Here is a 72,089-nt window from a genome sequence, read left to right as displayed (position 1 = left end):
CACTATCACAAGTGCAAAAGTGTTTTTTCCACACTAATACAAGTGTAAAAGTGGTTTCCTGCACCAACACAAGTGCGAAAAGTGGTTTTTCAACACTAAGACAAGTGCGAAAAGTGGTTTTTCAACACTAACACAAGTGCGAAAAGTGGTTTTTCCACACTAATACAAGTGCAAAAGTGGTTTCCTGTACCAACACAAATGCGAAAAGTGGTTTTTCAACACTAACACAAGTGCAAAAAGTGGTTTTTCCACACTAATACAAGTGCAAAAGTGATTTCCTGCACCAACACAAGTGCGAAAAGTGGTTTTTCAATACTAACACAAGTGCGAAAAGTGGTTTTTCAACACTATCACAAGTGCAAAAAGTGTTTTTTCCACACTAATACAAGTGCAAAAGTGGTTTCCTGCACCAACACAAGTGCGAAAAGTGGTTTTTCAACACTAACACAAGTGCGAAAAGTGGTTTTTCAACACTATCACAAGTGCAAAAAGTGTTTTTGCCACACTAATACAAGTGCAAAAGTGGTTTCCTGCACCAACACAAGTGCGAAAAGTGGTTTTTCAACACTAACATAAGTGCGAAAAGTGGGTTTTCAACACAAACACAAGTGCGAAAAGTGGTTTTTCCACACTAATTCAAGTGCAAAAGTGGTTTCCTGCACCAACACAAGTGCGAAAAGTGGATTTTCAACACTAACACAAGTGCGAAAAGTGGTTTTTCAACACTATCACAAGTGCAAAAAGTGTTTTTGCCACACTAATACAAGTGCAAAAGTGGTTTCCTGCACCAACACAAGTGCGAAAAGTGGTTTTTCAACACTAACACAAGTGCGAAAAGTGGGTTTTCAACACAAACACAAGTGCGAAAAGTGGTTTTTCCACACTAATACAAGTGCAAAAGTGGTTTCCTGCACCAACACAAGTGCGAAAAGTGGATTTTCAACACTAACACAAGTGCGAAAAGTGGTTTTTCAACACTAACACAAGTGCTAAAAGTGGTTTTTCAACACTAATACAAGTGCAAAAGTGGTTTCCTGCACCAACACAAGTGCGAAAAGTGGTTTTTCAACACTAACACAAGTGCGAAAAGTGGTTTTTCAACACGATCACAAGTCCAAAAAGTGTTTTTTCCACACTAATACAAGTGCAAAAGTGGTTTCCTGCACCAACACAAGTGCGAAAAGTGATTTTTCAACACTAACACAAGTGCGAAAAGTGGTTTTTCAACACTATCACAAGTGCAAAAAGTGTTTTTTTTCCACACTAATACAAGTGCAAAAGTGGTTTCCTGCACCAACACAAGTGCGAAAAGTGGTTTTTCAACACTAACACAAGTGCAAAAAGTGGTTTTTCAACACTATCACAAGTGCAAAAAGTGGATTTTCAACACTATCACAAGTGCAAAAAGTGTTTTTTCCACACTAATACAAGTGTAAAAGTGGCTTCCTGCACCAACACAAGTGCGAAAAGTGGTTTTTCAACACTAACACAAGTGCGAAAAGTGGTTTTTCAACACTAACACAAGTGCGAAAAGTGGTTTTTCAACACTAACACAAGTGCGAAAAGTGGTTTTTCAACACTAACACAAGTGTGAAAAGTGGTTTTTCAACACTAACACAAGTGCGAAAAGTGGTTTTTCCACACTAATACAAGTGCAAAAGTGGTTTCCTGCACCAACACAAGTGCTAAAAGTGGTTTTTCAACACTAACACAAGTGCGAAAAGTGGTTTTTCAACACTATCACAAGTGCAAAAAGTGTTTTTTCCACACTAATACAAGTGCAAAAGTGGTTTCCTGCACCAACACAAGTGCGAAAAGTGGATTTTCAACACTAACACAAGTGCGAAAAGTGGGTTTTCAACACTAACACAAGTGCGAAAAGTGGTTTCCTTCACTAATACAAGTGCGAAAAGTGGTTTTTCAACACTAATACAAGTGCGAAAAGTGGTTTTTCAACACTAACACAAGTGCGAAAAGTGGTTTTTCGACACTAATACAAGTGCAAAAGTGGTTTCCTGCACCAACACAAGTGCGAAAAGTGGTTTTTCAATACTAACACAAGTGCGAAAAGTGGTTTTTCAACACTATCACAAGTGCAAAAAGTGTTTTTGCCACACTAATACAAGTGCAAAAGTGGTTTCCTGCACCAACACAAGTGCGAAAAGTGGTTTTTCAACACTAACACAAGTGCGAAAAGTGGTTTTTCAACACTAACACAAGTGCGAAAAGTGGTTTTTCCACACTAATACAAGTGCAAAAGTGGTTTCCTGCACCAACACAAGTGCGATAAGTGGTTTTTCAACACTAACACAAGTGCGAAAAGGGGTTTTTCAACACTATCACAAGTGCAAAAAGTGTTTTTTCCACACTAACACAAGTGCAAAAGTGGTTTCCGGCACCAACACAAGTGCGAAAAGTGGTTTTTCAACACTAACACAAGTGCGAAAAGTGGTTTTTCAACACTAACATAAGTGCGAAAAGTGGTTTTTCCACACTAATACAAGTGCAAAAGTGGTTTCCTGCACCAACACAAGTGCGAAAAGTGTTTTTTCAACACTAACACAAGTGCGAAAAGTGGTTTTTCAACACTATCACAAGTGCAAAAAGTATTTTTTCCACACTAATACAAGTGCAAAAGTGGTTTCCTGCACCAACCCAAGTGCGAAAAGTGGTTTTTCAACACTAACACACGTGCGAAAAGTGGTTTTTCAACACTATCACAAGTGCGAAAAGTGGGTTTTCAACACTAGCACAAGTGCGAAAAGTGGTTTTTCAACACTATCATAAGTGCAAAAAGTGTTTTTTCAACACTAATACAAGTGCAAAAAGTGGTTTTTCCACACTAATACAAGTGCAAAAGTGGTTTCCTGCACCAGCACAAGTGCGAAAAGTGGTTTTTCAACAATAACACAAGTGCGAAAAGTGGTTTTACAACACTATCACAAGTGCAAAAAGTGTTTTTCCACATTAATACAAGTGCAAAAGTGGTTTCCTGCACCAACACAAGTGCGAAAAGTGGTTTTTCAACACGAACACAAGTGCGAAAAGTGGTTTTTCAACACTAACACAAGTGCGAAAAGTGGATTTTCAACACTATCACAAGTGCAAAAAGTGTTTTTTCCACACTAATACAAGTGTAAAAGTGGTTTCCTGCACCAACACAAGTGCAAAAAGTGGTTATTCAACACTAACACAAGTGCGAAAAGTGGTTTTTCAACACTAACACAAGTGCGAAAAGTGGTTTTTCAACACTAAACCAAGTGCGAAAAGTGGTTTTTCACCACTAACACAAGTGCGAAAAGTGGTTTTTCCACACTAATACAAGTACAAAAGTGGTTTCCTGCACCAACACAAGTGCTAAAAGTGGTTTTTCAACACTAACACAAGTGCGAAAAGTGGTTTTTCAACACTATCACAAGTGCAAAAAGTGTTTTTTCCACACTAATCCAAGTGCAAAAGTGGTTTCCTGCACCAACACAAGTGCGAAAAGTGGTTTTTCAACACTAACACGTGCGAAAAGTGGTTTTTCAACACTATCACAAGTGCAAAAAGTGTTTTTTCGACACTAATACAAGTGCAAAAGTGGTTTCCTGAACCAACACAAGTGCGAAAAGTGGATTTTCAACACTAACACAAGTGCGAAAAGTCGGTTTTCAACACTAACACAAGTGCGAAAAGTGGTTTCCTTCACTAATACAAGTGCGAAAAGTGGTTTTTCAACACTAATACAAGTGCGAAAAGTGGTTTTTCAACACTAATACAAGTGCAAAAGTGGTTTCCTGCACCAACACAAGTGCGAAAAGTGGTTTTTCAACACTAACACAAGTGCGAAAAGTGGTTTTTCAACACTATCACAAGTGCAAAAAGTGTTTTTGCCACACTAATACAAGTGCAAATGTGGTTTCCTGCACCAACACAAGTGCGAAAAGTGGTTTTTCAACACTAACACAAGTGCGAAAAGTGGTTTTTCAACACTAACACAAGTGCGAAAACTGGTTTTTCCACACTAATACAAGTGCAAAAGTGGTTTCCTGCACCAACACAAGTGCGAAAAGTGGTTTTTCAACACTAACACAAGTGCGAAAAGGGGTTTTTCAACACTATCACAAGTGCAAAAAGTGTTTTTTCCACACTAACACAAGTGCAAAAGTGGTTTACTGCACCAACACAAGTGCGAAAAGTGGTTTTTCAACACTAACACAATTGCGAAAAGTGGTTTTTCAACACTAACACAAGTGCGAAAAGTGGTTTTTCCACACTAATACAAGTGCAAAAGTGGTTTCCTGCACCAACACAAGTGCGAAAAGTGTTTTTTCAACACTAACACAAGTGCGAAAAGTGGTTTTTCAACACTATCACAAGTGCAAAAAGTATTTTTTCCACACTAATACAAGTGCAAAAGTGGTTTCCTGCACCAACCCAAGTGCGAAAAGTGGTTTTTCAACACTAACACAAGTGCGAAAATTGGTTTTTCAACACTATCACAAGTGGGAAAAGTGGTTTTCAACACTAGCACAAGTGCGAAAAGTGGTTTTTCAACACTATCACAAGTGCAAAAAGTGTTTTTTCCACACTAACACAAGTGCAAAAGTGGTTTCCTGCACCAACACAAGTGCGAAAAGTGGATTTTCAACACTAACACAAGTGCGAAAAGTGGGTTTTCAACACTAACACAAGTGCGAAAAGTGGTTTCCTTCACTAATACAAGTGCGAAAAGTGGTTTTTCAACACTAATACAAGTGCGAAAAGTGGTTTTTCAACACTAACACAAGTGCGAAAAGTGGTTTTTCAACACTAACACAAGTGCAAAAAGTGGTTTTTCAACATTATCACAAGTGCAAAAAGTGGATTTTCAACACTATCACAAGTGCAAAAAGTGTTTTTGCCACACTAATACAAGTGCAAAAGTGGTTTCCTGCACCAACACAAGTGCGAAAAGGGTTTTTTCAACACGAATACAATTGCAAAAAGTGGTTTTTCCACACTAATACAAGTGCAAAAGTGGTTTCCTGCACCAGCACAAGTGCGAAAAGTGGATTTTCAACACTAACACAAGTGCGAAAAGTGGTTTTTCAACACTATCACAAGTGCAAAAAGTGTTTTTCCACATTAATACAAGTGCAAAAGTGGTTTCCTGCACCAACACAAGTGCGAAAAGTGGTTTTTCAACACTAACACAAGTGCGAAAAGTGGTTTTTCAACACTAACACAAGTGTGAAAAGTGGTTTTTCAACACTAACACAAGTGCGAAAAGTGGTTTTTCAACACTAACACAAGTGCGAAAAGTGGTTTTTCCACACTAATACAAGTGCAGAAGTGGTTTCCTGCACCAACACAAGTGCGAAAAGTGGTTTTTCAACACTAACACAAGTGCAAAAAGTGGTTTTTCAACACTATCACAAGTGCAAAAAGTGTTTTTTCCACACTAATACAAGTGCAAACGTGGTTTCCTGCACCAACACAAGTGCGAAAAGTGGTTTTTCAACACTAACACAAGTGCGAAAAGTGGTTTTTTCCACACTAATACAAGTGCAAAAGTGGTTTCCTGCACCAACACAAGTGCGAAAAGTGGTTTTTCAACACTAACACAAGTGCGAAAAGTGGTTTTTCAACACTATCACAAGTGCCAAAAGTGGATTTTCAACACTATCACAAGTGCAAAAAGTGTTTTTTCCACACTAATACAAGTGCAAAAGTGGTTTCTTGCACCAACACAAGTGGGAAAAGTAGATTTTCAACACTAACACAAGTGCGAAAAGTGGTTTTTCAACACTATCACAAGTGCAAAAAGTGTTTTTTCCACACTAATAAAAGTGCAAAAGTGGTTTCCTGCACCAACACAAGTGCGAAAAGTGGTTTTTCAACACTATCACAAGTGCCAAAAGTGGATTTTCAACACTATTACAAGTGCAAAAAGTGTTTTTTCCACACTAATACAAGTGCAAAAGTGGTTTCTTGCACCAACACAAGTGGGAAAAGTGGATTTTCAACACTAACACAAGTGCGAAAAGTGGTTTTTCAACACTATCACAAGTGCAAAAAGTGTTTTTGCCACACTAATACAAGTGCAAAAGTGGTTTCCTGCACCAACACAAGTGCGAAAAGTGGTTTTTCAACACTAACACAAGTGCGAAAAGTGGTTTTTCAACACTAACACAAGTGCGAAAAGTGGTTTTTCCACACTAATACAAGTACAAAAGTGGTTTCCTGCACCAACACAAGTGCGATAAGTGGTTTTTCAACACTAACACAAGTGCGAAAAGGGGTTTTTCAACACTATCACAAGTGCAAAAAGTGTTTTTTCCACACTAACACAAGTGCAAAAGTGGTTTCCGGCACCAACACAAGTGCGAAAAGTGGTTTTTCAACACTATCACAAGTGCAAAAAGTGTTTTTGCCACACTAATACAAGTGCAAAAGTGGTTTACTGCACCAACACAAGTGCGAAAAGTGGTTTTTCAACACTAACACAAATGCGAAAAGTGGGTTTTCAACACAAACACAAGTGCGAAAAGTGGTTTTTCCACACTAATACAAGTGCAAAAGTGGTTTCCTGCACCAACACAAGTGCGAAAAGTGGTTTTTCAACACTAACACAAGTGCGAAAAGTGGTTTTTCAACACTAACACAAGTGCGAAAAGTGGTTTTTCAACACTAACACAAGTGCGAAAAGTGGTTTTTCCACACTAATACAAGTGCAAAAGTGGTTTCCTGAACCAACACAAGTGCGAAAAGTGGATTTTCAACACTAACACAAGTGCGAAAAGTCGGTTTTCAACACTAACACAAGTGCGAAAAGTGGTTTCCTTCACTAATACAAGTGCGAAAAGTGGTTTTTCAACACTAATACAAGTGCGAAAAGTGGTTTTTCAACACTAATACAAGTGCAAAAGTGGTTTCCTGCACCAACACAAGTGCGAAAAGTGGTTTTTCAACACTAACACAAGTGCGAAAAGTGGTTTTTCAACACTATCACAAGTGCAAAAAGTGTTTTTGCCACACTAATACAAGTGCAAAAGTGGTTTCCTGCACCAACACAAGTGCGAAAAGTGGTTTTTCAACACTAACACAAGTGCGAAAAGTGGTTTTTCAACACTAACACAAGTGCGAAAAGTGGTTTTTCCACACTAATACAAGTGCAAAAGTGGTTTCCTGCACCAACACAAGTGCGATAAGTGGTTTTTCAACACTAACACAAGTGCGAAAAGGGGTTTTTCAACACTATCACAAGTGCAAAAAGTGTTTTTTCTACACTAACACAAGTGCAAAAGTGGTTTCCGGCACCAACACAAGTGCAAAAAGTGGTTTTTCAACACTAACACAAGTGCGAAAAGTGGTTTTTCAACACTAACATAAGTGCGAAAAGTGGTTTTTCCACACTAATACAAGTGCAAAAGTGGTTTCCTGCACCAACACAAGTGCGAAAAGTGTTTTTTCAACACTAACACAAGTGCGAAAAGTGGTTTTTCAACACTATCACAAGTGCAAAAAGTATTTTTTCCACACTAATACAAGTGCAAAAGTGGTTTCCTGCACCAACCCAAGTGCGAAAAGTGGTTTTTCAACACTAACACAAGTGCGAAAAGTGGTTTTTCAACACTATCACAAGTGCGAAAAGTGGGTTTTCAACACTAGCACAAGTGCGAAAAGTGGTTTTTCAACACTATCATAAGTGCAAAAAGTGTTTTTTCAACACTAATACATGTGCAAAAAGTGGTTTTTCCACACTAATACAAGTGCAAAAGTGGTTTCCTGCACCAGCACAAGTGCGAAAAGTGGTTTTTCAACACTAACACAAGTGCGAAAAGTGGTTTTTCAACACTAACACAAGTGCGAAAAGTGGATTTTCAACACTATCACAAGTGCAAAAAGTGTTTTTTCCACACTAATACAAGTGTAAAAGTGGTTTCCTGCACCAACACAAGTGCAAAAAGTGGTTATTCAACACTAACACAAGTGCGAAAAGTGGTTTTTCAACACTAACACAAGTGCGAAAAGTGGTTTTTCAACACTAACCCAAGTGCGAAAAGTGGTTTTTCACCACTAACACAAGTGCGAAAAGTGGTTTTTCCACACTAATACAAGTGCAAAAGTGGTTTCCTGCACCAACACAAGTGCTAAAAGTGGTTTTTCAACACTAACACAAGTGCGAAAAGTGGTTTTTCAACACTATCACAAGTGCAAAAAGTGTTTTTTCCACACTAATACAAGTGCAAAAGTGGTTTCCTGCACCAACACAAGTGCGAAAAGTGGTTTTTCAACACTAACACGTGCGAAAAGTGGTTTTTCAACACTATCACAAGTGCAAAAAGTGTTTTTTCCACACTAATACAAGTGCAAAAGTGGTTTCCTGAACCAACACAAGTGCGAAAAGTGGATTTTCAACACTAACACAAGTGCGAAAAGTCGGTTTTCAACACTAACACAAGTGCGAAAAGTGGTTTCCTTCACTAATACAAGTGCGAAAAGTGGTTTTTCAACACTAATACAAGTGCGAAAAGTGGTTTTTCAACACTAATACATGTGCAAAAGTGGTTTCCTGCACCAACACAAGTGCGAAAAGTGGTTTTTCAACACTAACACAAGTGTGAAAAGTGGTTTTTCAACACTATCACAAGTGCAAAAAGTGTTTTTGCCACACTAATACAAGTGCAAATGTGGTTTCCTGCACCAACACAAGTGCGAAAAGTGGTTTTTCAACACTAACACAAGTGCGAAAAGTGGTTTTTCAACACTAACACAAGTGCGAAAACTGGTTTTTCCACACTAATACAAGTGCAAAAGTGGTTTCCTGCACCAACACAAGTGCGAAAAGTGGTTTTTCAACACTAACACAAGCGCGAAAAGGGGTTTTTCAACACTATCACAAGTGCAAAAAGTGTTTTTTCCACACTAACACAAGTGCAAAAGTGGTTTACTGCACCAACACAAGTGCGAAAAGTGGTTTTTCAACACTAACACAAGTGCGAAAAGTGGTTTTTCAACACTAACACAAGTGCGAAAAGTGGTTTTTCCACACTAATACAAGTGCAAAAGTGGTTTCCTGCACCAACACAAGTGCGAAAAGTGTTTTTTCAACACTAACACAAGTGCGAAAAGTGGTTTTTCAACACTATCACAAGTGCAAAAAGTATTTTTTCCACACTAATACAAGTGCAAAAGTGGTTTCCTGCACCAACCCAAGTGCGAAAAGTGGTTTTTCAACACTAACACAAGTGCGAAAATTGGTTTTTCAACACTATCACAAGTGGGAAAAGTGGGTTTTCAACACTAGCACAAGTGCGAAAAGTGGTTTTTCAACACTATCACAAGTGCAAAAAGTGTTTTTTCCACACTAACACAAGTGCAAAAGTGGTTTCCTGCACCAACACAAGTGCGAAAAGTGGATTTTCAACACTAACACAAGTGCGAAAAGTGGGTTTTCAACACTAACACAAGTGCGAAAAGTGGTTTCCTTCACTAATACAAGTGCGAAAAGTGGTTTTTCAACACTAATACAAGTGCGAAAAGTGGTTTTTCAACACTAACACAAGTGCGAAAAGTGGTTTTTCAACACTAACACAAGTGCAAAAAGTGGTTTTTCAACACTATCACAAGTGCAAAAAGTGTTTTTGCCACACTAATACAAGTGCAAAAGTGGTTTCCTGCACCAACACAAGTGCGAAAAGGGTTTTTTCAACACGAATACAAGTGCAAAAAGTGGTTTTTCCACACTAATACAAGTGCAAAAGTGGTTTCCTGCACCAGCACAAGTGCGAAAAGTGGATTTTCAACACTAACACAAGTGCGAAAAGTGGTTTTTCAACACTATCACAAGTGCAAAAAGTGTTTTTCCACATTAATACAAGTGCAAAAGTGGTTTCCTGCACCAACACAAGTGCGAAAAGTGGTTTTTCAACACTAACACAAGTGCGAAAAGTGGTTTTTCAACACTAACACAAGTGTGAAAAGTGGTTTTTCAACACTAACACAAGTGCGAAAAGTGGTTTTTCAACACTAACACAAGTGCGAAAAGTGGTTTTTCCACACTAATACAAGTGCAGAAGTGGTTTCCTGCACCAACACAAGTGCGAAAAGTGGTTTTTCAACACTAACACAAGTGCAAAAAGTGGTTTTTCCACACTAATACAAGTGCAAAAGTGGTTTCCTGCACCAGCACAAGTGCGAAAAGTGGATTTTCAACACTAACACAAGTGCGAAAAGTGGTTTTTCAACACTATCACAAGTGCAAAAAGTGTTTTTCCACATTAATACAAGTGCAAAAGTGGTTTCCTGCACCAACACAAGTGCGAAAATTGGTTTTTCAACACTAACACAAGTGCGAAAAGTGGTTTTTCAACACTAACACAAGTGTGAAAAGTGGTTTTTCAACACTAACACAAGTGCGAAAAGTGGTTTTTCAACACTAACACAAGTGCGAAAAGTGGTTTTTTCCACACTAATACAAGTGCAGAAGTGGTTTCCTGCACCAACACAAGTGCGAAAATTGGTTTTTCAACACTAACACAAGTGCAAAAAGTGGTTTTTCCACACTAACACAAGTGCAAAAGTGGTTTACTGCACCAACACAAGTGCGAAAAGTGGTTTTTCAACACTAACACAAGTGCGAAAAGTGGTTTTTCAACACTAACACAAGTGCGAAAAGTGGTTTTTCCACACTAATACAAGTGCAAAAGTGGTTTCCTGCACCAACACAAGTGCGAAAAGTGTTTTTTCAACACTAACACAAGTGCGAAAAGTGGTTTTTCAACACTATCACAAGTGCAAAAAGTATTTTTTCCACACTAATACAAGTGCAAAAGTGGTTTCCTGCACCAACCCAAGTGCGAAAAGTGGTTTTTCAACACTAACACAAGTGCGAAAATTGGTTTTTCAACACTATCACAAGTGGGAAAAGTGGGTTTTCAACACTAGCACAAGTGCGAAAAGTGGTTTTTCAACACTATCACAAGTGCAAAAAGTGTTTTTTCCACACTAACACAAGTGCAAAAGTGGTTTCCTGCACCAACACAAGTGCGAAAAGTGGATTTTCAACACTAACACAAGTGCGAAAAGTGGGTTTTCAACACTAACACAAGTGCGAAAAGTGGTTTCCTTCACTAATACAAGTGCGAAAAGTGGTTTTTCAACACTAATACAAGTGCGAAAAGTGGTTTTTCAACACTAACACAAGTGCGAAAAGTGGTTTTTCAACACTAACAGAAGTGCAAAAAGTGGTTTTTCAACATTATCACAAGTGCAAAAAGTGGATTTTCAACACTATCACAAGTGCAAAAAGTGTTTTTGCCACACGAATACAAGTGCAAAAGTGGTTTCCTGCACCAACACAAGTGCGAAAAGGGTTTTTTCAACACGAATACAATTGCAAAAAGTGGTTTTTCCACACTAATACAAGTGCAAAAGTGGTTTCCTGCACCAGCACAAGTGCGAAAAGTGGATTTTCAACACTAACACAAGTGCGAAAAGTGGTTTTTCAACACTATCACAAGTGCAAAAAGTGTTTTTCCACATTAATACAAGTGCAAAAGTGGTTTCCTGCACCAACACAAGTGCGAAAAGTGGTTTTTCAACACTAACACAAGTGCGAAAAGTGGTTTTTCAACACTAACACAAGTGTGAAAAGTGGTTTTTCAACACTAACACAAGTGTGAAAAGTGGTTTTTCAACACTAACACAAGTGCGAAAAGTGGTTTTTCAACACTAACACAAGTGCGAAAAGTGGTTTTTCAACACTAACACAAGTGCGAAAAGTGGTTTTTCCACACTAATACAAGTGCAGAAGTGGTTTCCTGCACCAACACAAGTGCGAAAAGTGGTTTTTCAACACTAACACAAGTGCAAAAAGTGGTTTTTCAACACTATCACAAGTGCAAAAAGTGTTTTTTCCACACTAATACAAGTGCAAACGTGGTTTCCTGCACCAACACAAGTGCGAAAAGTGGTTTTTCAACACTAACACAAGTGCGAAAAGTGGTTTTTTCCACACTAATACAAGTGCAAAAGTGGTTTCCTGCACCAACACAAGTGCGAAAAGTGGTTTTTCAACACTAACACAAGTGCGAAAAGTGGTTTTTCAACACTATCACAAGTGCCAAAAGTGGATTTTTCAACACTATCACAAGTGCAAAAAGTGTTTTTTCCACACTAATACAAGTGCAAAAGTGGTTTCTTGCACCAACACAAGTGGGAAAAGTGGATTTTCAACACTAACACAAGTGCGAAAAGTGGTTTTTCAACACTATCACAAGTGCAAAAAGTGTTTTTTCCACACTAATAAAAGTGCAAAAGTGGTTTCCTGCACCAACACAAGTGCGAAAAGTGGTTTTTCAACACTATCACAAGTGCCAAAAGTGGATTTTCAACACTATCACAAGTGCAAAAAGTGTTTTTTCCACACTAATACAAGTGCAAAAGTGGTTTCTTGCACCAACACAAGTGGGAAAAGTGGATTTTCAACACTAACACAAGTGCGAAAAGTGGTTTTTCAACACTATCACAAGTGCAAAAAGTGTTTTTGCCACACTAATACAAGTGCAAAAGTGGTTTCCTGCACCAACACAAGTGCGAAAAGTGGTTTTTCAACACTAACACAAGTGCGAAAAGTGGTTTTTCAACACTAACACAAGTGCGAAAAGTGGTTTTTCCACACTAATACAAGTGCAAAAGTGGTTTCCTGCACCAGCACAAGTGCGAAAAGTGGTTTTTCAACACTAACACAAGTGCGAAAAGTGGTTTTACAACACTATCACAAGTGCAAAAAGTGTTTTTCCACATTAATACAAGTGCAAAAGTGGTTTCCTGCACCAACACAAGTGCGAAAAGTGGTTTTTCAACACGAACACAAGTGCGAAAAGTGGTTTTTCAACACTAATACAAGTGTAAAAGTGGTTTCCTGCACCAACACAAGTGCGAAAAGTGGATTTTCAACACTATCACAAGTGCAAAAAGTGTTTTTCCACATTAATACAAGTGCAAAAGTGGTTTCCTGCACCAACACAAGTGCGAAAAGTGGTTTTTCAACACTAACACAAGTGCGAAAAGTGGTTTTTCAACACTAACACAAGTGTGAAAAGTGGTTTTTCAACACTAACACAAGTGCGAAAAGTGGTTTTTCAACACTAACACAAGTGCGAAAAGTGGTTTTTCCACACTAATACAAGTGCAGAAGTGGTTTCCTGCACCAACACAAGTGCGAAAATTGGTTTTTCAACACTAACACAAGTGCAAAAAGTGGTTTTTCCACACTAACACAAGTGCAAAAGTGGTTTACTGCACCAACACAAGTGCGAAAAGTGGTTTTTCAACACTAACACAAGTGCGAAAAGTGGTTTTTCAACACTAACACAAGTGCGAAAAGTGGTTTTTCCACACTAATACAAGTGCAAAAGTGGTTTCCTGCACCAACACAAGTGCGAAAAGTGTTTTTTCAACACTAACACAAGTGCGAAAAGTGGTTTTTCAACACTATCACAAGTGCAAAAAGTATTTTTTCCACACTAATACAAGTGCAAAAGTGGTTTCCTGCACCAACCCAAGTGCGAAAAGTGGTTTTTCAACACTAACACAAGTGCGAAAATTGGTTTTTCAACACTATCACAAGTGGGAAAAGTGGGTTTTCAACACTAGCACAAGTGCGAAAAGTGGTTTTTCAACACTATCACAAGTGCAAAAAGTGTTTTTTCCACACTAACACAAGTGCAAAAGTGGTTTCCTGCACCAACACAAGTGCGAAAAGTGGATTTTCAACACTAACACAAGTGCGAAAAGTGGGTTTTCAACACTAACACAAGTGCGAAAAGTGGTTTCCTTCACTAATACAAGTGCGAAAAGTGGTTTTTCAACACTAATACAAGTGCGAAAAGTGGTTTTTCAACACTAACACAAGTGCGAAAAGTGGTTTTTCAACACTAACACAAGTGCAAAAAGTGTTTTTTCAACATTATCACAAGTGCAAAAAGTGGATTTTCAACACTATCACAAGTGCAAAAAGTGTTTTTGCCACACTAATACAAGTGCAAAAGTGGTTTCCTGCACCAACACAAGTGCGAAAAGGGTTTTTTCAACACGAATACAATTGCAAAAAGTGGTTTTTCCACACTAATACAAGTGCAAAAGTGGTTTCCTGCACCAGCACAAGTGCGAAAAGTGGATTTTCAACACTAACACAAGTGCGAAAAGTGGTTTTTCAACACTATCACAAGTGCAAAAAGTGTTTTTCCACATTAATACAAGTGCAAAAGTGGTTTCCTGCACCAACACAAGTGCGAAAAGTGGTTTTTCAACACTAACACAAGTGCGAAAAGTGGTTTTTCAACACTAACACAAGTGTGAAAAGTGGTTTTTCAACACTAACACAAGTGTGAAAAGTGGTTTTTCAACACTAACACAAGTGCGAAAAGTGGTTTTTCAACACTAACACAAGTGCGAAAAGTGGTTTTTCAACACTAACACAAGTGCGAAAAGTGGTTTTTCCACACTAATACAAGTGCAGAAGTGGTTTCCTGCACCAACACAAGTGCGAAAAGTGGTTTTTCAACACTAACACAAGTGCAAAAAGTGGTTTTTCAACACTATCACAAGTGCAAAAAGTGTTTTTTCCACACTAATACAAGTGCAAACGTGGTTTCCTGCACCAACACAAGTGCGAAAAGTGGTTTTTCAACACTAACACAAGTGCGAAAAGTGGTTTTTTCCACACTAATACAAGTGCAAAAGTGGTTTCCTGCACCAACACAAGTGCGAAAAGTGGTTTTTCAACACTAACACAAGTGCGAAAAGTGGTTTTTCAACACTATCACAAGTGCCAAAAGTGGATTTTCAACACTATCACAAGTGCAAAAAGTGTTTTTTCCACACTAATAAAAGTGCAAAAGTGGTTTCCTGCACCAACACAAGTGCGAAAAGTGGTTTTTCAACACTATCACAAGTGCCAAAAGTGGATTTTCAACACTATCACAAGTGCAAAAAGTGTTTTTTCCACACTAATACAAGTGCAAAAGTGGTTTCTTGCACCAACACAAGTGGGAAAAGTGGATTTTCAACACTAACACAAGTGCGAAAAGTGGTTTTTCAACACTATCACAAGTGCAAAAAGTGTTTTTGCCACACTAATACAAGTGCAAAAGTGGTTTCCTGCACCAACACAAGTGCGAAAAGTGGTTTTTCAACACTAACACAAGTGCGAAAAGTGGTTTTTCAACACTAACACAAGTGCGAAAAGTGGTTTTTCCACACTAATACAAGTGCAAAAGTGGTTTCCTGCACCAACACAAGTGCGATAAGTAGTTTTTCAACACTAACACAAGTGCGAAAAGGGGTTTTTCAACACTATCACAAGTGCAAAAAGTGTTTTTTCCACACTAACAAAAGTGCAAAAGTGGTTTCCGGCACCAACACAAGTGCGAAAAGTGGTTTTTCAACACTAACACAAGTGCGAAAAGTGGTTTTTCAACACTAACATAAGTGCGAAAAGTGGTTTTTCCACACTAATACAAGTGCAAAAGTGGTTTCCTGCACCAACACAAGTGCGAAAAGTGTTTTTTCAACACTAACACAAGTGCGAATAGTGGTTTTTCAACACTATCACAAGTGCAAAAAGTATTTTTTCCACACTAATACAAGTGCAAAAGTGGTTTCCTGCACCAACCCAAGTGCGAAAAGTGGTTTTTCAACACTAACACAAGTGCGATAAGTGGTTTTTCAACACTATCACAAGTGCGAAAAGTGGGTTTTCAACACTAGCACAAGTGCGAAAAGTGGTTTTTCAACACTATCATAAGTGCAAAAAGTGTTTTTTCAACACTAATACATGTGCAAAAAGTGGTTTTTCCACACTAATACAAGTGCAAAAGTGGTTTCCTGCACCAGCACAAGTGCGAAAAGTGGTTTTTCAACACTAACACAAGTGCGAAAAGTGGTTTTACAACACTATCACAAGTGCAAAAAGTGTTTTTCCACATTAATACAAGTGCAAAAGTGGTTTCCTGCACCAACACAAGTGCGAAAAGTGGTTTTTCAACACGAACACAAGTGCGAAAAGTGGTTTTTCAACACTAATACAAGTGTAAAAGTGGTTTCCTGCACCAACACAAGTGCGAAAAGTGGATTTTCAACACTATCACAAGTGCAAAAAGTGTTTTTTCCACACTAATACAAGTGTAAAAGTGGTTTCCTGCACCAACACAAGTGCAAAAAGTGGTTATTCAACACTAACACAAGTGCGAAAAGTGGTTTTTCAACACTAACACAAGTGCGAAAAGTGGTTTTTCAACACTAACCCAAGTGCGAAAAGTGGTTTTTCACCACTAACACAAGTGCGAAAAGTGGTTTTTCCACACTAATACAAGTGCGAAAGTGGTTTCCTGCACCAACACAAGTGCTAAAAGTGGTTTTTCAACACTAACACAAGTGCGAAAAGTGGTTTTTCAACACTATCACAAGTGCAAAAAGTGTTTTTTCCACACTAATACAAGTGCAAAAGTGGTTTCCTGCACCAACACAAGTGCGAAAAGTGGTTTTTCAACACTAACACGTGCGAAAAGTGGTTTTTCAACACTATCACAAGTGCAAAAAGTGTTTTTTCCACACTAATACAAGTGCAAAAGTGGTTTCCTGAACCAACACAAGTGCGAAAAGTGGATTTTCAACACTAACACAAGTGCGAAAAGTCGGTTTTCAACACTAACACAAGTGCGAAAAGTGGTTTCCTTCACTAATACTAGTGCGAAAAGTGGTTTTTCAACACTAATACAAGTGCGAAAAGTGGTTTTTCAACACTAATACAAGTGCGAAAAGTGGTTTTTCAACACTAACATAAGTGCGAAAAGTGGTTTTTCCACACTAATACAAGTGCAAAAGTGGTTTCCTGCACCAACACAAGTGCGAAAAGTGTTTTTTCAACACTAACACAAGTGCGAATAGTGGTTTTTCAACACTATCACAAGTGCAAAAAGTATTTTTTCCACACTAATACAAGTGCAAAAGTGGTTTCCTGCACCAACCCAAGTGCGAAAAGTGGTTTTTCAACACTAACACAAGTGCGATAAGTGGTTTTTCAACACTATCACAAGTGCGAAAAGTGCGTTTTCAACACTAGCACAAGTGCGAAAAGTGGTTTTTCAACACTATCATAAGTGCAAAAAGTGTTTTTTCAACACTAATACATGTGCAAAAAGTGGTTTTTCCACACTAATACAAGTGCAAAAGTGGTTTCCTGCACCAGCACAAGTGCGAAAAGTGGTTTTTCAACACTAACACAAGTGCGAAAAGTGGTTTTACAACACTATCACAAGTGCAAAAAGTGTTTTTCCACATTAATACAAGTGCAAAAGTGGTTTCCTGCACCAACACAAGTGCGAAAAGTGGTTTTTCAACACGAACACAAGTGCGAAAAGTGGTTTTTCAACACTAATACAAGTGTAAAAGTGGTTTCCTGCACCAACACAAGTGCGAAAAGTGGATTTTCAACACTATCACAAGTGCAAAAAGTGTTTTTTCCACACTAATACAAGTGTAAAAGTGGTTTCCTGCACCAACACAAGTGCAAAAAGTGGTTATTCAACACTAACACAAGTGCGAAAAGTGGTTTTTCAACACTAACACAAGTGCGAAAAGTGGTTTTTCAACACTAACCCAAGTGCGAAAAGTGGTTTTTCACCACTAACACAAGTGCGAAAAGTGGTTTTTCCACACTAATACAAGTGCGAAAGTGGTTTCCTGCACCAACACAAGTGCTAAAAGTGGTTTTTCAACACTAACACAAGTGCGAAAAGTGGTTTTTCAACACTATCACAAGTGCAAAAAGTGTTTTTTCCACACTAATACAAGTGCAAAAGTGGTTTCCTGCACCAACACAAGTGCGAAAAGTGGTTTTTCAACACTAACACGTGCGAAAAGTGGTTTTTCAACACTATCACAAGTGCAAAAAGTGTTTTTTCCACACTAATACAAGTGCAAAAGTGGTTTCCTGAACCAACACAAGTGCGAAAAGTGGATTTTCAACACTAACACAAGTGCGAAAAGTCGGTTTTCAACACTAACACAAGTGCGAAAAGTGGTTTCCTTCACTAATACAAGTGCGAAAAGTGGTTTTTCAACACTAATACAAGTGCGAAAAGTGGTTTTTCAACACTAATACAAGTGCAAAAGTGGTTTCCTGCACCAACACAAGTGCGAAAAGTGGTTTTTCAACACTAACACAAGTGCGAAAAGTGGTTTTTCAACACTATCACAAGTGCAAAAAGTGTTTTTGCCACACTAATACAAGTGCAAATGTGGTTTCCTGCACCAACACAAGTGTGAAAAGTGGTTTTTCAACACTAACACAAGTGCGAAAAGTGGTTTTTCAACACTAACACAAGTGCGAAAACTGGTTTTTCCACACTAATACAAGTGCAAAAGTGGTTTTCTGCACCAACACAAGTGCGAAAAGTGGTTTTTCAACACGAACACAAGTGCGAAAAGTGGTTTTTCAACACTAACTAACACAAGTGCGAAAAGTGGATTTTCAACACTATCACAAGTGCAAAAAGTGGTTTTTCACCACTAACACAAGTGCGAAAAGTGGTTTTTCCACACTAATACAAGTGCAAAAGTGGTTTCCTGCACCAACACAAGTGCTAAAAGTGGTTTTTCAACACTAACACAAGTGCGAAAAGTGGTTTTTCAACACTATCACAAGTGCAAAAAGTGTTTTTGCCACACTAATACAAGTGCAAATGTGGTTTCCTGCACCAACACAAGTGCGAAAAGTGGTTTTTCAACACTAACACAAGTGCGAAAAGTGGTTTTTCAACACTAACACAAGTGCGAAAAGTGTTTTTTCCACACTAATACAAGTGCAAAAGTGGTTTCCTGAACCAACACAAGTGCGAAAAGTGGATTTTCAACACTAACACAAGTGCGAAAAGTCGGTTTTCAACACTAACACAAGTGCGAAAAGTGGTTTCCTTCACTAATACAAGTGCGAAAAGTGGTTTTTCAACACTAATACAAGTGCGAAAAGTGGTTTTTCAACACTAATACAAGTGCAAAAGTGGTTTCCTGCACCAACACAAGTGCGAAAAGTGGTTTTTCAACACTAACACAAGTGCGAAAAGTGGTTTTTCAACACTATCACAAGTGCAAAAAGTGTTTTTGCCACACTAATACAAGTGCAAATGTGGTTTCCTGCACCAACACAAGTGCGAAAAGTGGTTTTTCAACACTAACACAAGTGCGAAAAGTGGTTTTTCAACACTAACACAAGTGCGAAAACTGGTTTTTCCACACTAATACAAGTGCAAAAGTGGTTTCCTGCACCAACACAAGTGCGAAAAGTGGTTTTTCAACACTAACACAAGTGCGAAAAGGGGTTTTTCAACACTATCACAAGTGCAAAAAGTGTTTTTTCCCCACTAACACAAGTGCAAAAGTGGTTTACTGCACCAACACAAGTGCGAAAAGTGGTTTTTCAACACTAACACAAGTGCGAAAAGTGGTTTTTCAACACTAACACAAGTGCGAAAAGTGGTTTTTCCACACTAATACAAGTGCAAAAGTGGTTTCCTGCACCAACACAAGTGCGAAAAGTGTTTTTTCAACACTAACACAAGTGCGAAAAGTGGTTTTTCAACACTATCACAAGTGCAAAAAGAATTTTTTCCACACTAATACAAGTGCAAAAGTGGTTTCCTGCACCAACCCAAGTGCGAAAAGTGGTTTTTCAACACTAACACAAGTGCGAAAATTGGTTTTTCAACACTATCACAAGTGGGAAAAGTGGGTTTTCAACACTAGCACAAGTGCGAAAAGTGGTTTTTCAACACTATCACAAGTGCAAAAAGTGTTTTTTCCACACTAACACAAGTGCAAAAGTGGTTTCCTGCACCAATACAAGTGCGAAAAGTGGATTTTCAACACTAACACAAGTGCGAAAAGTGGGTTTTCAACACTAACACAAGTGCGAAAAGTGGTTTTTCAACACTATCACAAGTGCAAAAAGTGTTTTTGCCACACTAATACAAGTGCAAATGTGGTTTCCTGCACCAACACAAGTGTGAAAAGTGGTTTTTCAACACTAACACAAGTGCGAAAAGTGGTTTTTCAACACTAACACAAGTGCGAAAACTGGTTTTTCCACACTAATACAAGTGCAAAAGTGGTTTCCTGCACCAACACCAGTGCGAAAAGTGGTTTTTCAACACGAACACAAGTGCGAAAAGTGGTTTTTCAACACTAACACAAGTGCGAAAAGTGGATTTTCAACACTATCACAAGTGCAAAAAGTGTTTTTTCCACACTAATACAAGTGTAAAAGTGGTTTCCTGCACCAACACAAGTGCAAAAAGTGGTTATTCAACACTAACACAAGTGCGAAAAGTGGTTTTTCAACACTAACTAACACAAGTGCGAAAAGTGGTTTTTCAACACTAACCCAAGTGCGAAAAGTGGTTTTTCACCACTAACACAAGTGCGAAAAGTGGTTTTTCCACACTAATACAAGTGCAAAAGTGGTTTCCTGCACCAACACAAGTGCTAAAAGTGGTTTTTCAACACTAACACAAGTGCGAAAAGTGGTTTTTCAACACTATCACAAGTGCAAAAAGTGTTTTTGCCACACTAATACAAGTGCAAATGTGGTTTCCTGCACCAACACAAGTGCGAAAAGTGGTTTTTCAACACTAACACAAGTGCGAAAAGTGGTTTTTCAACACTAACACAAGTGCGAAAAGTGTTTTTTCCACACTAATACAAGTGCAAAAGTGGTTTCCTGAACCAACACAAGTGCGAAAAGTGGATTTTCAACACTAACACAAGTGCGAAAAGTCGGTTTTCAACACTAACACAAGTGCGAAAAGTGGTTTCCTTCACTAATACAAGTGCGAAAAGTGGTTTTTCAACACTAATACAAGTGCGAAAAGTGGTTTTTCAACACTAATACAAGTGCAAAAGTGGTTTCCTGCACCAACACAAGTGCGAAAAGTGGTTTTTCAACACTAACACAAGTGCGAAAAGTGGTTTTTCAACACTATCACAAGTGCAAAAAGTGTTTTTGCCACACTAATACAAGTGCAAATGTGGTTTCCTGCACCAACACAAGTGCGAAAAGTGGTTTTTCAACACTAACACAAGTGCGAAAAGTGGTTTTTCAACACTAACACAAGTGCGAAAAGTGGTTTTTCCACACTAATACAAGTGCAAAAGTGGTTTCCTGCACCAACACAAGTGCGAAAAGTGGTTTTTCAACACTAACACAAGTGCGAAAAGGGGTTTTTCAACACTATCACAAGTGCAAAAAGTGTTTTTTCCCCACTAACACAAGTGCAAAAGTGGTTTACTGCACCAACACAAGTGCGAAAAGTGGTTTTTCAACACTAACACAAGTGCGAAAAGTGGTTTTTCAACACTAACACAAGTGCGAAAAGTGGTTTTTCCACACTAATACAAGTGCAAAAGTGGTTTCCTGCACCAACACAAGTGCGAAAAGTGTTTTTTCAACACTAACGCAAGTGCGAAAAGTGGTTTTTCAACACTATCACAAGTGCAAAAAGAATTTTTTCCACACTAATACAAGTGCAAAAGTGGTTTCCTGCACCAACCCAAGTGCGAAAAGTGGTTTTTCAACACTAACACAAGTGCGAAAATTGGTTTTTCAACACTATCACAAGTGGGAAAAGTGGGTTTTCAACACTAGCACAAGTGCGAAAAGTGGTTTTTCAACACTATCACAAGTGCAAAAAGTGTTTTTTCCACACTAACACAAGTGCAAAAGTGGTTTCCTGCACCAATACAAGTGCGAAAAGTGGATTTTCAACACTAACACAAGTGCGAAAAGTGGGTTTTCAACACTAACACAAGTGCGAAAAGTGGTTTCCTTCACTAATACAAGTGCGAAAAGTGGTTTTTCAACACTAATACAAGTGCGAAAAGTGGTTTTTCAACACTAACACAAGTGCGAAAAGTGGTTTTTCAACACTAACACAAGTGCAAAAAGTGGTTTTTCAACATTATCACAAGTGCAAAAAGTGGATTTTCAACACTATCACAAGTGCAAAAAGTGTTTTTGCCACACTAATACAAGTGCAAAAGTGGTTTCCTGCACCAACACAAGTGCGAAAAGGGTTTTTTCAACACGAATACAAGTGCAAAAAGTGGTTTTTCCACACTAATACAAGTGCAAAAGTGGTTTCCTGCACCAGCACAAGTGCGAAAAGTGGATTTTCAACACTAACACAAGTGCGAAAAGTGGTTTTTCAACACTATCACAAGTGCAAAAAGTGTTTTTCCACATTAATACAAGTGCAAAAGTGGTTTCCTGCACCAACACAAGTGCGAAAAGTGGTTTTTCAACACTAACACAAGTGTGAAAAGTGGTTTTTCAACACTAACACAAGTGCGAAAAGTGGTTTTTCAACACTAACACAAGTGCGAAAAGTGGTTTTTCCACACTAATACAAGTGCAGAAGTGGTTTCCTGCACCAACACAAGTGCGAAAAGTGGTTTTTCAACACTAACACAAGTGCAAAAAGTGGTTTTTCAACACTATCACAAGTGCAAAAAGTGTTTTTTCCACACTAATACAAGTGCAAAAGTGGTTTCTTGCACCAACACAAGTGGGAAAAGTGGATTTTCAACACTAACACAAGTGCGAAAAGTGGTTTTTCAACACTATCACAAGTGCAAAAAGTGTTTTTGCCACACTAATACAAGTGCAAAAGTGGTTTCCTGCACCAACACAAGTGCGAAAAGTGGTTTTTCAACACTAACACAAGTGCGAAAAGTGGTTTTTCAACACTAACACAAGTGCGAAAAGTGGTTTTTCCACACTAATACAAGTGCAAAAGTGGTTTCCTGCACCAACACAAGTGCGATAAGTGGTTTTTCAACACTAACACAAGTGCGAAAAGGGGTTTTTCAACACTATCACAAGTGCAAAAAGTGTTTTTTCCACACTAACACAAGTGCAAAAGTGGTTTCCGGCACCAACACAAGTGCAAAAAGTGGTTTTTCAACACTAACACAAGTGCGAAAAGTGGTTTTTCAACACTAACATAAGTGCGAAAAGTGGTTTTTCCACACTAATACAAGTGCAAAAGTGGTTTCCTGCACCAACACAAGTGCGAAAAGTGTTTTTTCAACACTAACACAAGTGCGAAAAGTGGTTTTTCAACACTATCACAAGTGCAAAAAGTATTTTTTCCACACTAATACAAGTGCAAAAGTGGTTTCCTGCACCAACCCAAGTGCGAAAAGTGGTTTTTCAACACTAACACAAGTGCGAAAAGTGGTTTTTCAACACTATCACAAGTGCGAAAAGTGGGTTTTCAACACTAGCACAAGTGCGAAAAGTGGTTTTTCAACACTATCATAAGTGCAAAAAGTGTTTTTTCAACACTAATACATGTGCAAAAAGTGGTTTTTCCACACTAATACAAGTGCAAAAGTGGTTTCCTGCACCAGCACAAGTGCGAAAAGTGGTTTTTCAACACTAACACAAGTGCGAAAAGTGGATTTTCAACACTATCACAAGTGCAAAAAGTGTTTTTTCCACACTAATACAAGTGTAAAAGTGGTTTCCTGCAACAACACAAGTGCAAAAAGTGGTTATTCAACACTAACACAAGTGCGAAAAGTGGTTTTTCAACACTAACACAAGTGCGAAAAGTGGTTTTTCACCACTAACACAAGTGCGAAAAGTGGTTTTTCCACACTAATACAAGTGCAAAAGTGGATTCCTGCACCAACACAAGTGCTAAAAGTGGTTTTTCAACACTAACACAAGCGCGAAAAGTGGTTTTTCCACACTAATACAAGTGCAAAAGTGGATTCCTGCACCAACACAAGTGCTAAAAGTGGTTTTTCAACACTAACACAAGCGCGAAAAGTGGTTTTTCAACACTATCACAAGTGCAAAAAGTGTTTTTTCCACACTAATACAAGTGCAAAAGTGGTTTCCTGCACCAACACAAGTGCGAAAAGTGGTTTTTCAACACTAACACGTGCGAAAAGTGGTTTTTCAACACTATCACAAGTGCAAAAAGTGTTTTTTCCACACTAATACAAGTGCAAAAGTGGTTTCCTGAACCAACACAAGTGCGAAAAGTGGATTTTCAACACTAACACAAGTGCGAAAAGTCGGTTTTCAACACTAACACAAGTGCGAAAAGTGGTTTCCTTCACTAATACAAGTGCGAAAAGTGGTTTTTCAACACTAATACAAGTGCGAAAAGTGGTTTTTCAACACTAATACAAGTGCAAAAGTGGTTTCCTGCACCAACACAAGTGCGAAAAGTGGTTTTTCAACACTAACACAAGTGCGAAAAGTGGTTTTTCAACACTATCACAAGTGCAAAAAGTGTTTTTGCCACACTAATACAAGTTCAAATGTGGTTTCCTGCACCAACACAAGTGCGAAAAGTGGTTTTTCAACACTAACACAAGTGCGAAAAGTGGTTTTTCAACACTAACACAAGTGCGAAAACTGGTTTTTCCACACTAATACAAGTGCAAAAGTGGTTTCCTGCACCAACACAAGTGCGAAAAGTGGTTTTTCAACACTAACACAAGTGCGAAAAGGGGTTTTTCAACACTATCACAAGTGCAAAAAGTGTTTTTTCCACACTAACACAAGTGCAAAAGTGGTTTACTGCACCAACACAAGTGCGAAAAGTGGTTTTTCAACACTAACACAAGTGCGAAAAGTGGTTTTTCAACACTAACACAAGTGCGAAAAGTGGTTTTTCCACACTAATACAAGTGCAAAAGTGGTTTCCTGCACCAACACAAGTGCGAAAAGTGTTTTTTCAACACTAACACAAGTGCGAAAAGTGGTTTTTCAACACTATCACAAGTGCAAAAAGTATTTTTTCCACACTAATACAAGTGCAAAAGTGGTTTCCTGCACCAACCCAAGTGCGAAAAGTGGTTTTTCAACACTAACACAAGTGCGAAAATTGGTTTTTCAACACTATCACAAGTGGGAAAAGTGGGTTTTCAACACTAGCACAAGTGCGAAAAGTGGTTTTTCAACACTATCACAAGTGCAAAAAGTGTTTTTTCCACACTAACACAAGTGCAAAAGTGGTTTCCTGCACCAACACAAGTGCGAAAAGTGGATTTTCAACACTAACACAAGTGCGAAAAGTGGGTTTTCAACACTAACACAAGTGCGAAAAGTGGTTTCCTTCACTAATACAAGTGCGAAAAGTGGTTTTTCAACACTAATACAAGTGCGAAAAGTGGTTTTTCAACACTAACACAAGTGCGAAAAGTGGTTTTTCAACACTAACACAAGTGCAAAAAGTGGTTTTTCAACACTATCACAAGTGCAAAAAGTGTTTTTGCCACACTAATACAAGTGCAAAAGTGGTTTCCTGCACCAACACAAGTGCGAAAAGGGTTTTTTCAACACGAATACAAGTGCAAAAAGTGGTTTTTCCACACTAATACAAGTGCAAAAGTGGTTTCCTGCACCAGCACAAGTGCGAAAAGTGGATTTTCAACACTAACACAAGTGCGAAAAGTGGTTTTTCAACACTATCACAAGTGCAAAAAGTGTTTTTCCACATTAATACAAGTGCAAAAGTGGTTTCCTGCACCAACACAAGTGCGAAAAGTGGTTTTTCAACACTAACACAAGTGCGAAAAGTGGTTTTTCAACACTAACACAAGTGTGAAAAGTGGTTTTTCAACACTAACACAAGTGCGAAAAGTGGTTTTTCAACACTAACACAAGTGCGAAAAGTGGTTTTTCCACACTAATACAAGTGCAGAAGTGGTTTCCTGCACCAACACAAGTGCGAAAAGTGGTTTTTCAACACTAACACAAGTGCAAAAAGTGGTTTTTCAACACTATCACAAGTGCAAAAAGTGTTTTTTCCACACTAATACAAGTGCAAACGTGGTTTCCTGCACCAACACAAGTGCGAAAAGTGGTTTTTCAACACTAACACAAGTGCGAAAAGTGGTTTTTTCCACACTAATACAAGTGCAAAAGTGGTTTCCTGCACCAACACAAGTGCGAAAAGTGGTTTTTCAACACTAACACAAGTGCGAAAAGTGGTTTTTCAACACTATCACAGGTGCCAAAAGTGGATTTTCAACACTATCACAAGTGCAAAAAGTGTTTTTTCCACACTAATACAAGTGCAAAAGTGGTTTCTTGCACCAACACAAGTGGGAAAAGTGGATTTTCAACACTAACACAAGTGCGAAAAGTGGTTTTTCAACACTATCACAAGTGCAAAAAGTGTTTTTTCCACACTAATAAAAGTGCAAAAGTGGTTTCCTGCACCAACACAAGTGCGAAAAGTGGTTTTTCAACACTATCACAAGTGCCAAAAGTGGATTTTCAACACTATCACAAGTGCAAAAAGTGTTTTTTCCACACTAATACAAGTGCAAAAGTGGTTTCTTGCACCAACACAAGTGGGAAAAGTGGATTTTCAACACTAACACAAGTGCGAAAAGTGGTTTTTCAACACTATCACAAGTGCAAAAAGTGTTTTTGCCACACTAATACAAGTGCAAAAGTGGTTTCCTGCACCAACACAAGTGCGAAAAGTGGTTTTTCAACACTAACACAAGTGCGAAAAGTGGTTTTTCAACACTAACACAAGTGCGAAAAGTGGTTTTTCCACACTAATACAAGTGCAAAAGTGGTTTCCTGCACCAACACAAGTGCGATAAGTGGTTTTTCAACACTAACACAAGTGCGAAAAGGGGTTTTTCAACACTATCACAAGTGCAAAAAGTGTTTTTTCCACACTAACACAAGTGCAAAAGTGGTTTCCGGCACCAACACAAGTGCGAAAAGTGGTTTTTCAACACTAACACAAGTGCGAAAAGTGGTTTTTCAACACTAACATAAGTGCGAAAAGTGGTTTTTCCACACTAATACAAGTGCAAAAGTGGTTTCCTGCACCAACACAAGTGCGAAAAGTGTTTTTTCAACACTAACACAAGTGCGAAAAGTGGTTTTTCAACACTATCACAAGTGCAAAAAGTATTTTTTCCACACTAATACAAGTGCAAAAGTGGTTTCCTGCACCAACACAAGTGCGAAAAGTGTTTTTTCAACACCAACACAAGTGCGAAAAGTGGTTTTTCAACACTAACACAAGTGCGAAAAGTGGTTTTTCAACACTATCACAAGTGCGAAAAGTGGGTTTTCAACACTAGCACAAGTGCGAAAAGTGGTTTTTCAACACTATCATAAGTGCAAAAAGTGTTTTTTCAACACTAATACATGTGCAAAAAGTGGTTTTTCCACACTAATACAAGTGCAAAAGTGGTTTCCTGCACCAGCACAAGTGCGAAAAGTGGTTTTTCAACACTAACACAAGTGCGAAAAGTGGTTTTACAACACTATCCACAAGTGCAAAAAGTGTTTTTCCACATTAATACAAGTGCAAAAGTGGTTTCCTGCACCAACACAAGTGCGAAAAGTGGTTTTTCAACACGAACACAAGTGCGAAAAGTGGTTTTTCAACACTAACACAAGTGCGAAAAGTGGATTTTCAACACTATCACAAGTGCAAAAAGTGTTTTTTCCACACTAATACAAGTGTAAAAGTGGTTTCCTGCACCAACACAAGTGCAAAAAGTGGTTATTCAACACTAACACAAGTGCGAAAAGTGGTTTTTCAACACTAACACAAGTGCGAAAAGTGGTTTTTCAACACTAACCCAAGTGCGAAAAGTGGTTTTTCACCACTAACACAAGTGCGAAAAGTGGTTTTTCCACACTAATACAAGTGCAAAAGTGGTTTCCTGCACCAACACAAGTGCTAAAAGTGGTTTTTCAACACTAACACAAGTGCGAAAAGTGGTTTTTCAACACTATCACAAGTGCAAAAAGTGTTTTTTCCACACTAATACAAGTGCAAAACTGGTTTCCTGCACCAACACAAGTGCGAAAAGTGGTTTTTCAACACTAACACGTGCGAAAAGTGGTTTTTCAACACTATCACAAGTGCAAAAAGTGTTTTTTCCACACTAATACAAGTGCAAAAGTGGTTTCCTGAACCAACACAAGTGCGAAAAGTGGATTTTCAACACTAACACAAGTGCGAAAAGTCGGTTTTCAACACTAACACAAGTGCGAAAAGTGGTTTCCTTCACTAATACAAGTGCGAAAAGTGGTTTTTCAACACTAATACAAGTGCGAAAAGTGGTTTTTCAACACTAATACAAGTGCAAAAGTGGTTTCCTGCACCAACACAAGTGCGAAAAGCGGTTTTTCAACACTAACACAAGTGCGAAAAGTGGTTTTTCAACACTATCACAAGTGCAAAAAGTGTTTTTGCCACACTAATACAAGTGCAAATGTGGTTTCCTGCACCAACACAAGTGCGAAAAGTGGTTTTTCAACACTAACACAAGTGCGAAAAGTGGTTTTTCAACACTAACACAAGTGCGAAAACTGGTTTTTCCACACTAATACAAGTGCAAAAGTGGTTTCCAGCACCAACACAAGTGCGAAAAGTGGTTTTTCAACACTAACACAAGTGCGAAAAGGGGTTTTTCAACACTATCACAAGTGCAAAAAGTGTTTTTTCCCCACTAACACAAGTGCAAAAGTGGTTTACTGCACCAACACAAGTGCGAAAAGTGGTTTTTCAACACTAACACAAGTGCGAAAAGTGGTTTTTCAACACTAACACAAGTGCGAAAAGTGGTTTTTCCACACTAATACAAGTGCAAAAGTGGTTTCCTGCACCAACACAAGTGCGAAAAGTGTTTTTTCAACACTAACACAAGTGCGAAAAGTGGTTTTTCAACACTATCACAAGTGCAAAAAGAATTTTTTCCACACTAATACAAGTGCAAAAGTGGTTTCCTGCACCAACCCAAGTGCGAAAAGTGGTTTTTCAACACTAACACAAGTGCGAAAATTGGTTTTTCAACACTATCACAAGTGGGAAAAGTGGGTTTTCAACACTAGCACAAGTGCGAAAAGTGGTTTTTCAACACTATCACAAGTGCAAAAAGTGTTTTTTCCACACTAACACAAGTGCAAAAGTGGTTTCCTGCACCAGCACAAGTGCGAAAAGTGGATTTTCAACACTAACACAAGTGCGAAAAGTGGGTTTTCAACACTAACACAAGTGCGAAAAGTGGTTTCCTTCACTAATACAAGTGCGAAAAGTGGTTTTTCAACACTAATACAAGTGCGAAAAGTGGTTTTTCAACACTAACACAAGTGCGAAAAGTGGTTTTTCAACACTAACACAAGTGCAAAAAGTGGTTTTTCAACATTATCACAAGTGCAAAAAGTGGATTTTCAACACTATCACAAGTGCAAAAAGTGTTTTTGCCACACTAATACAAGTGCAAAAGTGGTTTCCTGCCCCAACACAAGTGCGAAAAGGGTTTTTTCAACACGAATACAAGTGCAAAAAGTGGTTTTTCCACACTAATACAAGTGCAAAAGTGGTTTCCTGCACCAGCACAAGTGCGAAAAGTGGATTTTCAACACTAACACAAGTGCGAAAAGTGGTTTTTCAACACTATCACAAGTGCAAAAAGTGTTTTTCCACATTAATACAAGTGCAAAAGTGGTTTCCTGCACCAACATAAGTGCGAAAAGTGGTTTTTCAACACTAACACAAGTGCGAAAAGTGGTTTTTCAACACTAACACAAGTGTGAAAAGTGGTTTTTCAACACTAACACAAGTGCGAAAAGTGGTTTTTCAACACTAACACAAGTGCGAAAAGTGGTTTTTCCACACTAATACAAGTGCAGAAGTGGTTTCCTGCACCAACACAAGTGCGAAAAGTGGTTTTTCAACACTAACACAAGTGCAAAAAGTGGTTTTTCAACACTATCACAAGTGCAAAAAGTGTTTTTTCCACACTAATACAAGTGCAAAAGTGGTTTCTTGCACCAACACAAGTGGGAAAAGTGGATTTTCAACACTAACACAATTGCGAAAAGTGGTTTTTCAACACTATCACAAGTGCAAAAAGTGTTTTTGCCACACTAATACAAGTGCAAAAGTGGTTTCCTGCACCAACACAAGTGCGAAAAGTGGTTTTTCAACACTAACACAAGTGCGAAAAGTGGTTTTTCAACACTAACACAAGTGCGAAAAGTGGTTTTTCCACACTAATACAAGTGCAAAAGTGGTTTCCTGCACCAACACAAGTGCGATAAGTGGTTTTTCAACACTAACACAAGTGCGAAAAGGGGTTTTTCAACACTATCACAAGTGCAAAAAGTGTTTTTTCCACACTAACACAAGTGCAAAAGTGGTTTCCGGCACCAACACAAGTGCAAAAAGTGGTTTTTCAACACTAACACAAGTGCGAAAAGTGGTTTTTCAACACTAACATAAGTGCGAAAAGTGGTTTTTCCACACTAATACAAGTGCAAAAGTGGTTTCCTGCACCAACACAAGTGCGAAAAGTGTTTTTTCAACACTAACACAAGTGCGAAAAGTGGTTTTTCAACACTATCACAAGTGCAAAAAGTATTTTTTCCACACTAATACAAGTGCAAAAGTGGTTTCCTGCACCAACCCAAGTGCGAAAAGTGGTTTTTCAACACTAACACAAGTGCGAAAAGTGGTTTTTCAACACTATCACGAGTGCGAAAAGTGGGTTTTCAACACTAGCACAAGTGCGAAAAGTGGTTTTTCAACACTATCATAAGTGCAAAAAGTGTTTTTTCAACACTAATACATGTGCAAAAAGTGGTTTTTCCACACTAATACAAGTGCAAAAGTGGTTTCCTGCACCAGCACAAGTGCGAAAAGTGGTTTTTCAACACTAACACAAGTGCGAAAAGTGGTTTTTCAACACTAACACAAGTGCGAAAAGTGGATTTTCAACACTATCACAAGTGCAAAAAGTGTTTTTTCCACACTAATACAAGTGTAAAAGTGGTTTCCTGCACCAACACAAGTGCAAAAAGTGGTTATTCAACACTAACACAAGTGCGAAAAGTGGTTTTTCAACACTAACACAAGTGCGAAAAGTGGTTTTTCAACACTAACCCAAGTGCGAAAAGTGGTTTTTCACCACTAACACAAGTGCGAAAAGTGGTTTTTCCACACTAATACAAGTGCAAAAGTGGTTTCCTGCACCAACACAAGTGCTAAAAGTGGTTTTTCAACACTAACACAAGTGCGAAAAGTGGTTTTTCAACACTATCACAAGTGCAAAAAGTGTTTTTTCCACACTAATACAAGTGCAAAAGTGGTTTCCTGCACCAACACAAGTGTGAAAAGTGGTTTTTCAACACTAACACGTGCGAAAAGTGGTTTTTCAACACTATCACAAGTGCAAAAAGTGTTTTTTCCACACTAATACAAGTGCAAAAGTGGTTTCCTGAACCAACACAAGTGCGAAAAGTGGATTTTCAACACTAACACAAGTGCGAAAAGTCGGTTTTCAACACTAACACAAGTGCGAAAAGTGGTTTTTCAACACTAACACAAGTGCGAAAAGTGGTTTTTCAACACTAACACAAGTGTGAAAAGTGGTTTTTCAACACTAACACAAGTGCGAAAAGTGGTTTTTCAACACTAACACAAGTGCGAAAAGTGGTTTTTCCACACTAATACAAGTGCAGAAGTGGTTTCCTGCACCAACACAAGTGCGAAAAGTGGTTTTTCAACACTAACACAAGTGCAAAAAGTGGTTTTTCAACACTATCACAAGTGCAAAAAGTGTTTTTTCCACACTAATACAAGTGCAAAAGTGGTTTCTTGCACCAACACAAGTGGGAAAAGTGGATTTTCAACACTAACACAAGTGCGAAAAGTGGTTTTTCAACACTATCACAAGTGCAAAAAGTGTTTTTGCCACACTAATACAAGTGCAAAAGTGGTTTCCTGCACCAACACAAGTGCGAAAAGTGGTTTTTCAACACTAACACAAGTGCGAAAAGTGGTTTTTCAACACTAACACAAGTGCGAAAAGTGGTTTTTCCACACTAATACAAGTGCAAAAGTGGTTTCCTGCACCAACACAAGTGCGATAAGTGGTTTTTCAACACTAACACAAGTGCGAAAAGGGGTTTTTCAACACTATCACAAGTGCAAAAAGTGTTTTTTCCACACTAACACAAGTGCAAAAGTGGTTTCCGGCACCAACACAAGTGCAAAAAGTGGTTTTTCAACACTAACACAAGTGCTAAAAGTGGTTTTTCAACACTAACATAAGTGCGAAAAGTGGTTTTTCCACACTAATACAAGTGCAAAAGTGGTTTCCTGCACCAACACAAGTGCGAAAAGTGTTTTTTCAACACTAACACAAGTGCGAAAAGTGGTTTTTCAACACTATCACAAGTGCAAAAAGTATTTTTTCCACACTAATACAAGTGCAAAAGTGGTTTCCTGCACCAACCCAAGTGCGAAAAGTGGTTTTTCAACACTAACACAAGTGCGAAAAGTGGTTTTTCAACACTATCACAAGTGCGAAAAGTGGGTTTTCAACACTAGCACAAGTGCGAAAAGTGGTTTTTCAACACTATCATAAGTGCAAAAAGTGTTTTTTCAACACTAATACATGTGCAAAAAGTGGTTTTTCCACACTAATACAAGTGCAAAAGTGGTTTCCTGCACCAGCACAAGTGCGAAAAGTGGTTTTTCAACACTAACACAAGTGCGAAAAGTGGTTTTTCAACACTAACACAAGTGCGAAAAGTGGATTTTCAACACTATCACAAGTGCAAAAAGTGTTTTTTCCACACTAATACAAGTGTAAAAGTGGTTTCCTGCACCAACACAAGTGCAAAAAGTGGTTATTCAACACTAACACAAGTGCGAAAAGTGGTTTTTCAACACTAACACAAGTGCGAAAAGTGGTTTTTCAACACTAACCCAAGTGCGAAAAGTGGTTTTTCACCACTAACACAAGTGCGAAAAGTGGTTTTTCCACACTAATACAAGTGCAAAAGTGGTTTCCTGCACCAACACAAGTGCTAAAAGTGGTTTTTCAACACTAACACAAGTGCGAAAAGTGGTTTTTCAACACTATCACAAGTGCAAAAAGTGTTTTTTCCACACTAATACAAGTGCAAAAGTGGTTTCCTGCACCAACACAAGTGCGAAAAGTGGTTTTTCAACACTAACACGTGCGAAAAGTGGTTTTTCAACACTATCACAAGTGCAAAAAGTGTTTTTTCCACACTAATACAAGTGCAAAAGTGGTTTCCTGAACCAACACAAGTGCGAAAAGTGGATTTTCAACACTAACACAAGTGCGAAAAGTCGGTTTTCAACACTAACACAAGTGCGAAAAGTGGTTTCCTTCACTAATACAAGTGCGAAAAGTGGTTTTTCAACACTAATACAAGTGCGAAAAGTGGTTTTTCAACACTAATACAAGTGCAAAAGTGGTTTCCTGCACCAACACAAGTGCGAAAAGTGGTTTTTCAACACTAACACAAGTGCGAAAAGTGGTTTTTCAACACTATCACAAGTGCAAAAAGTGTTTTTGCCACAGTAATACAAGTGCAAATGTGGTTTCCTGCACCAACACAAGTGCGAAAAGTGGTTTTTCAACACTAACACAAGTGCGAAAAGTGGTTTTTCAACACTAACACAAGTGCGAAAACTGGTTTTTCCACACTAATACAAGTGCAAAAGTGGTTTCCTGCACCAACACAAGTGCGAAAAGTGGTTTTTCAACACTAACACAAGTGCGAAAAGGGGTTTTTCAACACTATCACAAGTGCAAAAAGTGTTTTTTCCACACTAACACAAGTGCAAAAGTGGTTTACTGCACCAACACAAGTGCGAAAAGTGGTTTTTCAACACTAACACAAGTGCGAAAAGTGGTTTTTCAACACTAACACAAGTGCGAAAAGTGGTTTTTCCACACTAATACAAGTGCAAAAGTGGTTTCCTGCACCAACACAAGTGCGAAAAGTGTTTTTTCAACACTAACACAAGTGCGAAAAGTGGTTTTTCAACACTATCACAAGTGCAAAAAGTATTTTTTCCACACTAATACAAGTGCAAAAGTGGTTTCCTGCACCAACCCAAGTGCGAAAAGTGGTTTTTCAACACTAACACAAGTGCGAAAATTGGTTTTTCAACACTATCACAAGTGGGAAAAGTGGGTTTTCAACACTAGCACAAGTGCGAAAAGTGGTTTCCTGCACCAACACAAGTGCGAAAAGTGTTTTTTCAACACTAACACAAGTGCGAAAAGTGGTTTTTCAACACTATCACAAGTGCAAAAAGTGTTTTTTCCACACTAACACAAGTGCAAAAGTGGTTTCCTGCACCAACACAAGTGCGAAAAGTGGATTTTCAACACTAACACAAGTGCGAAAAGTGGGTTTTCAACACTAACACAAGTGCGAAAAGTGGTTTCCTTCACTAATACATGTGCGAAAAGTGGTTTTTCAACACTAATACAAGTGCGAAAAGTGGTTTTTCAACACTAACACAAGTGCGAAAAGTGGTTTTTCAACACTAACACAAGTGCAAAAAGTGGTTTTTCAACACTATCACAAGTGCAAAAAGTGTTTTTGCCACACTAATACAAGTGCAAAAGTGGTTTCCTGCACCAACACAAGTGCGAAAAGGGTTTTTTCAACACGAATACAAGTGCAAAAAGTGGTTTTTCCACACTAATACAAGTGCAAAAGTGGTTTCCTGCACCAGCACAAGTGCGAAAAGTGGATTTTCAACACTAACACAAGTGCGAAAAGTGGTTTTTCAACACTATCACAAGTGCAAAAAGTGTTTTTCCACATTAATACAAGTGCAAAAGTGGTTTCCTGCACCAACACAAGTGCGAAAAGTGGTTTTTCAACACTAACACAAGTGCGAAAAGTGGTTTTTCAACACTAACACAAGTGTGAAAAGTGGTTTTTCAACACTAACACAAGTGCGAAAAATGGTTTTTCAACACTAACACAAGTGCAAAAAGTGGTTTTTCCACACTAATACAAGTGCAGAAGTGGTTTCCTGCACCAACACAAGTGCGAAAAGTGGTTTTTCAACACTAACACAAGTGCAAAAAGTGGTTTTTCCACACTAATACAAGTGCAAAAGTGGTTTCCTGCACCAGCACAAGTGCGAAAAGTGGATTTTCAACACTAACACAAGTGCGAAAAGTGGTTTTTCAACACTATCACAAGTGCAAAAAGTGTTTTTCCACATTAATACAAGTGCAAAAGTGGTTTCCTGCACCAACACAAGTGCGAAAAGTGGTTTTTCAACACTAACACAAGTGCGAAAAGTGGTTTTTCAACACTAACACAAGTGTGAAAAGTGGTTTTTCAACACTAACACAAGTGCGAAAAGTGGTTTTTCAACACTAACACAAGTGCGAAAAGTGGTTTTTCCACACTAATACAAGTGCAGAAGTGGTTTCCTGCACCAACACAAGTGCGAAAAGTGGTTTTTCAACACTAACACAAGTGCAAAAAGTGGTTTTTCAACACTATCACAAGTGCAAAAAGTGTTTTTTCCACACTAATACAAGTGCAAACGTGGTTTCCTGCACCAACACAAGTGCGAAAAGTGGTTTTTCAACACTAACACAAGTGCGAAAAGTGGTTTTTCAACACTATCACAAGTGCCAAAAGTGGATTTTCAACACTATCACAAGTGCAAAAAGTGTTTTTTCCACACTAATACAAGTGCAAAAGTGGTTTCTTGCACCAACACAAGTGGGAAAAGTGGATTTTCAACACTAACACAAGTGCGAAAAGTGGTTTTTCAACACTATCACAAGTGCAAAAAGTGTTTTTTCCACACTAATAAAAGTGCAAAAGTGGTTTCCTGCACCAACACAAGTGCGAAAAGTGGTTTTTCAACACTAAGACAAGTGCGAAAAGTGGTTTTTCAACACTAACACAAGTGCGAAAAGTGGTTTTTCCACACTAATACAAGTGCAAAAGTGGTTTCCTGCACCAACACAAGTGCGAAAAGTGGTTTTTCAACACTAACACAAGTGCGAAAAGTGGTTTTTCAACACGATCACAAGTCCAAAAAGTGTTTTTTCCACACTAATACAAGTGCAAAAGTGGTTTCCTGCACCAACACAAGTGCAAAAAGTGTTTTTTCAACACTAACACAAGTGCGAAAAGTGGTTTTTCAACACTATCACAAGTGCAAAAAGTGTTTTTTTCCCACACTAATACAAGTGCAAAAGTGGTTTCCTGCACCAACACAAGTGCGAAAAGTGGTTTTTCAACACTAACACAAGTGCAAAAAGAGGTTTTTCAACACTATCACAAGTGCAAAAAGTGGATTTTCAACACTATCACAAGTGCAAAAAGTGTTTTTTCCACACTAATACAAGTGTAAAAGTGGCTTCCTGCACCAACACAAGTGCGAAAAGTGGTTTTTCAACACTAACACAAGTGCGAAAAGTGGTTTTGCAACACTAACACAAGTGCGAAAAGTGGTTTTTCAACACTAACACAAGTGCAAAAAGTGGTTTTTTCCACACGAATACAAATGCAAAAGTGGTTTCCTGCACCAACACAAGTGCGAAAAGTGGTTTTTCAACACTAACACAAGTGCGAAAAGTGGTTTTTCAACACTATCACAAGTGCAAAAAGTGGATTTTCAACACTATCACAAGTGCAAAAAGTGTTTTTTCCATACTAATACAAGTGCAAAAGTGGTTTCTTGCACCAACACAAGTGGGAAAAGTGGATTTTCAACACTAACACAAGTGCGAAAAGTGGTTTTTCGACACTATCACAAGTGCAAAAAGTGTTTTTTCCACACTAATACAAGTGCAAAAGTGGTTTCCTGCACCAACACAAGGCGAATAGTGGATTTTCAACACTAACACAAGTGCGAAAAGTGGTTTTTCAACACTAACACAAGTGCGAAAAGTGGTTTTTCCACACTAATACAAGTGCAAAAGTGGTTTCCTGCACCAACACAACTGCGAAAAGTGGTTTTTCAACACTAACACAAGTGCGAAAAGTGGTTTTTCAACACGATCACAAGTCCAAAAAGTGTTTTTTCCACACTAATACAAGTGCAAAAGTGGTTTCCTGCACCAACACAAGTGCGAAAAGTGGTTTTTCAACACGAACACAAGTGCGAAAAGTGGTTTTTCAACACTATCACAAGTAAAAAAAGTGTTTTTTTTCCACACTAATACAAGTGCAAAAGTGGTTTCCTGCACCAACACAAGTGCGAAAAGTGGTTTTTCAACACTAACACAAGTGCAAAAAGTGGTTTTTCAACACTCTCACAAGTGCAAAAAGTGGATTTTCAACACTATCACAAGTGCAAAAAGTGTTTTTTCCACACTAATACAAGTGTAAAAGTGGCTTCCTGCACCAACACAAGTGCGAAAAGTGGTTTTTCAACACTAACACAAGTGTGAAAAGTGGTTTTTCAACACTAACACAAGTGCGAAAAGTGGTTTTTCAACACTAACACAAGTGCGAAAAGTGGTTTTTCAACACTAACACAAGTGCGAAAAGTGGTTTTTCAACACTAACACAAGTGCGAAAAGTGGTTTTTCCACACTAATACAAGTGCAAAAGTGGTTTCCTGCACCAACACAAGTGCTAAAAGTGGTTTTTCAACACTAACACAAGTGCGAAAAGTGGTTTTTCAACACTATCACAAGTGCAAAAAGTGTTTTTTCCACACTAATACAAGTGCAAAAGTGGTGTCCTGCACCAACACAAGTGCGAAAAGTGGTTTTTCAACACTAACACGTTCGAAAAGTGGTTTTTCAACACTATCACAAGTGCAAAAAGTGTTTTTTCCACACTAATACAAGTGCAAAAGTGGTTTCCTGCACCAACACAAGTGCGAAAAGTGGATTTTCAACACTAACACAAGTGCGAAAAGTGGGTTTTCAACACTAACACAAGTGTGAAAAGTGGTTTCCTTCACTAATAAAAGTGCGAAAAGTGGTTTTTCAACACAAATACAAGTGCGAAAAGTGGTTTTTCAACACTAACACAAGTGCGAAAAGTGGTTTTTCGACACTAATACAAGTGCAAAAGTGGTTTCCTGCACCAACACAAGTGCGAAAAGTGGTTTTTCAACACTAACACAAGTGCGAAAAGTGGTTTTTCAACACTATCACAAGTGCAAAAAGTGTTTTTGCCACACTAATACAAGTGCAAAAGTGGTTTCCTGCATGAACACAAGTGCGAAAAGTGGTTTTTCAACACTAACACAAGTGCGAAAAGTGGTTTTTCAACACTAACACAAGTGCGAAAAGTGGTTTTTCCACACTAATACAAGTGCAAAAGTGGTTTCCTGCACCAAGACAAGTGCGAAAAGTGGTTTTTCAACACTAACACAAGTGCGAAAAGGGGTTTTTCAACACTATCACAAGTGCAAAAAGTGTTTTTTCCACACTAACACAAGTGCAAAAGTGGTTTCCGGCACCAACACAAGTGCGAAAAGTGGTTTTTCAACACTAACACAAGTGCGAAAAGTGGTTTTTCAACACTAACATATGTGCGAAAAGTGGTTTTTCCACACTAATACAAGTGCAAAAGTGGTTTCCTGCACCAACACAAGTGCGAAAAGTGTTTTTTCAACACTAACACAAGTGCAAAAAGTGGTTTTTCAACACTATCACAAGTGCAAAAAGTATTTTTTCCAAACTAATACAAGTGCAAAAGTGGTTTCCTGCACCAACCCAAGTGCGAAAAGTGGTTTTTCAACACTAACACAAGTGCGAAAAGTGGTTTTTCAACACTATCACAAGTGCGAAAAGTGGGTTTTCAACACTAGCACAAGTGCGAAAAGTGGTTTTTCAACACTATCATAAGTGCAAAAAGTGTTTTTTCAACACTAATACAAGTGCAAAAAGTGGTTTTTCCACACTAGTACAAGTGCAAAAGTGGTTTCCTGCACCAGCACAAGTGCGAAAAGTGGTTTTTCAACACTAACACAAGTGCGAAAAGTGGTTTTACAACACTATCATAAGTGCAAAAAGTGTTTTTCCATATTAATACAAGTGCAAAAGTGGTTTCCTGCACCAACACAAGTGCGAAAAGTGGTTTTTCAACACGAACACAAGTGCGAAAAGTGGTTTTTCAACACTAACACAAGTGCGAAAAGTGGATTTTCAACACTATCACAAGTGCAAAAAGTGTTTTTTCCACACTACTACAAGTGTAAAAGTGGTTTCCTGCACCAACACAAGTGCAAAAAGTGGTTTTTCAACACTAACACAAGTGCGAAAAGTGGTTTTTCAACACTAACACAAGTGCGAAAAGTGGTTTTTCAACACTAACCCAAGTGCGAAAAGTGGTTTTTCACCACTAACACAAGTGCGAAAAGTGGTTTTTCCACACTAATACAAGTGCAAAAGTGGTTTCCTGCACCAACACAAGTGCTAAAAGTGGTTTTTCAACACTAACACAAGTGCGAAAAGTGGTTTTTCAACACTATCACAAGTGCAAAAAGTGTTTTTTCCACACTAATACAAGTGCAAAAGTGGTTTCCTGCACCAACACAAGTGCGAAAAGTGGTTTTTCAACACTAACACGTGCGAAAAGTGGTTTTTCAACACTATCACAAGTGCAAAAAGTGTTTTTTCCACACTAATACAAGTGCAAATGTGGTTTCCTGCACCAACACAAGTGCGAAAAGTGGTTTTTCAACACTAACACAAGTGCGAAAAGTGGTTTTTCAACACTAACACAAGTGCGAAAACTGGTTTTTCCACACTAATACAAGTGCAAAAGTGGTTTCCTGCACCAACACAAGTGCGAAAAGTGGTTTTTCAACACTAACACAAGTGCGAAAAGGGGTTTTTCAACACTATCACAAGTGCAAAAAGTGTTTTTTCCCCACTAACACAAGTGCAAAAGTGGTTTACTGCACCAACACAAGTGCGAAAAGTGGTTTTTCAACACTAACACAAGTGCGAAAAGTGGTTTTTCAACACTAACACAAGTGCGAAAAGTGGTTTTTCCACACTAATACAAGTGCAAAAGTGGTTTCCTGCACCAACACAAGTGCGAAAAGTGTTTTTTCAACACTAACACAAGTGCGAAAAGTGGTTTTTCAACACTATCACAAGTGCAAAAAGAATTTTTTCCACACTAATACAAGTGCAAAAGTGGTTTCCTGCACCAACCCAAGTGCGAAAAGTGGTTTTTCAACACTAACACAAGTGCGAAAATTGGTTTTTCAACACTATCACAAGTGGGAAAAGTGGGTTTTCAACACTAGCACAAGTGCGAAAAGTGGTTTTTCAACACTATCACAAGTGCAAAAAGTGTTTTTTCCACACTAACACAAGTGCAAAAGTGGTTTCCTGCACCAACACAAGTGCGAAAAGTGGATTTTCAACACTAACACAAGTGCGAAAAGTGGGTTTTCAACACTAACACAAGTGCGAAAAGTGGTTTCCTTCACTAAAACAAGTGCGAAAAGTGGTTTTTCAACACTAATACAAGTGCGAAAAGTGGTTTTTCAACACTAACACAAGTGCGAAAAGTGGTTTTTCAACACTAACACAAGTGCAAAAAGTGGTTTTTCAACATTATCACAAGTGCAAAAAGTGGATTTTCAACACTATCACAAGTGCAAAAAGTGTTTTTGCCACACTAATACAAGTGCAAAAGTGGTTTCCTGCACCAACACAAGTGCGAAAAGGGTTTTTTCAACACGAATACAAGTGCAAAAAGTGGTTTTTCCACACTAATACAAGTGCAAAAGTGGTTTCCTGCACCAGCACAAGTGCGAAAAGTGGATTTTCAACACTAACACAAGTGCGAAAAGTGGTTTTTCAACACTATCACAAGTGCAAAAAGTGTTTTTCCACATTAATACAAGTGCAAAAGTGGTTTCCTGCACCAACACAAGTGCGAAAAGTGGTTTTTCAACACTAACACAAGTGCGAAAAGTGGTTTTTCAACACTAACACAAGTGTGAAAAGTGGTTTTTCAACACTAACACAAGTGCGAAAAGTGGTTTTTCAACACTAACACAAGTGCGAAAAGTGGTTTTTCCACACTAATACAAGTGCAGAAGTGGTTTCCTGCACCAACACAAGTGTGAAAAGTGGTTTTTCAACACTAACACAAGTGCAAAAAGTGGTTTTTCAACACTATCACAAGTGCAAAAAGTGTTTTTTCCACACTAATACAAGTGCAAAAGTGGTTTCTTGCACCAACACAAGTGGGAAAAGTGGATTTTCAACACTAACACAAGTGCGAAAAGTGGTTTTTCAACACTATCACAAGTGCAAAAAGTGTTTTTGCCACACTAATACAAGTGCAAAAGTGGTTTCCTGCACCAACACAAGTGCGAAAAGTGGTTTTTCAACACTAACACAAGTGCGAAAAGTGGTTTTTCAACACTAACACAAGTGTGAAAAGTGGTTTTTCCACACTAATACAAGTGCAAAAGTGGTTTCCTGCACCAACACAAGTGCGATAAGTGGTTTTTCAACACTAACACAAGTGCGAAAAGGGGTTTTTCAACACTATCACAAGTGCAAAAAGTGTTTTTTCCACACTAACACAAGTGCAAAAGTGGTTTCCGGCACCAACACAAGTGCAAAAAGTGGTTTTTCAACACTAACACAAGTGCGAAAAGTGGTTTTTCAACACTAACACAAGTGCGAAAAGTGGTTTTTCAACACTAACCCAAGTGCGAAAAGTGGTTTTTCACCACTAACACAAGTGCGAAAAGTGGTTTTTCCACACTAATACAAGTGCAAAAGTGGTTTCCTGCACCAACACAAGTGCTAAAAGTGGTTTTTCAACACTAACACAAGTGCGAAAAGTGGTTTTTCAACACTATCACAAGTGCAAAAAGTGTTTTTTCCACACTAATACAAGTGCAAAAGTGGTTTCCTGCACCAACACAAGTGCGAAAAGTGGTTTTTCAACACTAACATGTGCGAAAAGTGGTTTTTCAACACTATCACAAGTGCAAAAAGTGTTTTTTCCACACTAATACAAGTGCAAATGTGGTTTCCTGCACCAACACAAGTGCGAAAAGTGGTTTTTCAACACTAACACAAGTGCGAAAAGTGGTTTTTCAACACTAACACAAGTGCGAAAACTGTTTTTCCACACTAATACAAGTGCAAAAGTGGTTTCCTGCACCAACACAAGTGCGAAAAGTGGTTTTTCAACACTAACACAAGTGCGAAAAGGGGTTTTTCAACACTATCACAAGTGCAAAAAGTGTTTTTTCCCCACTAACACAAGTGCAAAAGTGGTTTACTGCACCAACACAAGTGCGAAAAGTGGTTTTTCAACACTAACACAAGTGCGAAAAGTGTTTTTTCAACACTAACACAAGTGCGAAAAGTGGTTTTTCCACACTAATACAAGTGCAAAAGTGGTTTCCTGCACCAACACAAGTGCGAAAAGTGTTTTTTCAACACTAACACAAGTGCGAAAAGTGGTTTTTCAACACTATCACAAGTGCAAAAAGAATTTTTTCCACACTAATACAAGTGCAAAAGTGGTTTCCTGCACCAACCCAAGTGCGAAAAGTGGTTTTTCAACACTAACACAAGTGCGAAAAGTGGTTTTGCAACACTAACACAAGTGCGAAAAGTGGTTTTTCAACACTAACACAAGTGCAAAAAGTGGTTTTTTCCACACGAATACAAATGCAAAAGTGGTTTCCTGCACCAACACAAGTGCGAAAAGTGGTTTTTCAACACTAACACAAGTGCGAAAAGTGGTTTTTCAACACTATCACAAGTGCAAAAAGTGGATTTTCAACACTATCACAAGTGCAAAAAGTGTTTTTTCCATACTAATACAAGTGCAAAAGTGGTTTCTTGCACCAACACAAGTGGGAAAAGTGGATTTTCAACACTAACACAAGTGCGAAAAGTGGTTTTTCGACACTATCACAAGTGCAAAAAGTGTTTTTTCCACACTAATACAAGTGCAAAAGTGGTTTCCTGCACCAACACAAGGCGAAAAGTGGATTTTCAACACTAACACAAGTGCGAAAAGTGGTTTTTCAACACTAACACAAGTGCGAAAAGTGGTTTTTCCACACTAATACAAGTGCAAAAGTGGTTTCCTGCACCAACACAAGTGCGAAAAGTGGTTTTTCAACACTAACACAAGTGCGAAAAGTGGTTTTTCAACACGATCACAAGTCCAAAAAGTGTTTTTTCCACACTAATACAAGTGCAAAAGTGGTTTCCTGCACCAACACAAGTGCGAAAAGTGGTTTTTCAACACTAACACAAGTGCGAAAAGTGGTTTTTCAACACTATCACAAGTAAAAAAAGTGTTTTTTTTCCACACTAATACAAGTGCAAAAGTGGTTTCCTGCACCAACACAAGTGCGAAAAGTGGTTTTTCAACACTAACACAAGTGCAAAAAGTGGTTTTTCAACACTCTCACAAGTGCAAAAAGTGGATTTTCAACACTATCACAAGTGCAAAAAGTGTTTTTTCCACACTAATACAAGTGTAAAAGTGGCTTCCTGCACCAACACAAGTGCGAAAAGTGGTTTTTCAACACTAACACAAGTGTGAAAAGTGGTTTTTCAACACTAACACAAGTGCGAAAAGTGGTTTTTCAACACTAACACAAGTGCGAAAAGTGGTTTTTCAACACTAACACAAGTGTGAAAAGTGGTTTTTCAACACTAACACAAGTGCGAAAAGTGGTTTTTCCACACTAATACAAGTGCAAAAGTGGTTTCCTGCACCAACACAAGTGCTAAAAGTGGTTTTTCAACACTAACACAAGTGCGAAAAGTGGTTTTTCAACACTATCACAAGTGCAAAAAGTGTTTTTTCCACACTAATACAAGTGCAAAAGTGGTGTCCTGCACCAACACAAGTGCGAAAAGTGGTTTTTCAACACTAACACGTTCGAAAAGTGGTTTTTCAACACTAACACAAGTGCAAAAAGTGTTTTTTCCACACTAATACAAGTGCAAAAGTGGTTTCCTGCACCAACACAAGTGCGAAAAGTGGATTTTCAACACTAACACAAGTGCGAAAAGTGGGTTTTCAACACTAACACAAGTGTGAAAAGTGGTTTCCTTCACTAATAAAAGTGCGAAAAGTGGTTTTTCAACACAAATACAAGTGCGAAAAGTGGTTTTTCAACACTAACACAAGTGCGAAAAGTGGTTTTTCGACACTAATACAAGTGCAAAAGTGGTTTCCTGCACCAACACAAGTGCGAAAAGTGGTTTTTCAACACTAACACAAGTGCGAAAAGTGGTTTTTCAACACTATCACAAGTGCAAAAAGTGTTTTTGCCACACTAATACAAGTGCAAAAGTGGTTTCCTGCATGAACACAAGTGCGGAAAGTGGTTTTTCAACACTAACACAAGTGCGAAAAGTGGTTTTTCAACACTAACACAAGTGCGAAAAGTGGTTTTTCCACACTAATACAAGTGCAAAAGTGGTTTCCTGCACCAAGACAAGTGCGAAAAGTGGTTTTTCAACACTAACACAAGTGCGAAAAGGGGTTTTTCAACACTATCACAAGTGCAAAAAGTGTTTTTTCCACACTAACACAAGTGCAAAAGTGGTTTCCGGCACCAACACAAGTGCGAAAAGTGGTTTTTCAACACTAACACAAGTGCGAAAAGTGGTTTTTCAACACTAACATATGTGCGAAAAGTGGTTTTTCCACACTAATACAAGTGCAAAAGTGGTTTCCTGCACCAACACAAGTGCGAAAAGTGTTTTTTCAACACTAACACAAGTGCAAAAAGTGGTTTTTCAACACTATCACAAGTGCAAAAAGTATTTTTTCCAAACTAATACAAGTGCAAAAGTGGTTTCCTGCACCAACCCAAGTGCGAAAAGTGGTTTTTCAACACTAACACAAGTGCGAAAAGTGGTTTTTCAACACTATCACAAGTGCGAAAAGTGGGTTTTCAACACTAGCACAAGTGCGAAAAGTGGTTTTTCAACACTATCATAAGTGCAAAAAGTGTTTTTTCAACACTAATACAAGTGCAAAAAGTGGTTTTTCCACACTAGTACAAGTGCAAAAGTGGTTTCCTGCACCAGCACAAGTGCGAAAAGTGGTTTTTCAACACTAACACAAGTGCGAAAAGTGGTTTTACAACACTATCATAAGTGCAAAAAGTGTTTTTCCATATTAATACAAGTGCAAAAGTGGTTTCCTGCACCAACACAAGTGCGAAAAGTGGTTTTTCAACACGAACACAAGTGCGAAAAGTGGTTTTTCAACACTAACACAAGTGCGAAAAGTGGATTTTCAACACTATCACAAGTGCAAAAAGTGTTTTTTCCACACTACTACAAGTGTAAAAGTGGTTTCCTGCACCAACACAAGTGCAAAAAGTGGTTTTTCAACACTAACACAAGTGCGAAAAGTGGTTTTTCAACACTAACACAAGTGCGAAAAGTGGTTTTTCAACACTAACCCAAGTGCGAAAAGTGGTTTTTCACCACTAACACAAGTGCGAAAAGTGGTTTTTCCACACTAATACAAGTGCAAAAGTGGTTTCCTGCACCAACACAAGTGCTAAAAGTGGTTTTTCAACACTAACACAAGTGCGAAAAGTGGTTTTTCAACACTATCACAAGTGCAAAAAGTGTTTTTTCCACACTAATACAAGTGCAAAAGTGGTTTCCTGCACCAACACAAGTGCGAAAAGTGGTTTTTCAACACTAACACGTGCGAAAAGTGGTTTTTCAACACTATCACAAGTGCAAAAAGTGTTTTTTCCACACTAATACAAGTGCAAATGTGGTTTCCTGCACCAACACAAGTGCGAAAAGTGGTTTTTCAACACTAACACAAGTGCGAAAAGTGGTTTTTCAACACTAACACAAGTGCGAAAACTGGTTTTTCCACACTAATACAAGTGCAAAAGTGGTTTCCTGCACCAACACAAGTGCGAAAAGTGGTTTTTCAACACTAACACAAGTGCGAAAAGGGGTTTTTCAACACTATCACAAGTGCAAAAAGTGTTTTTTCCCCACTAACACAAGTGCAAAAGTGGTTTACTGCACCAACACAAGTGCGAAAAGTGGTTTTTCAACACTAACACAAGTGCGAAAAGTGGTTTTTCAACACTAACACAAGTGCGAAAAGTGGTTTTTCCACACTAATACAAGTGCAAAAGTGGTTTCCTGCACCAACACAAGTGCAAAAAGTGTTTTTTCAACACTAACACAAGTGCGAAAAGTGGTTTTTCAACACTATCACAAGTGCAAAAAGAATTTTTTCCACACTAATACAAGTGCAAAAGTTGTTTCCTGCACCAACCCAAGTGCGAAAAGTGGTTTTTCAACACTAACACAAGTGCGAAAATTGGTTTTTCAACACTATCACAAGTGGGAAAAGTGGGTTTTCAACACTAGCACAAGTGCGAAAAGTGGTTTTTCAACACTATCACAAGTGCAAAAAGTGTTTTTTCCACACTAACACAAGTGCAAAAGTGGTTTCCTGCACCAACACAAGTGCGAAAAGTGGATTTTCAACACTAACACAAGTGCGAAAAGTGGGTTTTCAACACTAACACAAGTGCGAAAAGTGGTTTCCTTCACTAAAACAAGTGCGAAAAGTGGTTTTTCAACACTAATACAAGTGCGAAAAGTGGTTTTTCAACACTAACACAAGTGCGAAAAGTGGTTTTTCAACACTAACACAAGTGCAAAAAGTGGTTTTTCAACATTATCACAAGTGCAAAAAGTGGATTTTCAACACTATCACAAGTGCAAAAAGTGTTTTTGCCACACTAATACAAGTGCAAAAGTGGTTTCCTGCACCAACACAAGTGCGAAAAGGGTTTTTTCAACACGAATACAAGTGCAAAAAGTGGTTTTTCCACACTAATACAAGTGCAAAAGTGGTTTCCTGCACCAGCACAAGTGCGAAAAGTGGATTTTCAACACTAACACAAGTGCGAAAAGTGGTTTTTCAACACTATCACAAGTGCAAAAAGTGTTTTTCCACATTAATACAAGTGCAAAAGTGGTTTCCTGCACCAACACAAGTGCGAAAAGTGGTTTTTCAACACTAACACAAGTGCGAAAAGTGGTTTTTCAACACTAACACAAGTGTGAAAAGTGGTTTTTCAACACTAACACAAGTGCGAAAAGTGGTTTTTCAACACTAACACAAGTGCGAAAAGTGGTTTTTCCACACTAATACAAGTGCAGAAGTGGTTTCCTGCACCAACACAAGTGCGAAAAGTGGTTTTTCAACACTAACACAAGTGCAAAAAGTGGTTTTTCAACACTATCACAAGTGCAAAAAGTGTTTTTTCCACACTAATACAAGTGCAAAAGTGGTTTCTTGCACCAACACAAGTGGGAAAAGTGGATTTTCAACACTAACACAAGTGCGAAAAGTGGTTTTTCAACACTATCACAAGTGCAAAAAGTGTTTTTGCCACACTAATACAAGTGCAAAAGTGGTTTCCTGCACCAACACAAGTGCGAAAAGTGGTTTTTCAACACTAACACAAGTGCGAAAAGTGGTTTTTCAACACTAACACAAGTGCGAAAAGTGGTTTTTCCACACTAATACAAGTGCAAAAGTGGTTTCCTGCACCAACACAAGTGCGATAAGTGGTTTTTCAACACTAACACAAGTGCGAAAAGGGGTTTTTCAACACTATCACAAGTGCAAAAAGTGTTTTTTCCACACTAACACAAGTGCAAAAGTGGTTTCCGGCACCAACACAAGTGCAAAAAGTGGTTTTTCAACACTAACCCAAGTGCGAAAAGTGGTTTTTCACCACTAACACAAGTGCGAAAAGTGGTTTTTCCACACTAATACAAGTGCAAAAGTGGTTTCCTGCACCAACACAAGTGCTAAAAGTGGTTTTTCAACACTAACACAAGTGCGAAAAGTGGTTTTTCAACACTATCACAAGTGCAAAAAGTGTTTTTTCCACACTAATACAAGTGCAAAAGTGGTTTCCTGCACCAACACAAGTGCGAAAAGTGGTTTTTCAACACTAACACTTGCGAAAAGTGGTTTTTCAACACTATCACAAGTGCAAAAAGTGTTTTTTCCACACTAATACAAGTGCAAATGTGGTTTCCTGCACCAACACAAGTGCGAAAAGTGGTTTTTCAACACTAACACAAGTGCGAAAAGTGGTTTTTCAACACTAACACAAGTGCGAAAACTGGTTTTTCCACACTAATACAAGTGCAAAAGTGGTTTCCTGCACCAACACAAGTGCGAAAAGTGGTTTTTCAACACTAACACAAGTGCGAAAAGGGGTTTTTCAACACTATCACAAGTGCAAAAAGTGTTTTTTCCCCACTAACACAAGTGCAAAAGTGGTTTACTGCACCAACACAAGTGCGAAAAGTGGTTTTTCAACACTAACACAAGTGCGAAAAGTCGTTTTTCAACACTAACACAAGTGCGAAAAGTGGTTTTTCCACACTAATACAAGTGCAAAAGTGGTTTCCTGCACCAACACAAGTGCGAAAAGTGTTTTTTCAACACTAACACAAGTGCGAAAAGTGGTTTTTCAACACTATCACAAGTGCAAAAAGAATTTTTTCCACACTAATACAAGTGCAAAAGTGGTTTCCTGCACCAACCCAAGTGCGAAAAGTGGTTTTTCAACACTAACACAAGTGCGAAAATTGGTTTTTCAACACTATCACAAGTGGGAAAAGTGGGTTTTCAACACTAGCACAAGTGCGAAAAGTGGTTTTTCAACACTATCACAAGTGCAAAAAGTGTTTTTTCCACACTAACACAAGTGCAAAAGTGGTTTCCTGCACCAACACAAGTGCGAAAAGTGGATTTTCAACACTAACACAAGTGCGAAAAGTGGGTTTTCAACACTAACACAAGTGCGAAAAGTGGTTTCCTTCACTAAAACAAGTGCGAAAAGTGGTTTTTCAACACTAATACAAGTGCGAAAAGTGGTTTTTCAACACTAACACAAGTGCGAAAAGTGGTTTTTCAACACTAACACAAGTGCAAAAAGTGGTTTTTCAACATTATCACAAGTGCAAAAAGTGGATTTTCAACACTATCACAAGTGCAAAAAGTGTTTTTGCCACACTAATACAAGTGCAAAAGTGGTTTCCTGCACCAACACAAGTGCGAAAAGGGTTTTTTCAACACGAATACAAGTGCAAAAAGTGGTTTTTCCACACTAATACAAGTGCAAAAGTGGTTTCCTGCACCAGCACAAGTGCGAAAAGTGGATTTTCAACACTAACACAAGTGCGAAAAGTGGTTTTTCAACACTATCACAAGTGCAAAAAGTGTTTTTCCACATTAATACAAGTGCAAAAGTGGTTTCCTGCACCAACACAAGTGCGAAAAGTGGTTTTTCAACACTAACACAAGTGCGAAAAGTGGTTTTTCAACACTAACACAAGTGTGAAAAGTGGTTTTTCAACACTAACACAAGTGCGAAAAGTGGTTTTTCAACACTAACACAAGTGCGAAAAGTGGTTTTTCCACACTAATACAAGTGCAGAAGTGGTTTCCTGCACCAACACAAGTGCGAAAAGTGGTTTTTCAACACTAACACAAGTGCAAAAAGTGGTTTTTCAACACTATCACAAGTGCAAAAAGTGTTTTTTCCACACTAATACAAGTGCAAAAGTGGTTTCTTGCACCAACACAAGTGGGAAAAGTGGATTTTCAACACTAACACAAGTGCGAAAAGTGGTTTTTCAACACTATCACAAGTGCAAAAAGTGTTTTTGCCACACTAATACAAGTGCAAAAGTGGTTTCCTGCACCAACACAAGTGCGAAAAGTGGTTTTTCAACACTAACACAAGTGCGAAAAGTGGTTTTTCAACACTAACACAAGTGCGAAAAGTGGTTTTTCCACACTAATACAAGTGCAAAAGTGGTTTCCTGCACCAACACAAGTGCGATAAGTGGTTTTTCAACACTAACACAAGTGCGAAAAGGGGTTTTTCAACACTATCACAAGTGCAAAAAGTGTTTTTTCCACACTAACACAAGTGCAAAAGTGGTTTCCGGCACCAACACAAGTGCAAAAAGTGGTTTTTCAACACTAACACAAGTGCGAAAAGTGGTTTTTCAACACTAACATAAGTGCGAAAAGTGGTTTTTCCACACTAATACAAGTGCAAAAGTGGTTTCCTGCACCAACACAAGTGCGAAAAGTGTTTTTTCAACACTAACACAAGTGCGAAAAGTGGTTTTTCAACACTATCACAAGTGCAAAAAGTATTTTTTCCACACTAATACAAGTGCAAAAGTGGTTTCCTGCACCAACCCAAGTGCGAAAAGTGGTTTTTCAACACTAACACAAGTGCGAAAAGTGGTTTTTCAACACTATCACAAGTGCGAAAAGTGGGTTTTCAACACTAGCACAAGTGCGAAAAGTGGTTTTTCAACACTATCATAAGTGCAAAAAGTGTTTTTTCAACACTAATACATGTGCAAAAAGTGGTTTTTCCACACTAATACAAGTGCAAAAGTGGTTTCCTGCACCAGCACAAGTGCGAAAAGTGGTTTTTCAACACTAACACAAGTGCGAAAAGTGGTTTTTCAACACTAACACAAGTGCGAAAAGTGGATTTTCAACACTATCACAAGTGCAAAAAGTGTTTTTTCCACACTAATACAAGTGTAAAAGTGGTTTCCTGCACCAACACAAGTGCAAAAAGTGGTTATTCAACACTAACACAAGTGCGAAAAGTGGTTTTTCAACACTAACACAAGTGCGAAAAGTGGTTTTTCAACACTAACCCAAGTGCGAAAAGTGGTTTTTCACCACTAACACAAGTGCGAAAAGTGGTTTTTCCACATTAATACAAGTGCAAAAGTGGTTTCCTGCACCAACACAAGTGCGAAAAGTGGTTTTTCAACACTAACACAAGTGCGAAAAGTGGTTTTTCAACACTAACACAAGTGTGAAAAGTGGTTTTTCAACACTAACACAAGTGCGAAAAGTGGTTTTTCAACACTAACACAAGTGCGAAAAGTGGTTTTTCCACACTAATACAAGTGCAGAAGTGGTTTCCTGCACCAACACAAGTGCGAAAAGTGGTTTTTCAACACTAACACAAGTGCAAAAAGTGGTTTTTCAACACTATCACAAGTGCAAAAAGTGTTTTTTCCACACTAATACAAGTGCAAAAGTGGTTTCTTGCACCAACACAAGTGGGAAAAGTGGATTTTCAACACTAACACAAGTGCGAAAAGTGGTTTTTCAACACTATCACAAGTGCAAAAAGTGTTTTTGCCACACTAATACAAGTGCAAAAGTGGTTTCCTGCACCAACACAAGTGCGAAAAGTGGTTTTTCAACACTAACACAAGTGCGAAAAGTGGTTTTTCAACACTAACACAAGTGCGAAAAGTGGTTTTTCCACACTAATACAAGTGCAAAAGTGGTTTCCTGCACCAACACAAGTGCGATAAGTGGTTTTTCAACACTAACACAAGTGCGAAAAGGGGTTTTTCAACACTATCACAAGTGCAAAAAGTGTTTTTTCCACACTAACACAAGTGCAAAAGTGGTTTCCGGCACCAACACAAGTGCAAAAAGTGGTTTTTCAACACTAACCCAAGTGCGAAAAGTGGTTTTTCACCACTAACACAAGTGCGAAAAGTGGTTTTTCCACACTAATACAAGTGCAAAAGTGGTTTCCTGCACCAACACAAGTGCTAAAAGTGGTTTTTCAACACTAACACAAGTGCGAAAAGTGGTTTTTCAACACTATCACAAGTGCAAAAAGTGTTTTTTCCACACTAATACAAGTGCAAAAGTGGTTTCCTGCACCAACACAAGTGCGAAAAGTGGTTTTTCAACACTAACACTTGCGAAAAGTGGTTTTTCAACACTATCACAAGTGCAAAAAGTGTTTTTTCCACACTAATACAAGTGCAAATGTGGTTTCCTGCACCAACACAAGTGCGAAAAGTGGTTTTTCAACACTAACACAAGTGCGAAAAGTGGTTTTTCAACACTAACACAAGTGCGAAAACTGGTTTTTCCACACTAATACAAGTGCAAAAGTGGTTTCCTGCACCAACACAAGTGCGAAAAGTGGTTTTTCAACACTAACACAAGTGCGAAAAGGGGTTTTTCAACACTATCACAAGTGCAAAAAGTGTTTTTTCCCCACTAACACAAGTGCAAAAGTGGTTTACTGCACCAACACAAGTGCGAAAAGTGGTTTTTCAACACTAACACAAGTGCGAAAAGTCGTTTTTCAACACTAACACAAGTGCGAAAAGTGGTTTTTCCACACTAATACAAGTGCAAAAGTGGTTTCCTGCACCAACACAAGTGCGAAAAGTGTTTTTTCAACACTAACACAAGTGCGAAAAGTGGTTTTTCAACACTATCACAAGTGCAAAAAGAATTTTTTCCACACTAATACAAGTGCAAAAGTGGTTTCCTGCACCAACCCAAGTGCGAAAAGTGGTTTTTCAACACTAACACAAGTGCGAAAATTGGTTTTTCAACACTATCACAAGTGGGAAAAGTGGGTTTTCAACACTAGCACAAGTGCGAAAAGTGGTTTTTCAACACTATCACAAGTGCAAAAAGTGTTTTTTCCACACTAACACAAGTGCAAAAGTGGTTTCCTGCACCAACACAAGTGCGAAAAGTGGATTTTCAACACTAACACAAGTGCGAAAAGTGGGTTTTCAACACTAACACAAGTGCGAAAAGTGGTTTCCTTCACTAAAACAAGTGCGAAAAGTGGTTTTTCAACACTAATACAAGTGCGAAAAGTGGTTTTTCAACACTAACACAAGTGCGAAAAGTGGTTTTTCAACACTAACACAAGTGCAAAAAGTGGTTTTTCAACATTATCACAAGTGCAAAAAGTGGATTTTCAACACTATCACAAGTGCAAAAAGTGTTTTTGCCACACTAATACAAGTGCAAAAGTGGTTTCCTGCACCAACACAAGTGCGAAAAGGGTTTTTTCAACACGAATACAAGTGCAAAAAGTGGTTTTTCCACACTAATACAAGTGCAAAAGTGGTTTCCTGCACCAGCACAAGTGCGAAAAGTGGATTTTCAACACTAACACAAGTGCGAAAAGTGGTTTTTCAACACTATCACAAGTGCAAAAAGTGTTTTTCCACATTAATACAAGTGCAAAAGTGGTTTCCTGCACCAACACAAGTGCGAAAAGTGGTTTTTCAACACTAACACAAGTGCGAAAAGTGGTTTTTCAACACTAACACAAGTGTGAAAAGTGGTTTTTCAACACTAACACAAGTGCGAAAAGTGGTTTTTCAACACTAACACAAGTGCGAAAAGTGGTTTTTCCACACTAATACAAGTGCAGAAGTGGTTTCCTGCACCAACACAAGTGCGAAAAGTGGTTTTTCAACACTAACACAAGTGCAAAAAGTGGTTTTTCAACACTATCACAAGTGCAAAAAGTGTTTTTTCCACACTAATACAAGTGCAAAAGTGGTTTCTTGCACCAACACAAGTGGGAAAAGTGGATTTTCAACACTAACACAAGTGCGAAAAGTGGTTTTTCAACACTATCACAAGTGCAAAAAGTGTTTTTGCCACACTAATACAAGTGCAAAAGTGGTTTCCTGCACCAACACAAGTGCGAAAAGTGGTTTTTCAACACTAACACAAGTGCGAAAAGTGGTTTTTCAACACTAACACAAGTGCGAAAAGTGGTTTTTCCACACTAATACAAGTGCAAAAGTGGTTTCCTGCACCAACACAAGTGCGATAAGTGGTTTTTCAACACTAACACAAGTGCGAAAAGGGGTTTTTCAACACTATCACAAGTGCAAAAAGTGTTTTTTCCACACTAACACAAGTGCAAAAGTGGTTTCCGGCACCAACACAAGTGCAAAAAGTGGTTTTTCAACACTAACACAAGTGCGAAAAGTGGTTTTTCAACACTAACATAAGTGCGAAAAGTGGTTTTTCCACACTAATACAAGTGCAAAAGTGGTTTCCTGCACCAACACAAGTGCGAAAAGTGTTTTTTCAACACTAACACAAGTGCGAAAAGTGGTTTTTCAACACTATCACAAGTGCAAAAAGTATTTTTTCCACACTAATACAAGTGCAAAAGTGGTTTCCTGCACCAACCCAAGTGCGAAAAGTGGTTTTTCAACACTAACACAAGTGCGAAAAGTGGTTTTTCAACACTATCACAAGTGCGAAAAGTGGGTTTTCAACACTAGCACAAGTGCGAAAAGTGGTTTTTCAACACTATCATAAGTGCAAAAAGTGTTTTTTCAACACTAATACATGTGCAAAAAGTGGTTTTTCCACACTAATACAAGTGCAAAAGTGGTTTCCTGCACCAGCACAAGTGCGAAAAGTGGTTTTTCAACACTAACACAAGTGCGAAAAGTGGTTTTTCAACACTAACACAAGTGCGAAAAGTGGATTTTCAACACTATCACAAGTGCAAAAAGTGTTTTTTCCACACTAATACAAGTGTAAAAGTGGTTTCCTGCACCAACACAAGTGCAAAAAGTGGTTATTCAACACTAACACAAGTGCGAAAAGTGGTTTTTCAACACTAACACAAGTGCGAAAAGTGGTTTTTCAACACTAACCCAAGTGCGAAAAGTGGTTTTTCACCACTAACACAAGTGCGAAAAGTGGTTTTTCCACACTAATACAAGTGCAAAAGTGGTTTCCTGCACCAACACAAGTGCTAAAAGTGGTTTTTCAACACTAACACAAGTGCGAAAAGTGGTTTTTCAACACTATCACAAGTGCAAAAAGTGTTTTTTCCACACTAATACAAGTGCAAAAGTGGTTTCCTGCACCAACACAAGTGCGAAAAGTGGTTTTTCAACACTAACACGTGCGAAAAGTGGTTTTTCAACACTATCACAAGTGCAAAAAGTGTTTTTTCCACACTAATACAAGTGCAAAAGTGGTTTCCTGAACCAACACAAGTGCGAAAAGTGGATTTTCAACACTAACACAAGTGCGAAAAGTCGGTTTTCAACACTAACACAAGTGCGAAAAGTGGTTTCCTTCACTAATACAAGTGCGAAAAGTGGTTTTTCAACACTAATACAAGTGCGAAAAGTGGTTTTTCAACACTAATACAAGTGCAAAAGTGGTTTCCTGCACCAACACAAGTGCGAAAAGTGGTTTTTCAACACTAACACAAGTGCGAAAAGTGGTTTTTCAACACTATCACAAGTGCAAAAAGTGTTTTTGCCACACTAATACAAGTGCAAATGTGGTTTCCTGCACCAACACAAGTGCGAAAAGTGGTTTTTCAACACTAACACAAGTGCGAAAAGTGGTTTTTCAACACTAACACAAGTGCGAAAACTGGTTTTTCCACACTAATACAAGTGCAAAAGTGGTTTCCTGCACCAACACAAGTGCGAAAAGTGGTTTTTCAACACTAACACAAGTGCGAAAAGTGGTTTTTCAACACTATCACAAGTGCAAAAAGTATTTTTTCCACACTAATACAAGTGCAAAAGTGGTTTCCTGCACCAACCCAAGTGCAAAAAGTGGTTTTTCAACACTAACACAAGTGCGAAAATTGGTTTTTCAACACTATCACAAGTGGGAAAAGTGGGTTTTCAACACTAGCACAAGTGCGAAAAGTGGTTTTTCAACACTATCACAAGTGCAAAAAGTGTTTTTTCCACACTAACACAAGTGCAAAAGTGGTTTCCTGCACCAACACAAGTGCGAAAAGTGGATTTTCAACACTAACACAAGTGCGAAAAGTGGGTTTTCAACACTAACACAAGTGCGAAAAGTGGTTTCCTTCACTAATACAAGTGCGAAAAGTGGTTTTTCAACACTAATACAAGTGCGAAAAGTGGTTTTTCAACACTAACACAAGTGCGAAAAGTGGTTTTTCAACACTAACACAAGTGCAAAAAGTGGTTTTTCAACACTATCACAAGTGCAAAAAGTGTTTTTGCCACACTAATACAAGTGCAAAAGTGGTTTCCTGCACCAACACAAGTGCGAAAAGGGTTTTTTCAACACGAATACAAGTGCAAAAAGTGGTTTTTCCACACTAATACAAGTGCAAAAGTGGTTTCCTGCACCAGCACAAGTGCGAAAAGTGGATTTTCAACACTAACACAAGTGCGAAAAATGGTTTTTCAACACTATCACAAGTGCAAAAAGTGTTTTTCCACATTAATACAAGTGCAAAAGTGGTTTCCTGCACCAACACAAGTGCGAAAAGTGGTTTTTCAACACTAACACAAGTGCGAAAAGTGGTTTTTCAACACTAACACAAGTGTGAAAAGTGGTTTTTCAACACTAACACAAGTGCGAAAAGTGGTTTTTCAACACTAACACAAGTGCGAAAAGTGGTTTTTCCACACTAATACAAGTGCAGAAGTGGTTTCCTGCACCAACACAAGTGCGAAAAGTGGTTTTTCAACACTAACACAAGTGCAAAAAGTGGTTTTTCCACACTAATACAAGTGCAAAAGTGGTTTCCTGCACCAGCACAAGTGCGAAAAGTGGATTTTCAACACTAACACAAGTGCGAAAAGTGGTTTTTCAACACTATCACAAGTGCAAAAAGTGTTTTTCCACATTAATACAAGTGCAAAAGTGGTTTCCTGCACCAACACAAGTGCGAAAAGTGGTTTTTCAACACTAACACAAGTGCGAAAAGTGGTTTTTCAACACTAAGACAAGTGTGAAAAGTGGTTTTTCAACACTAACACAAGTGCGAAAAGTGGTTTTTCAACACTAACACAAGTGCGAAAAGTGGTTTTTCCACACTAATACAAGTGCAGAAGTGGTTTCCTGCACCAACACAAGTGCGAAAAGTGGTTTTTCAACACTAACACAAGTGCAAAAAGTAGTTTTTCAACACTATCACAAGTGCAAAAAGTGTTTTTTCCACACTAATACAAGTGCAAACGTGGTTTCCTGCACCAACACAAGTGCGAAAAGTGGTTTTTCAACACTAACACAAGTGCGAAAAGTGGTTTTTCAACACTATCACAAGTGCCAAAAGTGGATTTTCAACACTATCACAAGTGCAAAAAGTGTTTTTTCCACACTAATACAAGTGCAAAAGTGGTTTCTTGCACCAACACAAGTGGGAAAAGTGGATTTTCAACACTAACACAAGTGCGAAAAGTGGTTTTTCAACACTATCACAAGTGCAAAAAGTGTTTTTTCCACACTAATAAAAGTGCAAAAGTGGTTTCCTGCACCAACACAAGTGCGAAAAGTGGTTTTTCAACACTAAGACAAGTGCGAAAAGTGGTTTTTCAACACTAACACAAGTGCGAAAAGTGGTTTTTCCACACTAATACAAGTGCAAAAGTGGTTTCCTGCACCAACACAAGTGCGAAAAGTGGTTTTTCAACACTAACACAAGTGCGAAAAGTGGTTTTTCAACACGATCACAAGTCCAAAAAGTGTTTTTTCCACACTAATACAAGTGCAAAAGTGGTTTCCTGCACCAACACAAGTGCAAAAAGTGTTTTTTCAACACTAACACAAGTGCGAAAAGTGGTTTTTCAACACTATCACAAGTGCAAAAAGTGTTTTTTTCCCACACTAATACAAGTGCAAAAGTGGTTTCCTGCACCAACACAAGTGCGAAAAGTGGTTTTTCAACACTAACACAAGTGCAAAAAGAAGTTTTTCAACACTATCACAAGTGCAAAAAGTGGATTTTCAACACTATCACAAGTGCAAAAAGTGTTTTTTCCACACTAATACAAGTGTAAAAGTGGCTTCCTGCACCAACACAAGTGCGAAAAGTGGTTTTTCAACACTAACACAAGTGCGAAAAGTGGTTTTGCAACACTAACACAAGTGCGAAAAGTGGTTTTTCAACACTAACACAAGTGCAAAAAGTGGTTTTTTCCACACGAATACAAATGCAAAAGTGGTTTCCTGCACCAACACAAGTGCGAAAAGTGGTTTTTCAACACTAACACAAGTGCGAAAAGTGGTTTTTCAACACTATCACAAGTGCAAAAAGTGGATTTTCAACACTATCACAAGTGCAAAAAGTGTTTTTTCCATACTAATACAAGTGCAAAAGTGGTTTCTTGCACCAACACAAGTGGGAAAAGTGGATTTTCAACACTAACACAAGTGCGAAAAGTGGTTTTTCGACACTATCACAAGTGCAAAAAGTGTTTTTTCCACACTAATACAAGTGCAAAAGTGGTTTCCTGCACCAACACAAGGCGAAAAGTGGATTTTCAACACTAACACAAGTGCGAAAAGTGGTTTTTCAACACTAACACAAGTGCGAAAAGTGGTTTTTCCACACTAATACAAGTGCAAAAGTGGTTTCCTGCACCAACACAAGTGCGAAAAGTGGTTTTTCAACACTAACACAAGTGCGAAAAGTGGTTTTTCAACACGATCACAAGTCCAAAAAGTGTTTTTTCCACACTAATACAAGTGCAAAAGTGGTTTCCTGCACCAACACAAGTGCGAAAAGTGGTTTTTCAACACTAACACAAGTGCGAAAAGTGGTTTTTCAACACTATCACAAGTAAAAAAAGTGTTTTTTTTCCACACTAATACAAGTGCAAAAGTGGTTTCCTGCACCAACACAAGTGCGAAAAGTGGTTTTTCAACACTAACACAAGTGCAAAAAGTGGTTTTTCAACACTCTCACAAGTGCAAAAAGTGGATTTTCAACACTATCACAAGTGCAAAAAGTGTTTTTTCCACACTAATACAAGTGTAAAAGTGGCTTCCTGCACCAACACAAGTGCGAAAAGTGGTTTTTCAACACTAACACAAGTGTGAAAAGTGGTTTTTCAACACTAACACAAGTGCGAAAAGTGGTTTTTCAACACTAACACAAGTGCGAAAAGTGGTTTTTCAACACTAACACAAGTGCGAAAAGTGGTTTTTCAACACTAACACAAGTGCGAAAAGTGGTTTTTCCACACTAATACAAGTGCAAAAGTGGTTTCCTGCACCAACACAAGTGCTAAAAGTGGTTTTTCAACACTAACACAAGTGCGAAAAGTGGTTTTTCAACACTATCACAAGTGCAAAAAGTGTTTTTTCCACACTAATACAAGTGCAAAAGTGGTGTCCTGCACCAACACAAGTGCGAAAAGTGGTTTTTCAACACTAACACGTTCGAAAAGTGGTTTTTCAACACTATCACAAGTGCAAAAAGTGTTTTTTCCACACTAATACAAGTGCAAAAGTGGTTTCCTGCACCAACACAAGTGCGAAAAGTGGATTTTCAACACTAACACAAGTGCGAAAAGTGGGTTTTCAACACTAACACAAGTGTGAAAAGTGGTTTCCTTCACTAATAAAAGTGAGAAAAGTGGTTTTTCAACACAAATACAAGTGCGAAAAGTGGTTTTTCAACACTAACACAAGTGCGAAAAGTGGTTTTTCGACACTAATACAAGTGCAAAAGTGGTTTCCTGCACCAACACAAGTGCGAAAAGTGGTTTTTCAACACTAACACAAGTGCGAAAAGTGGTTTTTCAACACTATCACAAGTGCAAAAAGTGTTTTTGCCACACTAATACAAGTGCAAAAGTGGTTTCCTGCATGAACACAAGTGCGAAAAGTGGTTTTTCAACACTAACACAAGTGCGAAAAGTGGTTTTTCAACACTAACACAAGTGCGAAAAGTGGTTTTTCCACACTAATACAAGTGCAAAAGTGGTTTCCTGCACCAAGACAAGTGCGAAAAGTGGTTTTTCAACACTAACACAAGTGCGAAAAGGGGTTTTTCAACACTATCACAAGTGCAAAAAGTGTTTTTTCCACACTAACACAAGTGCAAAAGTGGTTTCCGGCACCAACACAAGTGCGAAAAGTGGTTTTTCAACACTAACACAAGTGCGAAAAGTGGTTTTTCAACACTAACATATGTGCGAAAAGTGGTTTTTCCACACTAATACAAGTGCAAAAGTGGTTTCCTGCACCAACACAAGTGCGAAAAGTGTTTTTTCAACACTAACACAAGTGCAAAAAGTGGTTTTTCAACACTATCACAAGTGCAAAAAGTATTTTTTCCAAACTAATACAAGTGCAAAAGTGGTTTCCTGCACCAACCCAAGTGCGAAAAGTGGTTTTTCAACACTAACACAAGTGCGAAAAGTGGTTTTTCAACACTATCACAAGTGCGAAAAGTGGGTTTTCAACACTAGCACAAGTGCGAAAAGTGGTTTTTCAACACTATCATAAGTGCAAAAAGTGTTTTTTCAACACTAATACAAGTGCAAAAAGTGGTTTTTCCACACTAGTACAAGTGCAAAAGTGGTTTCCTGCACCAGCACAAGTGCGAAAAGTGGTTTTTCAACACTAACACAAGTGCGAAAAGTGGTTTTACAACACTATCATAAGTGCAAAAAGTGTTTTTCCATATTAATACAAGTGCAAAAGTGGTTTCCTGCACCAACACAAGTGCGAAAAGTGGTTTTTCAACACGAACACAAGTGCGAAAAGTGGTTTTTCAACACTAACACAAGTGCGAAAAGTGGATTTTCAACACTATCACAAGTGCAAAAAGTGTTTTTTCCACACTACTACAAGTGTAAAAGTGGTTTCCTGCACCAACACAAGTGCAAAAAGTGGTTTTTCAACACTAACACAAGTGCGAAAAGTGGTTTTTCAACACTAACACAAGTGCGAAAAGTGGTTTTTCAACACTAACCCAAGTGCGAAAAGTGGTTTTTCACCACTAACACAAGTGCGAAAAGTGGTTTTTCCACACTAATACAAGTGCAAAAGTGGTTTCCTGCACCAACACAAGTGCTAAAAGTGGTTTTTCAACACTAACACAAGTGCGAAAAGTGGTTTTTCAACACTATCACAAGTGCAAAAAGTGTTTTTTCCACACTAATACAAGTGCAAAAGTGGTTTCCTGCACCAACACAAGTGCGAAAAGTGGTTTTTCAACACTAACACGTGCGAAAAGTGGTTTTTCAACACTATCACAAGTGCAAAAAGTGTTTTTTCCACACTAATACAAGTGCAAAAGTGGTTTCCTGAACCAACACAAGTGCGAAAAGTGGTTTTTCAACACTAACACAAGTGCGAAAATTGGTTTTTCAACACTATCACAAGTGGGAAAAGTGGGTTTTCAACACTAGCACAAGTGCGAAAAGTGGTTTTTCAACACTATCACAAGTGCAAAAAGTGTTTTTTCCACACTAACACAAGTGCAAAAGTGGTTTCCTGCACCAACACAAGTGCGAAAAGTGGATTTTCAACACTAACACAAGTGCGAAAAGTGGGTTTTCAACACTAATACAAGTGCGAAAAGTGGTTTTTCAACACTAACACAAGTGCGAAAAGTGGTTTTTCAACACTAACACAAGTGCAAAAAGTTGTTTTTCAACATTATCACAAGTGCAAAAAGTGGATTTTCAACACCATCACAAGTGCAAAAAGTGTTTTTGCCAGACTAATACAAGTGCAAAAGTGGTTTCCTGCACCAACACAAGTGCGAAAAGTGGTTTTTCAACACTAACAAAAGTGCGAAAAGTGGTTTTTCAACACTAACACAAGTGCGAAAAGTGGTTTTTCCACACTAATACAAGTGCAAAAGTGGTTTCCTTCACCAACACAAGTGCGAAAAGTGGTTTTTCAACACTAAAACAAGTGCAAAAAGGGGTTTTTCAACACTATCACAAGTGCAAAAAGTGTTTTTTCCACACTAACACAAGTGCAAAAGTGGTTTCCGGCACCAACACAAGTGCGAAAAGTGGTTTTTCAACACTAACACAAGTGCGAAAAGTGGTTTTTCAACACTAACACAAGTGCAAAAAGTGGTTTTTCCACACTAATACAAGTGCAAAAGTGGTTTCCTGCACCAACACAAGTGCGAAAAGTGTTTTTTCAACACTAACACAAGTGCAAAAAGTGGTTTTTCAACACTATCACAAGTGCAAAAAGTATTTTTTCCACACTAATACAAGTGCAAAAGTGGTTTCCTGCACCAACCCAAGGGCGAAAAGTGGTTTTTCAACACTAACACAAGTGCGAAAAGTGGTTTTTCAACACTATCACAAGTGCGAAAAGTGTTTTTTCAACACTAATACAAGTGCAAAAAGTGGTTTTTCCACACTAGTACAAGTGCAAAAGTGGTTTCCTGCACCAGCACAAGTGCGAAAAGTGGTTTTTCAACACTAACACAAGTGCGAAAAGTGGTTTTACAACACTATCATAAGTGCAAAAAGTGTTTTTCCATATTAATACAAGTGCAAAAGTGGTTTCCTGCACCAACACAAGTGCGAAAAGTGGTTTTTCAACACGAACACAAGTGCGAAAAGTGGTTTTTCAACACTAACACAAGTGCGAAAAGTGGATTTTCAACACTATCACAAGTGCAAAAAGTGTTTTTTCCACACTACTACAAGTGTAAAAGTGGTTTCCTGCACCAACACAAGTGCAAAAAGTGGTTTTTCAACACTAACACAAGTGCGAAAAGTGGTTTTTCAACACTAACACAAGTGCGAAAAGTGGTTTTTCAACACTAACCCAAGTGCGAAAAGTGGTTTTTCACCACTAACACAAGTGCGAAAAGTGGTTTTTCCACACTAATACAAGTGCAAAAGTGGTTTCCTGCACCAACACAAGTGCTAAAAGTGGTTTTTCAACACTAACACAAGTGCGAAAAGTGGTTTTTCAACACTATCACAAGTGCAAAAAGTGTTTTTTCCACACTAATACAAGTGCAAAAGTGGTTTCCTGCACCAACACAAGTGCGAAAAGTGGTTTTTCAACACTAACACGTGCGAAAAGTGGTTTTTCAACACTATCACAAGTGCAAAAAGTGTTTTTTCCACACTAATACAAGTGCAAAAGTGGTTTCCTGAACCAACACAAGTGCGAAAAGTGGTTTTTCAACACTAACACAAGTGCGAAAATTGGTTTTTCAACACTATCACAAGTGGGAAAAGTGGGTTTTCAACACTAGCACAAGTGCGAAAAGTGGTTTTTCAACACTATCACAAGTGCAAAAAGTGTTTTTTCCACACTAACACAAGTGCAAAAGTGGTTTCCTGCACCAACACAAGTGCGAAAAGTGGATTTTCAACACTAACACAAGTGCGAAAAGTGGGTTTTCAACACTAATACAAGTGCGAAAAGTGGTTTTTCAACACTAACACAAGTGCGAAAAGTGGTTTTTCAACACTAACACAAGTGCAAAAAGTGGTTTTTCAACATTATCACAAGTGCAAAAAGTGGATTTTCAACACCATCACAAGTGCAAAAAGTGTTTTTGCCAGACTAATACAAGTGCAAAAGTGGTTTCCTGCACCAACACAAGTGCGAAAAGTGGTTTTTCAACACTAACAAAAGTGCGAAAAGTGGTTTTTCAACACTAACACAAGTGCGAAAAGTGGTTTTTCCACACTAATACAAGTGCAAAAGTGGTTTCCTTCACCAACACAAGTGCGAAAAGTGGTTTTTCAACACTAAAACAAGTGCAAAAAGGGGTTTTTCAACACTATCACAAGTGCAAAAAGTGTTTTTTCCACACTAACACAAGTGCAAAAGTGGTTTCCGGCACCAACACAAGTGCGAAAAGTGGTTTTTCAACACTAACACAAGTGCGAAAAGTGGTTTTTCAACACTAACACAAGTGCAAAAAGTGGTTTTTCCACACTAATACAAGTGCAAAAGTGGTTTCCTGCACCAACACAAGTGCGAAAAGTGTTTTTTCAACACTAACACAAGTGCAAAAAGTGGTTTTTCAACACTATCACAAGTGCAAAAAGTATTTTTTCCACACTAATACAAGTGCAAAAGTGGTTTCCTGCACCAACCCAAGGGCGAAAAGTGGTTTTTCAACACTAACACAAGTGCGAAAAGTGGTTTTTCAACACTATCACAAGTGCGAAAAGTGGGTTTTCAACACTAGCACAAGTGCGAAAAGTGGTTTTTCAACACTATCATAAGTGCAAAAAGTGTTTTTTCAACACTAATACAAGTGCGAAAAGTGGTTTTTCCACACTAATACAAGTGCAAAAGTGGTTTCCTGCACCAACACAAGTGCTAAAAGTGGTTTTTCAACACTATCACAAGTGCAAAATGTGTTTTTCCACACTAATACAAGTGCAAAAGTGGTTTCCTGCACCAGCACAAGTGCGAAAAGTGGATTTTCAACACTAACACAAGTGCGAAAAGTGGTTTTTCAACACTATCACAAGTGCAAAAAGTGTTTTTCCACATTAATACATGTGCAAAAGTGGTTTCCTGCACCAACACAAGTGCGAAAAGTGGGTTTTCAACACTAACACAAGTGCGAAAAGTGGTTTTTCAACACTAACACAAGTGTGAAAAGTGGTTTTTCAACACTAACACAAGTGCGAAAAGTGGTTTTTCAACACTAACACAAGTGCGAAAAGTGGTTTTTCCACACTAATACAAGTGCAGAAGTGGTTTCCTGCACCAACACAAGTGCGAAAAGTGGTTTTTCAACACTAACACAAGTGCAAAAAGTGGTTTTTCAACACTATCACAAGTGCAAAAAGTGTTTTTTCCACACTAATACAAGTGCAAACGTGGTTTCCTGCACCAACACAAGTGCGAAAAGTGGTTTTTCAACACTAACACAAGTGCGAAAAGTGGTTTTTCAACACTATCACAAGTGCCAAAAGTGGATTTTCAACACTATCACAAGTGCAAAAAGTGTTTTTTCCACACTAATACAAGTGCAAAAGTGGTTTCTTGCACCAACACAAGTGGGAAAAGTGGATTTTCAACACTAACACAAGTGCGAAAAGTGGTTTTTCAACACTATCACAAGTGCAAAAAGTGTTTTTTCCACACTAATAAAAGTGCAAAAGTGGTTTCCTGCACCAACACAAGTGCGAAAAGTGGTTTTTCAACACTAAGACAAGTGCGAAAAGTGGTTTTTCAACACTAACACAAGTGCGAAAAGTGGTTTTTCCACACTAATACAAGTGCAAAAGTGGTTTCCTGCACCAACACAAGTGCGAAAAGTGGTTTTTCAACACTAACACAAGTGCGAAAAGTGGTTTTTCAACACGATCACAAGTCCAAAAAGTGTTTTTTCCACACTAATACAAGTGCAAAAGTGGTTTCCTGCACCAACACAAGTGCAAAAAGTGTTTTTTCAACACTAACACAAGTGCGAAAAGTGGTTTTTCAACACTATCACAAGTGCAAAAAGTGTTTTTTTCCCACACTAATACAAGTGCAAAAGTGGTTTCCTGCACCAACACAAGTGCGAAAAGTGGTTTTTCAACACTAACACAAGTGCAAAAAGAGGTTTTTCAACACTATCACAAGTGCAAAAAGTGGATTTTCAACACTATCACAAGTGCAAAAAGTGTTTTTTCCACACTAATACAAGTGTAAAAGTGGCTTCCTGCACCAACACAAGTGCGAAAAGTGGTTTTTCAACACTAACACAAGTGCGAAAAGTGGTTTTGCAACACTAACACAAGTGCGAAAAGTGGTTTTTCAACACTAACACAAGTGCAAAAAGTGGTTTTTTCCACACGAATACAAATGCAAAAGTGGTTTCCTGCACCAACACAAGTGCGAAAAGTGGTTTTTCAACACTAACACAAGTGCGAAAAGTGGTTTTTCAACATTATCACAAGTGCAAAAAGTGGATTTTCAACACCATCACAAGTGCAAAAAGTGTTTTTGCCAGACTAATACAAGTGCAAAAGTGGTTTCCTGCACCAACACAAGTGCGAAAAGTGGTTTTTCAACACTAACAAAAGTGCGAAAAGTGGTTTTTCAACACTAACACAAGTGCGAAAAGTGGTTTTTCCACACTAATACAAGTGCAAAAGTGGTTTCCTTCACCAACACAAGTGCGAAAAGTGGTTTTTCAACACTAAAACAAGTGCAAAAAGGGGTTTTTCAACACTATCACAAGTGCAAAAAGTGTTTTTTCCACACTAACACAAGTGCAAAAGTGGTTTCCGGCACCAACACAAGTGCGAAAAGTGGTTTTTCAACACTAACACAAGTGCGAAAAGTGGTTTTTCAACACTAACACAAGTGCAAAAAGTGGTTTTTCCACACTAATACAAGTGCAAAAGTGGTTTCCTGCACCAACACAAGTGCGAAAAGTGTTTTTTCAACACTAACACAAGTGCAAAAAGTGGTTTTTCAACACTATCACAAGTGCAAAAAGTATTTTTTCCACACTAATACAAGTGCAAAAGTGGTTTCCTGCACCAACCCAAGGGCGAAAAGTGGTTTTTCAACACTAACACAAGTGCGAAAAGTGGTTTTTCAACACTATCACAAGTGCGAAAAGTGGGTTTTCAACACTAGCACAAGTGCGAAAAGTGGTTTTTCAACACTATCATAAGTGCAAAAAGTGTTTTTTCAACACTAATACAAGTGCGAAAAGTGGTTTTTCCACACTAATACAAGTGCAAAAGTGGTTTCCTGCACCAACACAAGTGCTAAAAGTGGTTTTTCAACACTATCACAAGTGCAAAATGTGTTTTTCCACACTAATACAAGTGCAAAAGTGGTTTCCTGCACCAGCACAAGTGCGAAAAGTGGATTTTCAACACTAACACAAGTGCGAAAAGTGGTTTTTCAACACTATCACAAGTGCAAAAAGTGTTTTTCCACATTAATACAAGTGCAAAAGTGGTTTCCTGCACCAACACAAGTGCGAAAAGTGGTTTTTCAACACTAACACAAGTGCGAAAAGTGGTTTTTCAACACTAACACAAGTGTGAAAAGTGGTTTTTCAACACTAACACAAGTGCGAAAAGTGGTTTTTCAACACTAACACAAGTGCGAAAAGTGGTTTTTCCACACTAATACAAGTGCAGAAGTGGTTTCCTGCACCAACACAAGTGCGAAAAGTGGTTTTTCAACACTAACACAAGTGCAAAAAGTGGTTTTTCAACACTATCACAAGTGCAAAAAGTGTTTTTTCCACACTAATACAAGTGCAAACGTGGTTTCCTGCACCAACACAAGTGCGAAAAGTGGTTTTTCAACACTAACACAAGTGCGAAAAGTGGTTTTTCAACACTATCACAAGTGCCAAAAGTGGATTTTCAACACTATCACAAGTGCAAAAAGTGTTTTTTCCACACTAATACAAGTGCAAAAGTGGTTTCTTGCACCAACACAAGTGGGAAAAGTGGATTTTCAACACTAACACAAGTGCGAAAAGTGGTTTTTCAACACTATCACAAGTGCAAAAAGTGTTTTTTCCACACTAATAAAAGTGCAAAAGTGGTTTCCTGCACCAACACAAGTGCGAAAAGTGGTTTTTCAACACTAAGACAAGTGCGAAAAGTGGTTTTTCAACACTAACACAAGTGCGAAAAGTGGTTTTTCCACACTAATACAAGTGCAAAAGTGGTTTCCTGCACCAACACAAGTGCGAAAAGTGGTTTTTCAACACTAACACAAGTGCGAAAAGTGGTTTTTCAACACGATCACAAGTGCAAAAAGTGTTTTTTCCACACTAATACAAGTGCAAAAGTGGTTTCCTGCACCAACACAAGTGCAAAAAGTGTTTTTTCAACACTAACACAAGTGCGAAAAGTGGTTTTTCAACACTATCACAAGTGCAAAAAGTGTTTTTTTCCCACACTAATACAAGTGCAAAAGTGGTTTCCTGCACCAACACAAGTGCGAAAAGTGGTTTTTCAACACTAACACAAGTGCAAAAAGAGGTTTTTCAACACTATCACAAGTGCAAAAAGTGGATTTTCAACACTATCACAAGTGCAAAAAGTGTTTTTTCCACACTAATACAAGTGTAAAAGTGGCTTCCTGCACCAACACAAGTGCGAAAAGTGGTTTTTCAACACTAACACAAGTGCGAAAAGTGGTTTTGCAACACTAACACAAGTGCGAAAAGTGGTTTTTCAACACTAACACAAGTGCAAAAAGTGGTTTTTTCCACACGAATACAAATGCAAAAGTGGTTTCCTGCACCAACACAAGTGCGAAAAGTGGTTTTTCAACACTAACACAAGTGCGAAAAGTGGTTTTTCAACACTATCACAAGTGCAAAAAGTGGATTTTCAACACTATCACAAGTGCAAAAAGTGTTTTTTCCATACTAATACAAGTGCAAAAGTGGTTTCTTGCACCAACACAAGTGGGAAAAGTGGATTTTCAACACTAACACAAGTGCGAAAAGTGGTTTTTCGACACTATCACAAGTGCAAAAAGTGTTTTTTCCACACTAATACAAGTGCAAAAGTGGTTTCCTGCACCAACACAAGGCGAAAAGTGGATTTTCAACACTAACACAAGTGCGAAAAGTGGTTTTTCAACACTAACACAAGTGCGAAAAGTGGTTTTTCCACACTAATACAAGTGCAAAAGTGGTTTCCTGCACCAACACAAGTGCGAAAAGTGGTTTTTCAACACTAACACAAGTGCGAAAAGTGGTTTTTCAACACGATCACAAGTCCAAAAAGTGTTTTTTCCACACTAATACAAGTGCAAAAGTGGTTTCCTGCACCAACACAAGTGCGAAAAGTGGTTTTTCAACACTAACACAAGTGCGAAAAGTGGTTTTTCAACATTATCACAAGTAAAAAAAGTGTTTTTTTTCCACACTAATACAAGTGCAAAAGTGGTTTCCTGCACCAACACAAGTGCGAAAAGTGGTTTTTCAACACTAACACAAGTGCAAAAAGTGGTTTTTCAACACTCTCACAAGTGCAAAAAGTGGATTTTCAACACTATCACAAGTGCAAAAAGTGTTTTTTCCACACTAATACAAGTGTAAAAGTGGCTTCCTGCACCAACACAAGTGCGAAAAGTGGTTTTTCAACACTAGCACAAGTGTGAAAAGTGGTTTTTCAACACTAACACAAGTGCGAAAAGTGGTTTTTCAACACTAACACAAGTGCGAAAAGTGGTTTTTCAACACTAACACAAGTGCGAAAAGTGGTTTTTCAACACTAACACAAGTGCGAAAAGTGGTTTTTCCACACTAATACAAGTGCAAAAGTGGTTTCCTGCACCAACACAAGTGCTAAAAGTGGTTTTTCAACACTAACACAAGTGCGAAAAGTGGTTTTTCAACACTATCACAAGTGCAAAAAGTGTTTTTTCCACACTAATACAAGTGCAAAAGTGGTGTCCTGCACCAACACAAGTGCGAAAAGTGGTTTTTCAACACTAACACGTTCGAAAAGTGGTTTTTCAACACTATCACAAGTGCAAAAAGTGTTTTTTCCACACTAATACAAGTGCAAAAGTGGTTTCCTGCACCAACACAAGTGCGAAAAGTGGATTTTCAACACTAACACAAGTGCGAAAAGTGGGTTTTCAACACTAACACAAGTGTGAAAAGTGGTTTCCTTCACTAATAAAAGTGCGAAAAGTGGTTTTTCAACACAAATACAAGTGCGAAAAGTGGTTTTTCAACACTAACACAAGTGCGAAAAGTGGTTTTTCGACACTAATACAAGTGCAAAAGTGGTTTCCTGCACCAACACAAGTGCGAAAAGTGGTTTTTCAACACTAACACAAGTGCGAAAAGTGGTTTTTCAACACTATCACAAGTGCAAAAAGTGTTTTTGCCACACTAATACAAGTGCAAAAGTGGTTTCCTGCATGAACACAAGTGCGAAAAGTGGTTTTTCAACACTAACACAAGTGCGAAAAGTGGTTTTTCAACACTAACACAAGTGCGAAAAGTGGTTTTTCCACACTAATACAAGTGCAAAAGTGGTTTCCTGCACCAAGACAAGTGCGAAAAGTGGTTTTTCAACACTAACACAAGTGCGAAAAGGGGTTTTTCAACACTATCACAAGTGCAAAAAGTGTTTTTTCCACACTAACACAAGTGCAAAAGTGGTTTCCGGCACCAACACAAGTGCGAAAAGTGGTTTTTCAACACTAACACAAGTGCGAAAAGTGGTTTTTCAACACTAACATATGTGCGAAAAGTGGTTTTTCCACACTAATACAAGTGCAAAAGTGGTTTCCTGCACCAACACAAGTGCGAAAAGTGTTTTTTCAACACTAACACAAGTGCAAAAAGTGGTTTTTCAACACTATCACAAGTGCAAAAAGTATTTTTTCCAAACTAATACAAGTGCAAAAGTGGTTTCCTGCACCAACCCAAGTGCGAAAAGTGGTTTTTCAACACTAACACAAGTGCGAAAAGTGGTTTTTCAACACTATCACAAGTGCGAAAAGTGGGTTTTCAACACTAGCACAAGTGCGAAAAGTGGTTTTTCAACACTATCATAAGTGCAAAAAGTGTTTTTTCAACACTAATACAAGTGCAAAAAGTGGTTTTTCCACACTAGTACAAGTGCAAAAGTGGTTTCCTGCACCAGCACAAGTGCGAAAAGTGGTTTTTCAACACTAACACAAGTGCGAAAAGTGGTTTTACAACACTATCATAAGTGCAAAAAGTGTTTTTCCATATTAATACAAGTGCAAAAGTGGTTTCCTGCACCAACACAAGTGCGAAAAGTGGTTTTTCAACACGAACACAAGTGCGAAAAGTGGTTTTTCAACACTAACACAAGTGCGAAAAGTGGATTTTCAACACTATCACAAGTGCAAAAAGTGTTTTTTCCACACTACTACAAGTGTAAAAGTGGTTTCCTGCACCAACACAAGTGCAAAAAGTGGTTTTTCAACACTAACACAAGTGCGAAAAGTGGTTTTTCAACACTAACACAAGTGCGAAAAGTGGTTTTTCAACACTAACCCAAGTGCGAAAAGTGGTTTTTCACCACTAACACAAGTGCGAAAAGTGGTTTTTCCACACTAATACAAGTGCAAAAGTGGTTTCCTGCACCAACACAAGTGCTAAAAGTGGTTTTTCAACACTAACACAAGTGCGAAAAGTGGTTTTTCAACACTATCACAAGTGCAAAAAGTGTTTTTTCCACACTAATACAAGTGCAAAAGTGGTTTCCTGCACCAACACAAGTGCGAAAAGTGGTTTTTCAACACTGACACGTGCGAAAAGTGGTTTTTCAACACTATCACAAGTGCAAAAAGTGTTTTTTCCACACTAATACAAGTGCAAATGTGGTTTCCTGCACCAACACAAGTGCGAAAAGTGGTTTTTCAACACTAACACAAGTGCGAAAAGTGGTTTTTCAACACTAACACAAGTGCGAAAACTGGTTTTTCCACACTAATACAAGTGCAAAAGTGGTTTCCTGCACCAACACAAGTGCGAAAAGTGGTTTTTCAACACTAACACAAGTGCGAAAAGGGGTTTTTCAACACTATCACAAGTGCAAAAAGTGTTTTTTCCCCACTAACACAAGTGCAAAAGTGGTTTACTGCACCAACACAAGTGCGAAAAGTGGTTTTTCAACACTAACACAAGTGCGAAAAGTGGTTTTTCAACACTAACACAAGTGCGAAAAGTGGTTTTTCCACACTAATACAAGTGCAAAAGTGGTTTCCTGCACCAACACAAGTGCGAAAAGTGTTTTTTCAACACTAACACAAGTGCGAAAAGTGGTTTTTCAACACTATCACAAGTGCAAAAAGAATTTTTTCCACACTAATACAAGTGCAAAAGTGGTTTCCTGCACCAACCCAAGTGCGAAAAGTGGTTTTTCAACACTAACACAAGTGCGAAAATTGGTTTTTCAACACTATCACAAGTGGGAAAAGTGGGTTTTCAACACTAGCACAAGTGCGAAAAGTGGTTTTTCAACACTATCACAAGTGCAAAAAGTGTTTTTTCCACACTAACACAAGTGCAAAAGTGGTTTCCTGCACCAACACAAGTGCGAAAAGTGGATTTTCAACACTAACACAAGTGCGAAAAGTGGGTTTTCAACACTAACACAAGTGCGAAAAGTGGTTTCCTTCACTAAAACAAGTGCGAAAAGTGGTTTTTCAACACTAATACAAGTGCGAAAAGTGGTTTTTCAACACTAACACAAGTGCGAAAAGTGGTTTTTCAACACTAACACAAGTGCAAAAAGTGGTTTTTCAACATTATCACAAGTGCAAAAAGTGGATTTTCAACACTATCACAAGTGCAAAAAGTGTTTTTGCCACACTAATACAAGTGCAAAAGTGGTTTCCTGCACCAACACAAGTGCGAAAAGGGTTTTTTCAACACGAATACAAGTGCAAAAAGTGGTTTTTCCACACTAATACAAGTGCAAAAGTGGTTTCCTGCACCAGCACAAGTGCGAAAAGTGGATTTTCAACACTAACACAAGTGCGAAAAGTGGTTTTTCAACACTATCACAAGTGCAAAAAGTGTTTTTCCACATTAATACAAGTGCAAAAGTGGTTTCCTGCACCAACACAAGTGCGAAAAGTGGTTTTTCAACACTAACACAAGTGCGAAAAGTGGTTT

Source organism: Myxine glutinosa, chromosome 2, assembly GCF_964187855.1.
Source record: "Myxine glutinosa chromosome 2, kmMyxGlut1.1, whole genome shotgun sequence".
NCBI classification, from domain to species: domain Eukaryota; kingdom Metazoa; phylum Chordata; class Myxini; order Myxiniformes; family Myxinidae; genus Myxine; species Myxine glutinosa.
This window is presented reverse-complemented; position numbering follows the sequence as displayed.